Source organism: Mercenaria mercenaria, chromosome 18 (assembly GCF_021730395.1).
Source record: "Mercenaria mercenaria strain notata chromosome 18, MADL_Memer_1, whole genome shotgun sequence".
Lineage (NCBI taxonomy): Eukaryota > Metazoa > Mollusca > Bivalvia > Venerida > Veneridae > Mercenaria > Mercenaria mercenaria.
In genome coordinates, this window is record NC_069378.1 from 64,126,892 (window position 1) to 64,198,980 (window position 72,089).

Here is a 72,089-nt window from a genome sequence, read left to right on the forward strand (position 1 = left end):
TGATTGTTACAGTAATAAAAACAGAGGTCTTCCTGAAAGTTCAGCCATCACAAAAATACGTTTTTACAGAAATATAAATCAGGTTTGTTACAATACAAGTGTAACAGATAATGTTGTACTTTTGAGAATTTCTTCCTAAAGTACCAGGTTTTCTTAAACAGGTACAAAAATATCGCCTCGTCATCTAAACTTGGAATCGACGCCATATTTCTCATTGATAAATACATATTAACGTCGATCACTTTGATCTTGAACAGTGGTTAATTTTAGTTTATTTACATGATTTCTAACTTTCCCACGGCATATCAGCGATTTCCTTCGAGTATCCACTTAACTTAAAACAAATCCTTAAATATAATACGTTCCGCTAGTAAACTTTTTCATTGCATGCCCTATTTATATATAAACTTAGTTGACCTCTCTGAACCCGTGAGTCACAGATTCCCCGTCAATCTGATCACGAATTGTACGTCAATCGTATCATGGTAATGTTAAGATTAACGGATTAATGACTTTATCGTGACCCTAGCCCGGCGACAGGCGCGGAATCGTGAGAAAACCCTTGGTGTTGACGTCAGTGATGCGTAATTCACATTTCCGTGGGAAAACAATGGGTGATGACGTCAATGATGCGCAATCCTCGTCAATCCGATCACGAATTATACGTCAATGTCACGTAATACCCCCTTACACCATAAACCATAACACCAAGTCTGTGAAAAACAGTTATATATACTACATCTGGGTTAATAAATTTCTACAAATATTTTTCTCCCTTACATGCCGAACTAGCCTTAGTAAGTAGTTACATCTAGACAGTACTTGTGTCTTTAAAAACGTGTATGACGTCACACGTAAATGTTAAATGTATGCATTATTATCAAAATATTTTCTGCATATCCCGGAAAATGTTAACATCTATAGATCAATCAAAGTAAAAATAACCTAATTCGAAATAGGTTTACTTAATTAATATGGAAAAGGCAACTTACCTCACATCGATTACCGTTAGCTTCTTCTCGTTTTATTTGTTTAAATCCATTTAAACCCTTCAATTGTTCCATTACTTCTTTTAGATTATTTTTGTAATTATGTTGATCAAACAAGTGTATTCCTATCGCAACGAAATGATAAGAAACAGCAATCAATATGCATGCTATAAAGAAATACTGCAGTGATTTATGAATTGAAACCATTCTGTATGCACTGAAGTATACTGATTACAAAACGATGAGAATTTTTCTTTTGAAAAACACTCGGTTTCTTCCTTAAAAGTGTTTCTTTAAACTTTAAAACAGCCCTTGTAAAACTACAATAGAAGTGTACGAAAATCCCCTTCCTACAAATCTTATTTTATCATCTGAACGCATGCCAGTTTCAATTTATATCTAGGCTGCTGTTTGATCTTATCTAAATAGAAATCATTGTTGTCCATATCTAGACATCATTCTCTTACAACAAGTTCATACAACGCACACAGCAAACAAAAGTCACATTTATAGACACACACAGTGCATATGAAAATCTTTACAAAATTATACGAGACATCTCTGTTTGCAATCGTTTTAGCACATGTTTACTGGTCTGAGTTTCTATAAATTTATTAAACAAAGATGTTACAATACATTGTTAACAACATTGCAGTCAACTGTATGTTTTGTTATGTTTCTACACTTTTCCTTCTCTGTGACACCCAAATAGTAAGCCCCTTATTCCGTTTCCCAATTTTACACTGAACGAATTTTAGTATTAATATTCCATTCATATTTCCATTAAAACACTGCAATATTGATGTCACTTCGACATTTCATTTTTCGTCATACATCACAGAGAAAGAGCGTTACCACATTTGATCTACTTTGTTGTGTAACAGTGTTACATATAAACTCGTGTACGTTTGCATGCACGCATACAAACAGGCAAGCTCGCACGCACATACATGTACACTTACCGATTATTTGGCGTTAAGACTAAATGAGTAGACGTCTACGCACTTCTAAGCTAATCCACAGGTTTTACTTCCGTTAAAATACTGTTATGCGTTGACGTCATGCCAAACGTATAAGTTTGGTGACATTTATGCCCCATGTAATAGTTTAGTTCCATTGTACATCTACTTAATATTAATATTAGAATTGAAATTATATAAAGCAGAGAATTATGTAACATATTTCAACAAAGCGAATCCGTTTAAGGCCGTGCATAATTCACTTCGGTTACACCCGATGAACTTATTCCAAGGGCGTATTGCCTCCTCGTTTTTTTATTATATATTAAACCATGGTTCTGCTCTCATTGTATAAAATAATGCTTTAAATTTGACGTCTGTGCGTCTCGTCTCTCATTTGAACTAATGTCATCATTAGTGGTGATGAAGCACAGCACGCACGTAATAGTCATGTTTTCTTGCAGAGAACAGGTTAGTTCTGGTACAGAATCCAGGGAAACTCGTGCGGCTAACTTCCTGTTAACAGGAAGCACCTAAGCTCACTATTACTCACAGTATGTTCCAAAGTCACAGGAGAAAGTAAATGATAGTTAGTTCGCCAGGTAAATCACTAATATAGGCATTTCATCTAAAATTCAGAATTGCTCTTAAACCCAGATCAAACAAACAAACAAACACGCAATCAAACAAGCAAACCTTATATTTATGCTTTCTATGAGGTTACCTAATATACCAGAATGTTTATGCTTTTCATATGATTACTACAATGTATATAATCCCGCACCATGTAAATGACGTTACACTAAAATGGCTGCCTCAATGAGAGGCCATTTTCTTGAATTTTAAAAGGCCATATTATTTTAATGGTGATTCCTTTTAAAAAATTATTCAGAATTATGCAAGGCTTGACAATGATTTTTGTCTAAAGCAGACTTATCATTAGGAATTCCTCTCACTTTAACTAGTTCCCTCTCTCTGTGCGCGTGGGTGTGTGCGTGGGTGTGTGCGTTGGGGTGCACTACTTTCCCTAACTTACTTCTCCTGATATAAACACTTTCTCTATAAACTCTTGAGTATAACCCTATTCAGATATAACCATTTTGCACAATGTCTTAACCTGAAATAATTCCCCAAATTACTTTGAATATTTGCCGCTACATTTTCTTCAAATGATTTACACGTCCCATGTGCATCAACATAATATGTCCAAAAAATAATAAAAGATAGATCAAGTCAAAAAGAGCGTTACTGTTTCAATCAAATGATTAATGACTTTATCTTGCTTGTTAATATTTTCCTTTTTTCTTGTTTTCATTTCAAACTTTTGTCCTCAAATCTTTTTTCACTTTCTGTCCTTTTTCTTGTGACCACAGTAGTCATAGAAGAAGCTTTAGAATGAATGATTATAGCTAGATAGTGTTTTCCCAAACCATCCTCCCATGAAATTCAAAATTTTGTTTATCTCCGTCAAATTTTGTTTAAATTTGCGACCATTTTTTGTACGCATTTGGATCTTAACTCCCATCCATTCCTCCTTATCTGCAATTCATTATGACGGTTTTCGCTATACCTTCGAAATCCAGCGCTTTTTGTTAAGTGTTTCGGAACTGTCTCATTCTCTCTGTTCGTTAGAGCAAAGATGAACTTTAAGATTAGTAATTGAGCTATTTAAAGCCTCGAAATGTTACTCGCCAAATACTACCATCCCCAAAGCATTAATTCATCAATTGTTCAACAGAATACTTTATTCCTTTAACAGTCCTATGCACAAGGTACAATGTTCCTGAAAATATCTCTTTTCCAGCATTAAATCAGGATTTTACGGTACGGATTATGATAAATCTAATTAATAAGGGCCATACATTAATTGGTACCACATGGTCCATGCAGACTAGATTCATAATAGATATCAGTTTGTTTTTGCTGACACATCTCATTTCATATCTATTGCCATGCAGTTTTGATACTTCTGTGGGACGTGTTAGAAAATTATTTACTTTATATAAGTACAAAGAGTTTGAATAATATGTAACCAAGAAAAAATATAATGATTAATATTTTTCACAGCCCGTACATTAATAAACATAAATTTTCAAAATGTGAAAAGATGTACAAAGTGTTTATAATTTGGCATAGTAACTAGTTCTAATTTATGTAATAGAAATAACTCTAAACCCTAGAGGGCGTGGACGGTAGCATGCAGCATTTCCAACACAATGAACGGGCTCAATTAAACCGAGCCTGCAACATTTTCATTTTTGTCATTGTTTTTTTTTTTAAAGATACTATAAGAGATATTGGGGTCATTTTAATGTAATGTTAAAATCAAACGAATAGCTTTAAATCAGTTAGTAAAATAATTGTTAGGGGACGAAAATCGTGTATGTGGACAGTGGCAGAAAAGTATGACAACAGACAATTAGTCTGAGAAAAAGTCCCAAAAAATGAATTCTCTAAATTTCGCTGGAGCATACTTTAAATTTGTAATGCATTTGAATGCCTGTCATAAAACTTGAAAAAAATGTTTTAAAGTTATATAATTGAGAAAACTCACAATTTACTTGATACCTTTTCCCCCAATTTTGGTAATTTACCACTGCACATAGAAAAGTTCCAATTTGACCAGGGGCCTTTCCCCCCAAAAGCCCTAGAAAAGCCTGGCTATGCTGTCGCAAATTATTTCATGAGCGTATAATTGTTCTGCTAAATATAATTCTTAAATAACACTTATTTATACATTCGATTTTTAAATGATAGGCATTTTCTTAAATATTTCATAAAAAATACTGAATTGTGTCCTGGACATTCTGAGGAAGGTGGAAAGCAAACATGCAACAGATATATTATTCTTTTACTTTGTGTCTCAAATAACTTGAACAATATGAATTAAACATAGAATATTTTTTTGTTTTATTGTAAGATTGAAATTTATAAATAAAGTGTACGCTCTGTTCTGTTCAACCAGATGCAAAGTTTTAAAACCATATATTGATAACCAGCGAATGCTGTTTTTGATCATACATGTAAAACAAATTTTCTTTTATTTTCACGTTTTAACTAAATTTTACACTCGCTTCATCTCTAGTTTCTTACGAGGAAAGGTTATAATGATATTTTTACTATATTCACAGTTAGAAAACATACAAATGAACATAAATGTGGCAGTTAATTAAAAGCAGTAGGGTAAACAGTATCACAACTTTCCACAGCCTACCCACTGTCAGATCATTGATCTGCAAGTGTTTTATTGCCTGTTAATTATTAATCCCTTATTATCAGTTATTATGCACATTAGTCACACTTGCTATTTTTTAGCAAGGCAGTGTACCTTGTGCAAAGGGGTATTAAAAAAGGGCATTCATTTACATTCGCTGCTTAGACACAAAACACGTGTTATATCAGATTTTCAATCGGTGCTATTAATACAAACGAAGTAATAACTATGCATTATATTTAAAATTAATGTTGAATGTGTCCGCATCATGATACATATACGCATTACAAGAAAAGGAAAAACATAACGGGCAATCTTTTTCCATAACGTCATACTTTAAAACCGTACCAACGCTTATAAAAACAATGTGCTGAAAAAGATAAAAATGATAAACATGACCAAATTTCATTTGATTCTGCGTAAAATGTTTCAAAATATATAAATATCTTCTAAGGCCATACCAAACTGATTAATAGTTCTTCGGAAAATTTTCAAAAAAAAAAATAGGAGCGAGCGAGCGAATTTTTTTTTCTCAATTTTGATTTTTTCAGAGGCGGGTAGATTTTACATGGAGCGAGCGGGCTTTTTTTTATTTTTTTTCCCAGCTTGGACCCTTGAGGAGGCGGTTATGATTATACATGAAGTTAACATTTCTTTAGAAATAACACAGAAATCAAACATTTACAGTGTGGGTAACACAGTATATAGCTTTTCTATATGTTTTAAAGACTACATGAATGATTTTGCAAATAAATTCTTGCCAAAACTCACTGAATCACTTTTTTTGTAACTATAATTACTAAGGGATCAGTGTCTTATTTTTAATTTTGATTTTTCTACATTAATCTGAAGGCGTGCCTATTTAACGGCACAGAATGAAGAATATTTAGGACAAAACAGGCACATGTGTGGAATAACATTTCTTCTGAAACACAGTTAGATGGCTTTGACACATGAACATCTTTGTGCCCCTAGTGGAACTCCAACCCATAGAGGTTAGGGGAAGTAATAAACCACTTGACCAGTGAGACCAAACAGAGTTGGGCATACAGATGCTTCGATATTGTTCGAATCCCTTTGGAATAATTTCTTAAAAGATCAGGCTAGCTTAAGTTTTGGTGGTAGAGATTCATTTCAGGCAAAAATGATAAGACGGACAAAGAATGATCCCAATATGGCCACCCTTAAAAGTGTTGTTTGTTGTGCTTTGACTGAACTAGAAATTTAGAGTTGGGGCAGTCTGTTTTCTTTTTTTTTTCAGTTTCTCTCGTTCAATCAATTCACAGCCAATTATTATAAAAACAGGCAAAATTGGGGTTACAAAAGGACAGATTTTGTTAGAAATTATTTTCATATCCACATTACTTATTTGAAAATCTAAACAATTTTTAAATTTACTAAATGCGTTTTGACAGAATATCTGACTGCTGTACTAACTAAAGAAGTTATGTTCAAAACGATTTGGCCGAGACAATGTGATAGGTCGGTCAGGATCTGTGAACAAATATTTTTTTAAGATAGTAGTCGGCCTCAGCTTTGGGCTCTAGATCTTACATACTGAACTAAACAACTGACAACAAATGGTTTGAAAACTTTATATCTGAACAATATTTCCAAATATTTTTAACTGCATCCCCGTGCACGTCTTACAATCGGGCTTCGTTCTTTAGAATGTGCCTACTTCATTACCTACCGGCACATCGAAGGCCATGTGTGGCACTAGCACAGACATTCCAGATTTAAAATAAATGATGAATAACACAATAATTCCTGACTTTTTGAGTTTTGGTCATCAGATTACATGTATTACGGACGCATGAAATCCGATCAATATCACTTTGACGCATTAAAACAGCGATAAAACCTGTTCTGCCGTTATTATTCCGGGCCGCGTAATCGGAAAAAATTTTTTTTCGGAGATTTTTATGTACGTGCGGGCGGGTGATTATTTTTTTTTTTTCTCGGGAATGAAATTATTGATGCGGTAGTTCCGACGAACGACATATCAATTTGGTATGGCCTAATGGCATTTGTAATTAAATTTTAAACGTCTTCTGATAATGTTTTTGTTACAACGTTCACAATAGCCTCCGTCCAGTTTTCCGTCAATGATTGACGGCTTTCCAATGACGTCACGTAATGAAGCGATATGACCAAACTTTTGGACAGCATATGTGTTCAGAAGAAGAAGCTCAACTTGACTTATATTATACATTTCACATGCAGGGTATGTTAGAATATGACGGTTATGATGGTGACTGTTATTCACATTTGAAAGTAAGCGACTTCGCCAGTCGTTGGACATCTGTCTTCCACAACATATTCGAAGTATATCCCAATAGCGAAGGTATTCAATAATGTACTGCATATTTTCATCTGACATTCCAAAGACAGTCTGGTATTCATAAGCAATAAAATGACCACGTTTTGAGACCAAATCCACATCAGCAACATACGGAATCGTAATGTTTCTTTCTTTAATTTTCCGACTACTCCAGTTAAATACAAGCTTTTCTCGAAGCGGCAATGCATCGCTTGAAGTCACAAAAATCCATGAATTTGATGGTATGGATATAGGTAGCCTTACAATATTGTGAGTTTTAATAACAGTGTACTTGTTTACTGTTTTATTGTTAAAGAAACATCCAACTTTGTCCTTTTCATCTTCATGCAGAAACGCCATCATCAAACACAGTATTTGGAACTGAAGCGTTGACGCTGTGCGTTTAGTACCATATTGCACAATGACATTTGGAACAGTTTTAGAACATGACTGAAAGATAAAAACAATAAATACATAGATGTTATTTAAATCTACAAGTTTTCAACGGTTACGCTTTGACCGTTTAAGTAAATTGCGACCATAATGATTTCTTATATGTTCGGACGTTTCGGAAAATGCAATAAACGTAACCTTATAATTAGAATGCTTTTCGATACTTTTTATGATATAGTTAAATATATAAGTCCTACGGTATGTTAAAATAGGTCCGACACTTATTAACGAACTATAACTTATTATGGGTCATTCACCCTTCCGATTTTCATTAAGGCACAAAACACTTATCATGTTTTCTATCTTCAAAATGTGTCCTGTATATTGATTTTAACAGGTACGTATACCTCTGTATACGCATATTAGTGACGTCTGTTGTTGTTAAAATGTTCAGTGTGTAATCTGACTTCATGGGATACTTTTGTAATGACTGTGATTATTTAAGAATGTAACACCTTGGATTACTAATGTAGGATTTTGCATATTATTCAAAACATAGCAAGCTGACTGGACTTCGATAAACAGTATCATGCGAAGACTAGAGCCAAGGAGGTTCAGAAGCTGACGTTGATCCGTAAGTTTTATATTGTGTGGAGAACATTTTAGTTTGGAATCAACAGCCAATCAAATTGTGCGTTACATAAAGAATACGTTTGAATGTAAAAGTCTAGTTTTGTGGTACATAGATTCTGTTAACAAAATGATATACGTAATATGTTACGTAAAAAGTGTCATGTTGAAAATGACCCCATATATCAAAATATATCATAACAGGATAATCAAACTTGTTCTTCAGGAATCGCAAAAATCTGAATCGTTTTTATTTATAAGATAATAAATGACATATTATATGATCTACAAGGCAGAACAAATCGTGTTCAGCAATGATAAGGGTTAAATGTATATTAATATTTTAGTTAGCGTAAGATCACAATTAATATTTAATTCTGACAATAAAAATCCAAATTTTATCATACCTCAGTTACACAGGAGAGTTATATGACGTTACGTCTAACAGATATCTTACAAATCGCAAAAGTATAAATCATGAGCTGAAATTCACAAAAAAATCTTTACAACTTTAGTGGGTCAAAAGTCGGCTATAAATCGTAATAGGCTAAAATGTTAGCCTGATAAGCATGAAGTATCTCCTATGTAAGGCAGTTTTGCACGTCCGATAAAACGGAAGACGTGGCATAACGTCCGATAAACCGGAAGACGTGGTGTTAAGTCATCTATCACGATAACGTCAAATAAATCTTGAATCAAGCATACAGAAAGAACATGTCCCCGCATATAAATTTCATTTCATATGCACATTTATAAAAAAACCCAGCAAATCCCTTTGTCTAAAGATATAGAATTGCAGCATAAGTGCTGACACGTGAAATAATTCAAAAAATGCCTTCATATCCAATTAAGGCATGTGTATTTCTTAAATCGTAGAAAAATATTTCAAAAATAAGCATACGGACCTATGCATTTTATTTTTGTCATAGGTATAAAAGGTAATATGTTTTACCATGTGAGAATATTCTGTTTAACCTACATTGTAGAAAAATTATGTTCGTGAAAATGTCATCAAAACTGTAATCCCTTATAAAAACTTAATCGATGCCCTTTTTTCCAACCATGCAAGCAAAAGAAAAATAACCAGCAAGTGATCCTATCTATTTTAATTGCCGAAATTTCTAAGTTTTGTTTTCTGAATAAAGTCTGGAAAGTAGATCCTTCGGAAGCACCGAGAACAAGGCAAATCACCGCCTCGATAGCCTAGTGGTAGAGCGTCCGCTTCGAGTGCGGGAGGTCGTGGGTTCGATCCCCGGCCGCGTCATACCAAAGACTTCAAAAATGGTACCAGTAGCTCCCTTGTTTGGCGTTAGCATTAAAAAGGGAAACTGACCTCTTCTCTCATACCCTCGTGGCGATGGATTCCATCAGGAATGAGATGTCGAGAGTAATAAATATTAAGTTGTAGAACTTCCTTCACAATCGACCTAAAATAAATTATGTATAAACTAAGGCAAACAGTGAAAATTGCAGACTCGGTTTGATTGAGTCTGTTCATGAGCAGTTATGGAAAATGCAACACTGCCCACGTACCCTAGCAGAATTCAATCTTCAAATCTAAATGAGTTAAAATCAATGATCCCGAAGGACGAGAAAATATAACAACACTGAGATGAAATCGGGGCGACTTTGTACGGCCGCCACACAGCACTTAACACCCGCTGTTGAGAAGTAAATAAAATCTGGAAAGTAGATCCCTGGGAAGCACCGAGAACAAGGCAAACAGTGAAAACTACAGACTCGGTTTGATTGAGTCTGTTCATGAGCAGTAATGGAAAATGCAACACTGCCCACTCCCACTAGCACCGGCTTAAACAGAAATAAATCTACAAATACCTTTCTCAGCACGTGCCGAAATAAGAAGTAAGAAGTTACAGTCTAGACAGTACTTGTGTCTTTAGAGAAACGTATATTCCGTCACACAGTAAATTGTAAATATGCATATTTATCAAAGTATTTTCTACACATCCTGAAAAAGTGCTGAAATCTATAGATTAACCAATGAAAAAAAAACTTAATGCGAAGAAGTTTTCTGTGGATTCAGTGTTGTTATATTTTCTGGTCCTTTGGGATCATGGAGTCCATTCAAGATGTGTGTAATACAGTTCCACAAAAGCCTGTGCAAGGGGGCGTGAGAGTCGTTGCATATATCATTACTTCTCATGAACACACTCAATCAAACCGAGTCTGCTTTTATTCTTCTTGGTTGCATTCTCTGCTTCCAAAGGATATTGTTACAGACTTTATTACTCAATCAATATGGAAAAGGCTTCTTACCTCACATCGATTATCGTTATCTCCATTTTTGGTTATTTGTTTTAATCCATTTATACTCTTCAATTGTTCCATTACTTCTTTTAGATTATTATTGAAGTTATGTTTATCAAACATGTGTACACCTATCGTAACAAAATGATAAGAAACACCAATCAATATGCATGCTAAGACAAAATACTGCAAAGATTTGGGAAATAAACCCATTTTATATGCCTCTAAAGTATACTGATATCAATTCTTTTGAAAAGTACGCGGGTTCTTCCTATTAAATGTTTCCTTAAAATTGTCCTAGTAAAGTTGCAACAGAAGTGTACGAGAAAATCCCTTTTCTATACATCTGTATTATCATCTGAACGCTATCAAACTTTACCATGCCAGTTTCAATGGAAATATCAGCTGCTGTCTGATATTATCTTAACAGAAATCATTGTTGTCCGTATCTAGACATCATTCACTTACAACAAACGCACACGGCAAAACAAAAAGTCACATTTATAGACACAATACAAAAGTAATTCAGTACAAAGTCATTCGAAGCATCTTTGTTTGCAACGGCTTCAGCCCATGTATACTGTTCGGAGCTTCTTTAAACAAAGCCGCATTGTTGCAACACATTGCTAACAACATAGAAGTTCATTATATGTTATGTTATGAATTTGTAATATTCCCACACAATACACACTATACCATGTTTGATTTACTTCTTTATCTAAAAGATGTCTCAGTAATTAAAATATTTTACAGTAAATATACTGTGTCGATTGTTAGGCGCAAAGAACAGGACATTTAACTTCAGTGAACACGCATACACATACAAGTGTTTAATTTCTTGATACACTACCAGATTTCCTCTTCCATGAAAAGAACATGCTTAACATTCGTATCGTACAAAGTCGCGTTTTGATGTCTGTGCAAAGCGGCTCTTTTTTTATCTTATTCTATGTCCTTATAAGTGATAATGAACCTCCGCACACACTTAATATTTATGCTTAGTATTCCTTCCGTATTCTGTATGTAGTTTGTTATGTTGAACTTTTGTAGACATCAAAATTTAAGTGAACTTTGTCTATTCTTTTTCATTTTTTTTGCTTTATTATTGACAGTCGCCCAAATTCTCTTTGGACACTAATTCCAAGTTCCACGAACTTGCTCGAAAGGTGTTTTAGTTTGTCGTTATATCTATTTGCCTGTAAAGTAACAAAGTGGCACCGTTTCAAATTTCCGTCAAAATCAAGCAGCTGTAATTTTATGAAGGAAACTATGAATGTAAATTTACAACCTATTCTTCAGTACTTCAAAAGGTATACCGGTATCTGGCTAAACTTCCTTGAATATCCGATAGCTGTGTCTTTGATTAGTGATAAGATATTCCGACATATTGTATGTGCAAAGTCATCTTGACAACATGTTAACCATTGTAAAACATTCCAAATGGCTATTATGCTAGCTCTGTATATGTCTGCCATGTCTGGACATTTAAGAAAAAAGAATTATAATGAGAAAATCTTGCAAGTTAAAACTTGCATACTATCATGAAAATTAGATTGTCTTAAGCAATCGTATTTAGTCAGGGTAATTATATATTATCAACGAACTCGTAGACTATTATCTATAATAATATTTTTTTTCAGTGGATTATTGAAATATAACTTTAGACTAACTTCAGCTGTTTCTAAATGAAAACTTTCAGTTAGTAACTTTTAATGTTACGCAATTACTCTTGAACGCGAAAGAATATGAGTGTGAAATAATCGGAAATTCTTTCCGAAATACAATTACTAACATTGTTTCTCTTTACAGACGTGATGTCATGCGTTTGCTTAGTATGACGATTCCCAATATACGCAACGTTAAGTATAAAAAGTCTGGTACAATTGGGTATAGCCCATTAAACTGGCATGAAACAAAAACATTATTGTAAGATCTCGAAGTTTTTTTTCCAGAATAGACACTAGGTGTAATATGTTCATTAATTGTATATGATATAGTTTTCCCGGTATAGCATTAATATTTTGAGATCAACGCTAAGCAGTTTGTTATCAATCACATTGTGATTATAGCGCACCTGTCATCTGTGTGATTTATATCGGAAAAACATTAGATCAGTTCTTGGCATTTTCTGCCGAGCATCAAACTACCATACACCTGTGCATGTAACAATTGCATTGTTAATGTTGACGTAGTTTCGGAATATTATCAGTTTTATAGCGACGCCAATTAAAGGGATCTTTTAAATACGCCATTTCCTCTTCAAATACATAAAGGCGTGTCCAACAGTATGCCATTGAAACAGATATACCTTGAAGTATGCATAGTCATAATATAAAAGTCCCTTTATACAGTCGAACATGGTATGTTTTCTTCGATATCTTAACAGTGTCAAATATCAGTCAAAAGATATTTTCCAAGCTTTGAGTGGCTGGATAAGACATGGGAGGCAATTCGAGCACTGATTTGGGCAACGATGCGAACTTTCCTTAAATCACCAATTACCCACCAGATCCCTTTGATTATTTCTTCACATGAAAATCCATGCTCACCAAGGTTCCAACTTTAAGCGTACTGGAAATTAAGTACTCCACGTAAAGGCTATGTAAAGACAACGAAAGGATTAAAAACGACTGTAACGACTCGGCCGCGCAGGTTTACATGCTACGTCTAATCAGTACTCGCAAAACGATCGTCGTTTGCATTTATAATCAATTGTAAAATCGGTTCCTATTTAAAAGAACCCCGTATACCTAGTCAAAATATCTGATGAATTACTTAAACATAAATCACGGTGAATTGAATCCTTTTTAGCAAGCTTTTTGTTGATACACTTCAAATACCTATCACCGGTGCTGAAGGACTTATCTGTTCTCAAGCAATCCTGGCCCTTACTACAAAACCCGCATGAGAGTGGCCAAGGAAGATTTAAAAGCAAAGTAAGCTTGAATAAAACCCATCCTATTAACCTTTCTACACTTTAAGTAACTTTATTTTTATCTCTTCCTAGTTGAAATGTTAATACCATTTGTCTCGTTTTACTTTAGATAACATGAAGCCGGTCGTGACCATCTACATCTTTTCCGGCTACATGTCAAAATTGGCGAAAATTTAAATCAATGTGGTTTTATCATTAATTACTTTAGATTCAATTGATAGTAATTACATCACTTATATTAATACTGAAATGTAAACGACGCCGAAATACGCATTTTGGCGTTTATCTTACGTTTATTTACCTACTAATATTTAATAGTATTTAAGACAAACGGCCGCGCTGTGCCAGGCTCCCGGTAAAAAAGACTGTTAAAAGCCGCCATCACAGCGCACATTACACATCTTCAACTTCATAAACTCGGGGTTTCCGGGTTCCGCTTAACTACTGGTCGGGGGCCACCAACCGGACACTTTTAGAGGTTTTTCACCATTTTCTCTTTCATTTCCTTCATTACAACTGTGAAATTTCACATGAACATAGTTAGGTGCACCCTCAAGAAGAAGACTTAATTTGTTTACCCCTAACGAATGATTAATGCCCTTTCCAGGGCCGAATGTAAGGTCAACTAAACTACTTACTTTCACTGCTTGGCAGTACCATATATCTGGACAGTTTTTTTACAACTTATGGGAACCTCTGTACTGATGACATTTTGCTATGTAATGTGAAAACGAGTCAAAGTATTCATTATTGGCCTGAAAGATATAAATTTTATTCAGATTTTTTTTTTGTGGAAAGCTGCTATATTATAGTAAGAAATGCAGTGCGGATTTCCAAATCCCCCAAGATAGTTTCATGCTTCAGTATGAATGACGCAATCAAAAAATGAAATTTCCTCCTCAATAAGTTATTTTTGTCAGATATAATACCACATCATTGTTAAAAAATCAAACGTGTGTTTGACTTATAAAAGATTGCTAAAAATACAGCAAAATTTAGCAGCTACGAAACTGTCCGGTTTGGTGGTCGTCCGGATTTGGTGGTCCTCAACCAGTAGATGTTTTCTTGATAAATAGATAGAAATCGCTGATACCTGCTGAACTAATGTCATTAGAAATACGATCTATAATAGAGATATGATTTGTAAGAACATAGTGATGTATTTCACTGCTAAAATGACTAAATGATGAATTTCCTTCCATTTTCTTGTTGTTTCTGGCTGCACTTTCTTTCTTTATACCTAAATAAAGTACATAGATATCTAGATCACGACTAAGGTATGCAGTCTAACGTATTTTCATGTTTTACCTGTGACATAGGCAACTAATGCAGACTAAGGCGTAAAACTATTTAATATATTGTGTCCTTTACACTAAATTTGAAAAGACATTGTTTCGTTCAGCTGACATTGTTATAGTATAGAATGTATCATATAAATTTCTTTTTATAGGCTAGCATTTTGCTGCAAACATTATACATGCAGTATTCATTTTGTTCTGTCTCTATGTCTGACTTTTCTTTCGGACATCTACCTGTCCGTGTCATGGCAATACGTTTGTTACAAATACTACAAATCTACTTAGTGCTGTGTTGAGTGCAGTGTGAGGCGTCGATATGCCTTCATATTCTTTGTCATGATGTGTCAAACGTACCGGAAGTATTTCGAACTTACGTTCATTTTGTACCCAAATTCTGATTCTGATATCATCGGAAAGGGGTAGTTGTCCCTGCACAAAATCTGTTTAAAGAAATGAGTGGTCAAACAAAATTCTTTAAGAAAAGTTAACCTCACATTTAAACAATAAACTTAATTGGCACAGTTTTTATCACAAATTTCCAGTGTGTGATATCTTATTATACTTCTATGACAAGCATATTTTCGTCTTTTTCATTATTTAGTTGATACGTATTATGGTTTGCTTAACCTTGTCACAATGCATTATGTAAGCATTGTTCACATTTTCATGTATCTTCGAAGCTGATGTCAGGAACTACCAGAAGTATGAAATAGTTTGAAATCAGGAACTTATGCTTGAGGCTAATTTCCATAGCTTCCTTTGTTCGGTCAATATACGAGAATATACACCATGAAATAGATACTTTCCTTTCCACTTTAAAATTCAAGCCCAAAAGAAATATTTCGCCCTGAAATCGTTCTTTTGATCAAAACCACATGTGTTCAAATTTATAATTTGCCACTATACTAACTGCATCACGGCAGGTCACAACAAGCATTGTTTGTTAATGAAATATTGTTGAAAATGAAATCAATCACATCAGAATAAAATTAAACAGATACGCTCCTCCAAATAAATATCATGTCTATTGTTACATTTTACTCAATACAAATGACCGAACAGCATGTTTATATTGTACAAAATTGTGTTAAAGAACCGACATAATAAGGCGGTGATTTTTAAATATTGATGACATCTAATCTATAGTATCACTATTGTATTGAATCCATTTATCTTACATCATTAGGAATTAAAACTCAAACTCAATTCTTCATATAAAAAAAAAAATATTGTTTTTGACTTGAAAATTACTTTCTTTCTGTGATTGGTTGTTAAACCCATGACAAAATCAATATATTAAGTAGTCCTTAGTGTCAAATTTAACACTTTTATTTTAGTGCTTTTTTATTATTTATTTAATATTTACAAATTTATTTACAGCAAAATGATTATGTACAATGAATAAATGAAAGAGTGAAAAAAAATTATTGTAATAAAGAAAGAAAAAAAATCTGAGCCCAGTACTTTTTTCAAGTATACAGTTCTTACACTGATTGTTCGTTGACACAGATGTTTCGGTTAACTTTGAACTTCAAGTAGCACAAATATACAATATATCTTCAAGTAAAGTCCCTTTAAACCGTGAATACGTTGACTCCGGTTTGGCTCCCTATGATGGTAGGTGATTGGATCCCTGAGCTGACTTCAGTGGATGACAAAAATCATCGTCTTTGCGGTTTACGGCACAACCATGGGACGAAAGCTCTGCGCTGGGAAAATCACATCCAGAGGAGTGAAGACAAGTGAACCTCGGGTATTGTACTTCCGGGTCGTGACATCACCAGGTAAAAGTCGTCTGGTGGAAGAAGCTAAAATATATAACATATGGTAAGCACCACAGCAAAACAAATAAGTCAGGGCATAAAACTGCTCATTTGGGTATACCATACCTCCGTAGGCTCCCATAAATAATTTGTGCTACTTATACAAAATATATGTGCTACTAAGTTCATACGTCACGTGATTAAAATAAGCCACTTATTACTTCCATTATTTCTAAAATTAATTACTTAAAAGTCTAAAGTTAAAGTATGGAAAAGATATGAAAAGTTATGATGAAAAATTATAGATAAGGAAATGATTAACTGCAGCTAGTATTTACAACTACAAATTAACAAAATGCAATGCGAAATTAATGTTATACAAAAGCTAGTATGAAGGTAATATCAATTTCAATTCAACAAAATGGACATTTTATCGATACGCTATAGACTTGCACACAAAAATTTCAAATTACAATAACATTACATACACGGTACTAGACTTGCCACATAGATTTATACATTGAATTGCAATGCAATATCGGCGTTCCATAATAAACAACGATATGTTTGACATATGTTTATGACAAAGAGTACTTTACAATTATCATGTTACACAAATTTCAGTACAAATCTTCATCTTATATAAACGAAACAATTTAGATTTCTCTTTCGAAATAATTTACAAAAGTCTGAAAAATTTAATAAATTATCCTGACATACCGCAACTAGCCAAAATCACATGCCGAAAAGTAAATGTTACAGACTTCAGTAGAATGACCAAAAATTTACTAAATGAAAATCGTAATTCAAAAATTATACAAAAATCTAACAAATAAACTTCTTACCTCGATTGAGCATAAATTTCTACCAAGAAAAATTAATTTGACGTAAATTCGTCTAAAATCGAACGTGGTGTGCGCTAGGCATATCTAGTCCAGTCTATTTGTAGGGTAATGTCCCGCCAAATACTAAATTTCATGGAACTCACGGCTTATGCGTGTACTCTGGCTATTTGTATTTCCACGGGAATCACGATATAGCCGGGAAATCTGACTACTTTGGCGCGAATTGAATAGAACAATTGAAGGCCCATAATAGTGATTTTGGGGATAAAAAAAACATGAATTACAGAAGTTTATAAAATATCAACTTTCTTATTACTGAACCGAATTTAATAAAATTTACATGGAAATTTAAGTTATGAAATACAGAAAAACATGAGAGGTATTTTATGCGAAAAATCAGACATTTATCTCAATAACTCAAAAATTTGCAAAAAGATGATGCAATACCTGCATTTAAACTACAGATACAATGAGGCCCGTATGTCAGTTTGTGACAAAAGAAAGTTTCATATTTACTAGTTAATATTTCAATATTTCGATTTACGGAATTTCATTTTGTATTTAATGTTACCTTTCGTAAAATAAAACATTATGTGTTAAAAAGTAAATATTTTTATATTATTAAAGGGCAAGGAAAGCCTGACATAAGTTAATTTCATATGAAAGTCATTCTCAATTCTTAACGCTGAAATAATTTTCAAAACCGGACCTCTGTTAAAAAAGATAATGGAGTTTAAAATTCAAGAAAATGGTTGATCATTGAGGCAGCAATTTAAGTGTGTTTATGACTTCATTTACATGCTGCTAAATTCTTTATTTAGCAAATAGTCTTTTAAATAAATTAATTTCATAAGTTTCTTGACTGTAACATGTAAAGCATGATTCCGGTAATTTCTTTCATTACAGCTTGAAAAAACTGAGAAATCATTTTAAAGAAATAAGTAAATATAGTTCAAATATGTATCTAGTATTAACAAATACACCATTGTTTTGATGCCAGGGAAACAAAATGGTCGTTATTTTGATCAAATATTAAAATGCTCGTACCTTTTTCATTTTTAAGCCGATTTTGAAAATATGTCTATGCCAAGCATATTCTCGTCTTGATCATTATTTAGTTAATCCGCATGATAATTTATTTCATACTTTAGAGATAGTACCTAAGTTTTTCAAATCACAGGTTTGAAGTTAAAAAGCTTTGAAATGAAGACAAAGGTCCATATATTTCTCAAAAACAGAAATATAGACAATATTTTAACCAGAAGTGTGGAGTTATGAGCATTTAATATTTTCATGTTAACGAAAATTTGTGATCAAGGAAATGTAACTCTTCTTGAACATGGAGAGCATAAACATCAAAGGGACATAATATAGTCAATATTTTCTAATTGGGTGCATTTGATTTAACTTTCAACTTTGATCTGGATTGCTAAATAATGATCCATGATACTGTGTGCTAAAAATTTAGAACATCTGGAACAGCCTATTAACAGCAAAACAATGCTTTAGCAGAATCTAAATAGTTAAGCTCTAACTGGGACTCGAACCCAGGACCTCTCACACCTAAGGCAGACACTCTACCACTTCCCTATAACAGCAATAGCTAATAGCTATGCAGTTTAATTGCTGGATTACATTGCGTGAACTGGAACAATAATCGGTGAACTCCGGATTATCGGCGTATTCGCTTTGTTACCTAACGGCAATTTTTGTGTAAAGAAAAAATATAATCTAATGCTGCCAACGCCATAATCGGTCAAATCTGCCCAAATTTCTCTGGCGTCTTGTTCAGAGTATGAACTTACTAACTGGTAGTACCAGTGAAATATAACTTAAACTGAATCTTTTATATTTGCCCTTTTTGCAGCTGTCGAACGGCAAAGACGGTGAGTTTTGGCCAAATATAAGTAATTATTTTACTAGTTTTGAGAGGATTTCAATTGATGGGAAATTACAGTTACAAACTAAATACCTTTCTGCAACACATTGAGTCATTAGCATTCACTGTCAATCAGTATTATGACTAAGATCGACTGTCATTCATTCATTTCAAAGTTTCATAGACAGAGTCTGTTGTTTACATTTTTTTATCGTAACCGGTGCACTTGTAAAAATCACTTTAGTTTGAAAAATCAAAGTATGCAAAGAGCTATAGTACGGTCTCTACATACTTGTCACAATGCATTTGATAAACATTGTCCTCTGTTTTCCTCTATTTTCGAAGTTGATGTCAGAAACTGCAAAATGTATGAACTATTTTGAGGCTAATTTTCATAGCCTTTTTGGTTCGTTAAAAAATTGTATTCAATCATTTATGAAGAAAAAAAAAACAAACGTTTCACATTTACTAGTTAATATTTCATTTCAACGGAATTTTATTTCGTATTTACTGTTACCTTTCGTAAAATGAAATATTATGTGTTAAAAGTAAATGTTTTTCATATTATTAAAAGGCGGAAAGCCTGACAATAAGTTATTTTTATATAAAAAAACATTCTCAAATCTGAACGGTGAAAGAATTTTTAAAATCGATCCACTGTTGAGAAAGATATGGCAGTTTAAAATTTAAGAAAAGGGCTGATCATGGAGACAGACATTTAAGTGTGTTTGTGACCTCATTTACACACTGTTGAATTCTTTTTTTAGCAAATAACCTTTTATATAATTTTAATAATTTCATAATTTTCCTGATTGTAAGATGTAAAGCTTGGTAATTTCCTTCATTATAGCTTAAAAAATTAGAGAAATTATTAGATTAAAAAAGGACGTCATTTTGATCAAAGATAAAAATGCTCTTAACATTCTCATTTTAAGCCGATTTTAAAGCAGCATGCCTCCAGATCGTTCGACAACAACAAATGTGTTTTTTTAGATATCTTGAAATAAATGCTATATTTCTTAAGAATGTTTTAAAACTTTTAAAATTACTGACAAACTTTATGTTACGGAAACACATGAGAATTTGCTGTTTTACTACTTTTTACGATGAAAATCGAAAAGCGTTTTTCACGCTTTTACTCCAGGTAAACTGTCTTGATTATAAATATCTATATTTTGAAGTCATTATTCACTACTTCAGTTGTAGTGCTCTTGGTTACGACGACGAGAAAATGTCTTAATTGCCGCGGCGGTCCGGGGTTTGATTCCCGACGCGGTCATCTTTTTTTCTTAATTTGGAACTTTTAAAATATTTTAGAAACAAAAATTCATATTCTAATGTTTCTAATAAGACCAAACTTCAATTTGAAAGAAAGATTATTTTTTAGCCAAATCTGGAGGCATGCTGCTTTAAAAATTCTTTTACTTGTTTTAAATGATATAAGAAATCCTAGCAGACGGGATTAATATACGGACAACTTTGCCTTTGCCTTTTAGTATAAAATGAAATAGTACCTCGTAATTATGAAACAACAAAATGTATTCTTTTATATCTAAATAAAAGTGTCGGATTTACTTATGGGGTATGTAGTATATCAACCTCAATGAATTACAATTTTCCACAGGGTTCAGTCCACAATATGTTGGTTCACCATGCTGCTTGTTTTTGCATTGATATTTAACATATGCAACAAACTTACCACTACTATGTAAATAAGACAAAACAAAAAATGAAAAATAAAATCATTACATGTTACCGCATTCAAATTTAGAACATACTAAAATCCGAGTTGGTAATCAATAACCATATGTTTAGAAATATAAATCCTCTGAGCGTTGTAAATATCAGCAAATGAACAACGGTAAGTTTATTGACAAGTCATAGTTATCTTCAACAATTACAATTTTATTGCTCATCTACTTTATTTTGTGCATTTTAGTCAGATAACACTACCATAATAAATCTTAAGCGCAAACCATTTGACAGCTTAAAGGATAAATTGAGAACATAACACTAAAAATCTTTAAAATTCATCAATCGCACGCAACTGACATGTAATTTTTCGTTTAACTACTTGATATCCCCGCTACATGTTATTTATACACAAGTTATATATTGCCTCTGATTTCTACTTAATGCTAGCGTTGCTGTGTACTCTAGTACCTAAGATATCTACAAAGCATAGAAGAAGTCCTTATCCGTATTGTTTCTGCTTTTCAAAACATGAATTGTTTGAGTCATGCTGCTGCTTATAATGGTATATAATTTATGGCAACAATGCATGGATATATGAGCAAACTTGAACAGAACCTTTAAGAATGTTCGCTTTAGCGTTTTTCACTATTAATATCAAATATGAAGGAAAACCGGATTGTATGGCGACTGTAAGCATGCTCAATATTACGTTCAGAATTAACGAAATAGTTTTCTAATATAAGAATTAATAAAAACAGACTGAACTGTTTCATCAATTTGTCATGTTAGTTGCTCATTGCAAAGAAATCCCCGTTAAGCTTGTACTGATCTAAGACAAAAGGTACTAATGTTTGTTACATTAACATATGTGAATTTCAGGCGCAATTAGTTAAAGTCTACAGGAAGAGAATAAGTTTTGGTGACAACTGTTCTCTTGTGTGTAACAAACTACGACCATTTTTAGCTCGACTATTCATAGAATAGTAGAGCTATTGGACTCGCCCATGCGTCGGCGTCCGCGTCCGCGTCCCGATTTGGTTAAGTTTTTGTATGTAAGCTGGTATCTCAGCAACCATTTGTGGGAATGGATTGAAACTTCACACACTTATTCACTGTGATAAACTGACTTACATTGCACAGGTTCCATAACTCTGTTTTGCTTTTTTACAAAATTATGCCCCTTTTTTGACTTAGAAATTTTTGGTTAAGATTTTGTATGTAAGCTGGTATCTCAGTAACCACTTGTGGGAATGGATTGAAACTTTACACGCTTATTTACTGTGATAAACTGACTTACATTGCACAGGTTCCATAACTCTATTTTGCTTTTTTACAAAATTATGCCCCTTTTTCGACTTAGAATTTTTTGGTTAAGGTTTTGTATGTAAGCTGGTATCTCAGTACTCACTAATGGGAATGGATTGAAACTTCACAAACTTGTTCACTGTCATGATCTGACATGTCCAAAGCTGGTTCCATAACTTTATTTTGCTTTTTTACAAAATTATGCCCCTTTTTCAACATAGAAATTTTTGGTTAAGTTTTTGTATGTAAGCTGGTATCTCAGTATCCACTAATGGGAAAGGATTGAAACTTCACACACTAGTTCACTGTCATGAGCTGATAAGCACTATGCATGTTCCATAACCCTATTTTACTTTTTTACTAAATTATGCCCCTTTTTCGACTTTCTTATTCATTCAAGCGACAAGGCTGTTAAATAGTCGAGCGTTGCTGTCCTCCGACAGCTCTTGTCTTGCAAGTTCTATTTCTCATTTATTGTAGAAAGAAACTACTTCGGACGCTTTTAATTTCAAATACTACATTTTTGGAGTAGATCTGAAAGACACTTATTTTCATTTAGAGACCAAACAGGCAAGATAACGTTTCACCTGCTTATCATGCACACAGTATACTTTGTAAAGGTTTACGCTTTTTAAAATTTTTATACAAACCGAGAAAGATCTTTTCGCAAAGTTATTTCATAAACGTCGACAATCGGATCGTGACAAAGCACACAACAATGCACACATATCCTAGCATCTAAAGCGAGTATATAAATCATGCAAGACAGTTTATTTATTAACGAATAACATGAAATATGTGTTGTATTTACTTTTGCTAATTTATGGTTTAAATATCCTTTTGGAATTAGATACGTGCATATTGTAAATTACTTAGGTTTTTGATTGCCAAAGAAAACTACGTCTTAATACGGCTTTGATATTTAACCAGGGGTTGGAATGAATTATGACTAAAATCAAAGAGTATTTTTCAGTCTAATTTACTTGTCCCTGGTTACGTGCACATTTAGTTGACAAACAATGTAAAGTGCTGTACTTTGCACAGATACTCGAGGAATTTCGAGAATAATACGAGATTCGCAATGAAACTGTAAAAAGTGAGACTTTCTATCAACATCGTATTTGCAACTTGACATAATGTATTTATTTCCAGTTGTTTTAAATGTGAAATTCAATTTATATGTTTATTATATGCGTAAACAATTTTAAGAACTATATTTTATGAAAACTACATAAAATAATTGCCTCATTGATGACAATATACAAAGAAGGTGGTCATTTCAAGAAGAGGCAGCAAAAATCAATCATTTGATCGATGAAGTTTTCAGGTAAATCAGTTTTCTGGATCTTGATATCTTTGAAGTTAACAAAATTGCGTGTACATAAATTATGTGGAAGTAGTAATATATTTTGCCATCTAACTATATAGCATTTCTTAAAAATTCAAGTGTATTGCCATATCCCCGAGACTATACTTTTTAGAATTTAAGCCCATTGAAACCGATATATATCATCGCAAACTACAATTAATAAGTTGTCAAAATATGAACAGTATATGTGATGATTTGTAGCGCCAGAATGAATCCACTAACCCTTTGTGGATTGCTTTCTTGACAGTGTCGCATAGTGAACACCTGTGAGTGTATATGTGTGTGTGTGCGTGCGTGCGTGCATGTTGTGTTGTGTGCGTGCGTGCGTGCGTGCGTGTATGTGACGTTTAAGAGTAAGGTGCAATAGTTTTCAAGAAATCACAGGAACACATTTTTATCCAAAAAAGCTGCCAGGAGGCCATCTTACATCCCATCCGAAAAATGTATACGTGCGTTAATTACCTATTGCCCTCTATGTGTGTGTGGAGTATCAAGGTAGATGCCATCACAAGTACCCTAGCTGCGCCTGTACATGCAGCTGTCGTGTTGACTACCCACCGGGATTCGACCGTTATTTCTCATACATTTATACTTAACAAATAACACACAACTTTCGATTTAAATGTTTCTTTAAAATATTCTGAACATGCCAATGATATTAAAACAAACGATACCGTTTTTAACCCAACGGAAGTGTATTAAGCCAGGCTTAGCAATGAAAACGACGAAATACGTAAGGACAGATTCCCGGTGTGTGTAACCGTTATCGCTTTCCATTGTGAATTATTTCAAACAAGAGAAATAACGGTTGAATCACGACAGGTAGTAAATACGACGGCGGTATGTCCAGCCGCAGGGTACTTGTGGGTGCAATATTTTTTTTAAATGGGATGATCATTTTGTTGGCAGACGGACAGACAGACAGACAAACACGAAAGACGGACAAGGGTCAACCTATAGTCACCTCCTCTTTCATCTCATCGACATTTTGAAGTCGTCAGGTAACATTTCTTCGCGTTACTTACATAGGGAATCGACAGACGGTAAATTTCCTGCATGACATAGCAGGTAGCAGGGACCCTGTGTATACTTTTAATTTCTAATTCAGTATTTTATGCTAATTTATGACTGTAAAACCAACACGGGATACTTGCATGTAAACCATTCTGAAGCATTCAGTTTATAATTTAATTAGGTAGGATAGCGAGTCACAGACCCTTTCCCCTAATGGATTAGTACATGCATAGCACGAGGGGTTAAACTACATTAAATTACATTATATACATGACGATTAATCAGTAGAGACAATCTGGTATGTAGTTTTTATTTTATTTTATTTACGCCCTTAAAGGACATAGATCGCCTACTGTAGTCGCAAAAATGGAATACAGTGTCAGTCGCAAATACGAGTTCAGATCAAATATCAAAATTGTAAAGTCGGCAGACAGTGAATGTTTTTATACCTAAGAGATAAAAAGTAATTTCTTTCAAAAACGCAACAGACATGCAACATCTTATTTACCTATATTTATGAAGTATGCATTCTTATTTCAGAAAACATCATGGATTACTGGATTGCAAATCAATTTGACGTTATGTTCATTTGTTTCGTGACTTGGTTGAGTGAATTTTCATGCAATGAGTGTGATCAGTCAACATTTTGTCAGCATTCTGTAAACATTACTTGTCTGTTTCATCTATTATATCACCATATACACATATTCATGTTAGACTTATCGTTAAACGTAAATACACATACCGCGTAAAGCAAAATAATTAATTTTAAGACGATGGCATTCCTCCGGCCTGTCTGTTTATTGTTTAGATCGGTCGCAACAGGAAGAGGGGAGTAAGGGCGTTTATAGGGTGTGACTATGCATACCGACGAGCATATATGGTCCGCCAAATATTCTTTGCATAGATTGGTGACGAAGAAATAAACACACAATATATTAAACACATAAAGTAGTTCTTATTTTGAAAATATGTGCCGATTATTGCGTAACTGTTTATCCCTATAGACGTATTTCCTAATATTAATAACAATTATCTATTATTATATAATGGGTGTTCTAGAATTAATGAGCCTCTTTTTTGGCAAGATTGCGCATTGAAAATTATACAGAATATACTGTAACATATCTATCCGCCATTTGAAGATAACTTTGACATTGTCCTCTGAACACCCCTTTCTCTTCGTAGTAGTTACAGATAAACGAGAAACAGGTCAATAGATATATACAACCTGTTGAATTCAAATGTAAACATAAAAATTATCCGCTACGACATATGTCTGTATACTGAAATTATTGCAACAGATAATAAATAGAGAAAAAAAGAGGGCACATTTCTACTAGTCGTCTGTGTTTTTTTATTTATTGAAAAGAAATTAATAAATATAACTTTTGATAGAATCGTTTTGTACATGATATGCATTAAGGTAGAAAATTATTATAGAGTTTTATGAAAAACTCGATACACTACAGACAAGAGTTGAAAGTCTGGAGTAACGTTCCGCTGTATCAGGGGGTGGGGTGGGAGAAACTCGGATACAGACACATAATTTCAATCTAGATTTTCACAAATATTTTAATGTCAGGAAAGATAAAAAATGGAAACCATAAATGGTATTTAGTCTTCTCTTTACTTATGCCCATTCTGTATCAATAAAAAGAAGGTGTTAGTTTGATTGAAAAATAAATCTATGTTCTCCTTGAAGTGCGGCCAATGTGTTTGTGCATTTGATGAAAACTATATTAATAAGCAGTTCAGTTACCAAAATGAGACTAGAGACTAGTCCTAAACGAACACTATGACTTTGGTCGATTAAAAATCTGTTTTAACAAAATCTGTCTGACGATTTAGTCTCTAAAGTCCGTTTCGTGAACTGGAACTCATGTGTAAGCTAAACTGAATAAGGCTTATTAAAGGAAATTCGAACATAATATTACTGACTTTTAACTTAAGCAAGCTTTCGATATTTCTGATACGGATAAATATTTATTAAAAATACCTTTACAGACTATAGCGTTGTCTAAATTCAGAAATTTCTCGCTGTTATTGTTGTTCAGCATCATTTGTAAACCTATCAATTAACATTCCTTATACGTGAGTGACATTTAATTAGAATAATATTGTCGTACACTGTTAACAGAACTGACTTCTCATTTATTAATTCATTAACTACATAACCAAGCATTAAAGTGAATCTCCCACAAAATAACAAATATACAACAATTTTAACACAACATTCTTGTTGAAAATTACCCATACCTGTTGCGAAGTATAGAAAGTTGATAACGTCCCTTCATTGCACCTTAAGTATCGGGAAAATATTGGTTATCTATAATCTTGTTTCTATTCGTGATTTTAATTCCACATGAAACAGTAATGACGAGAAAGTTGGTTACTTATTCCTTATTCCTTATTCCTTTTTCGAATAAGGAATAAGTAACTAGGTACTTTTTGTTACTTATTCCTTATTCAAATGCGAATAAGTAACAGACACATTAACACCAGATAAAGTCTAATCTCCTACAAAAACGTGTTCTGAACACATCTCATATCTATTTCGCCAAGCAATGATAAAAGTCGAATAAGGAATAAGTAACTGGATTCATTTAGTTACTTATTCCTTATTCAAACGCGAATAAGTAACAGAAAAATTTACAACAAAATAAAGTGTCATCGCGTTCACTATTTCTCCAGCATGATTTAATTTTTCACTTTAAGACCTACTAAACGTGTTCTGAATACATGTCATATTGTTTTCTCCGAGAAATGAAAAAACTCGAATAAGGAATAAGTAACTGGCGTTATTTCGTTACTTATTCCTTATTCAAACGCGAATAAGTAACAGGCAAATTAATACCATATAAAGTCTCACCTCGTTCACCATTTCTTCAATATGATTTAATTACTCACTATTAGACGTACAAAACGTGTTGTGAACACATGCCATATTGTTTTCGCCGAGAAATGATAAAAGTCGAATAAGGAATAAGTAACTGGATTCATTTTGTTACTTATTCCCTTATTCAAACGCGAATAAGTAACAGACAAATTTTCAACGAAATAAAGTGTCATCGCGTTCACTATTTCTCCAGCATGATTTAATAATAAAGCTCACAGTTACACCATACTTGGTCGTTCTTTGTTTGTTTAAAAATCAAGCAACTTAATTTCTTCTTCTGAATTTCAGAGTAAATTGCTGCTGTTCACTACACCACAATTATGCATAACGTTTAAAAATGGAAAACATGGAATCGAAATATTTGGTCGGGAATTCCCGATGAAATCCTACATGCTGGTACTTGAATAGTTTAAGTGAACATTTCCGTATGAATAACGTCTGAAAAATGCAAAACTTCGAATCGAAATATTTGGTCGGGAATTCCCGATGAAATCCTACATGCTGGTGCTTGAATAGTTTAAGTGAACATGTCCGTATAAATAACGTCTGAAAATGGAACACATGGAATCGAAATATTTGGTCGGGAATTCCCGATGAAACCCTACGTCATTTGGTGATCAAATTCGTACAGACTACACAAAATGTCATGTTTTGTTATAAAAATGCCTTTATTTTGACCGCTGAAATACATTTTGGACCAAAACAGAAAAAAAGATTTTCCGTTTCTATTTTGGACAGTGATTGTTAGATAGTTTTTTGAATAAATTTGAACAAGCATGCAAAATTTCATTCACTATCGATTCCGTTTGGGCCTTACTCGGGGCGTTGAATTCTTCAGGTGAGGAAGCCGTCCAGCTGGTTACGGAAGGTCGGTGGTTCTTACCTGGTACCCGTTCCTGATGAAATAATTCACCGAGGAGCACCTGAGGTCTTCTTCTACCAACAAAGCTAGAAAGTCGCCATATGACCTATAATTGTGTCGGTTTGACGTTAAACCCATTAAAAACAAACGAAAATATATCGAAAACTGATCAAAACCGCTATTGTTACGTATTCCTTCTTAGAAAAGTATAACGATTTCTGTAGGTGATGTACCTTGCCGTTTATGTGTGTATAATAGCGTCAATTTTAAACAAAGAACAAGGATCCCATAGCTCTTTTAAAACTGCTATGTTACTAAGAAATGTCCATTTCAAGATTATTCCTGATTGCTTAATATCGTCCTACATGGAAAATGCTCCATTTCACTGAAACATTTTCCGGTAACTGTTTCGTACGTTGCTTGACCAGCACTGATTCGTCCAACGGATGCCCCCTTATACTGTGCCATCATCTCGAAGCAAAAACTATCAAAGGGCCTTATTTGCAGTAAAAATATTTACAGAAAAAATCCCCTCCTTTATGGTCATCTGCTGGTTTTTACTTTGCTTTGTATTAGGTGGTACAATGTGTGTGATTTTAAAAAATGGCAATAAATCTGGCGAGTTGTTGACAACTCCTGAAAAAAAGTAAATAATGTCACTGTACTTTTGAATAGTTATTGAATATGTGAACGTTCCGTATTAGATCAAGTTCTAATATACATGTATTATAATATTTCATTCTGATTTATTCAAACTTATAGCTACCAAATGACAAGCCAGTCGAAGTGATAAAATTTCTATGAAATTACCTCAGTGGGTAGTATAACCATCATGTTAATGGTAAAGCAGAAATTTTAATTATAGGCATGTAGTATTGCTTTTTGAGATATACAAAAATGTTCAAGTTGTGTTCAAATGCTCTAAGACTTCATCAATAAGAAGTGTGCGTTAAATGGACACAAATAAAAGATAGCTTACAGCTTCATAGGGCCCTTCCTTCTAACAAATCATAAATACAAGCTGTTTTATTTTTGGTTTATATGTGACGATTTCCTTAGAGGAGTGTATTAACACCTACGATTTCCAAACAGGCGTGCCAAGTGTTCCAAAGTTGTATCAGTTTCTCTAATGGAAAGAATGAATTTCTTTCCGAAAGTTCTCCGACACATATCATAATTCTTATTACTTTTTTAGAAAACAGGTCTGTTGGAAAAGTATCCGTACGAAACATTTAGAAAATAGAAAATGGCACAATATGGAGCCTTTTGTCACACCAGGAAAAGTACTTTCCCGTCAGAAAAACACACAAATATTTATTCATTTTAATGTGATGTTAAAGGGTTTTAGGCATGTAGAAAGGGCATACATAAAACATAAAAGCACATAAGTTTTAAACAAAATAATATATTTTCACTCAAAAATTGTTGATATGTTTAATACAATATGTTTTTTAAATGTCGTAAAGCAATAAAATTGTTAGATATTGTCCTCATTAATTGCCATGTATGGAGATAACGTTTCAATAAAACGAATAGATACATGTAAACACATTACACACAAGTAAATCAAACCAAATTATAATTTCCATTTTTTATTTCATGAATATATTCTAAGAAAATAAGAAAGAACACGTCTAAAACTAATTAAAAGTTAAAAACACACGGGACAATGATTTTGACATCGATATAATAATATCTCATAACAAAAATCACTTCCCTAATAAGACAAATGTAATTGTTATAGGACAACTAAGTACTGAAGGGTGTAGACCAACGACCACTGTAGAACTATACTTTCAGCAACTTGGAAAACAATTATAGAACGTTTCTTATAAGAAAAATTAACTCTTGTCATATCTGTTCGCAGTTTGCTCGCATGTTGATTAGCAGTATTGTAACTGTGTAGTTATAAAAAATGTAAATCTCGAGTGTTATCTTAAATCAACGGAAGACAAAATGTATTCCGACTAACAAAATAAATGTTCTTATTTGTATGTATTTGACAGACTTATAACTTGTATACATACAAGTGTTAATTCTAGTATCTTCCAAAGCTTAGGTTCGTACAAGTTTCAACTCCGTCTATAGTGTATCGGTCATCTCACCTAAAGTACACTAATATACATAAAAATAGTATCATGTAAGTAACTTTATACATTTAAAAGAATTAAAAATGCTAGTTGAAATAGAAAGTGACAGTAATAGTGCAACAGATAAATACTTTAAACCTGTCACATTTTTCGTCCTTATAACAAAATATATTGGGATGGTGAAGGTGGCTACAACAGCGGTTAATAAAAAGTCGTATCATTCAAGGCTATGTAATAGATTTGTTTGAAGCATTTTTGACTAAATATAAAGGAATATAAGGAACATATGATAGGTTTAACTACATTTGGTTTAAAACTCATATATTTTTATAGCTTTTTATCATTTTGAAGGCAGCTGTCTTTTATAAAACTGCTATGAAACATATATTTCTTATTGGGATCTAGCTGTCTATGACATTTTTTTTTCTCAATAAATCTCTCAAATAATACATATTTTGTATGCAAAGATAACAATAAATTATACTATTGTACTGGAAAAAGGAAACAAATTGCAAAATTTATAACTAGTATTTACTTATCCGATGACAAAAAGCGGTTACATTTCCGAAAAAGAAAGCCTATAATAGATGTGATGAATGCTGTTGTTAAAAGTTTATTTCTGTGTTATCCAAAATTGGAATTTCACGTCATATTACGTTTTCTCTGCCATTCAAAATATGTTAACCAACAGAGCAGCAAGAAGTACCATCAAACTGACAGCAACACCCACTGCACTGCTGCAGGAATTCGCGACTGTTACAGAAACTGTTGATGTTGTTGTTAAGGTATTGTCGGTGGCAGTTACGACAAGAGCATAGCTTGATGTAGTAGCCTTGACAAGGGTGACTCCTGTGTTAACCTGAATGAGGCCTGAGGTCGAATCAATTTTGAAATCTGTACCTATGTTTCCATGTAAAGATAAGAATTCATTAATTATTATATAATAACAGGAATAATATGAACTGCAAAGTGATTGTACGTGCAATAATTATAGCAGTCGTGCTTATTTTATCTCATCCTACAATATTAAAATGTGCATAAGTAACGTGTTTCAATTGCTATTACAATAAATTATTGTATCACTGTCAAGGACTTTAATTTTGATCCGAATTTAACATTACAAGAAGCAGTGCAGCTTTTGAAAAGTATGATAATTACCTGATATACCGTAAGTGACCGAATCACCGCTATCCGGGTCTGTTGCAGATACAGTTACCAATGTAGTATCTGAAACAAGATAGCATTTCTGTTAATATTTGGAATTTAAAGCTACAGCCAGTCCACTTAGCTCAATAGAAACAGCGCAGACCCTCAGCTCGCGGGGCCGTGAGTTCGATCCTCGGGCGAGCGGTATGTTCATCAGGACGATTTGGTAAATTACATTGTGTTTGAAATCCTTCGTCCTCCTCCTCTGATTTATGTGGGGAAGTTTGAAGTTACTTTTAGAGAACAAGTTTGTACTAGTTCAGAATCCATGAACACTGGTTAGATTACCTGCCCGCCGTTACATAAATGAAATAATATTGTCAAACGGCGTTAAACTCAAAACAATCAAACAAACAAATAGACAAACAATTACACTATAAATGTAAAAAAAAATTGACCAAACTATTTATGATGTCCACACTTTGCAGCGTTTATATTATATTCATTGCAGCAGCAGTATATAATCGACACTATATTTTTATTTAAGATAGGAGGACCATGGAAGTCCCTTGTCATCATTGCTCACTTGACACAGTTCTTACTTTGGACAACCTAGTATCATGCATCACCTAAATTGCGTTCAAACAAACAGTCCGACTGTTTTGCGGTACATGGCTTTATGGCTGTGTTTGGGGTGTTCTGTGCTTCCAAGAAATCTACCCTTACCTTTTATCTTTTATGTATAACCATAGCAAATGTGGACAATTGCATGTTAACGATGTTGTTCAGTGACCAAGTACTTAAACATAGATATCATATCCAGTATTTATACTTCAGCTAAGTTTTATAGAGACAATATTCATAAAAGATCAGGTAGAAAATAGCCATCTAGATTTTTTTCTATTATTTGACATAAAGCTCTTCTTTTGATTCAAGACAATTCAATTTCAAACTCGAACTTTATTTCATTAGACAAACGTCCTGACAAAGTTTCATCAAATGAAGACAGACAATATGACCTGACAATGATTTTCTATTATTTGACTTAGTGACAGGGTTTTAAATCTACGTTAATCCAGTTTCAAATCTGACCTAGATGTTGTACAGAAAATCATTCTGAAAATGTTTTGTGAAGACCAATTAGAAAGTGTTACTTAAATTGTCTTCTATTATTTGAGCTAGTGACAAAGTTTTGACCTAAGACTTAGTTACTGGATTTGATATCTCAATTAATCAAGTTTGAAGCTCGACATATATTTAACAGACACACATTTTGACAAAGTGTATTAATATTTTGCTGCAAAAGTAACTTCTAACAATATTTTTCTTTGAATGAACCTAGTGGCATAATTTTTAACCTCATATAACCCAGTTTCAAACATAACCTAGATTTAATAGAGACAAATATTCTAACAACATTTTATAAAAATCAAAGAGAAAATGCGGCTTGTAGAATGTAAACAAAATTTGTCTGTGATTTCACATAGAGCCGAGTTTTTGATTTTAATGAAAATCCGATAGAAAATGTGAACTTAAAGAGTGTAAAATAGACTTGTATACTATTTGAACTAGTGACCTACTTTGTAACCCAAAGATAATCCTATATTTACTGACTGAAACATTCCGACAAGAAACTATTAAGATTGGTCTAAAATTGTGACATCAAGAGGGTTAACAAATTGACGTCGACGACAACGGATGACAACTGGCGACGATGGATGACGGGCAGAGGGCGATTAAAATAGCTCACATTGAGTACTTTCTAATGAGATGAACTAACAAGTCATTCAATATACCTTGCAAAGAATCGTAAGAAGAGCTCTTGGCCGAGTTGTTAAGGTCACTGACTTCAAATCACTTGTCTCCTCAACGATATGGGTTATTGTGGTTAGGTATGCACCATAAACCGGTTTAAGCACCTCCGTGGTGTTTTTGTTACTGACCGTTCCAAGGCGGTGCCCCACTGTGATCATTTATTTGTTCGTTTTGTGTTGTATGTGTGTGGAGGGGGTGCGTGTGTATGTGTGAGGAGGCTGCGTTTTGGAACGTGGCATTCCCTGTTGGATAAATATCCTTGTTTTGTTTTCTACCCATGTGTCAAATTATGTCCAAACGAATGTTTTGAGGGGCAGCTGGGTCTTCCCACTGTATGACATATTTCATTGTCGGTGTGACGTCAAATCCAGCAAAACAAAACAAAGGATCAAAACAAAGGATCATTACTGACCTGCTAGGGAACCGTCAGCAATACAAGGATTGTAGCTTGCTGCAAATGCTGGTGCCTCATTGACGTTAGTGACGGTGACCGTGATAGTTGCTGTCCCTGAACCAGCGACATCATCTACAGCTCTTTAAATATAAAAAAAGCAATTTTATACTATATATATCCCGTATCGAATTCTCATCAGAAAGATGAAGAAACAAAAGGCTGTGAGTTCAATCGCTGGGCTAATGTCGTACGTGGATACACCTTTTCAAACTCTGATTTATGTAGGATATTGTCAGTAACTTGCGTCGAATAAAATCTATAAGACGATCCTTTTTGAAACATAGTAAAATTAAGTGGTGTCCATAATCCTAAAGGATCAGGAAATATATCAACAATGAGTCCATGTACGGGGAGATCTTTTTCATCTGCCACTAAAGGCAAAAATGGTGCAGAAACCAGACACACTAGTGGGATAATACCTGACCGCCGTTAAAGGATGAAAATACTGTATCAGAAATGTGTAAATATTATATCAAACATTATAACAAAACGCACAAACAATTCTTGCGGATGAAGAAAATAATGTATGTGTATTAAAAAATACATGCAATTACCAAATTTCACAAAAGTGAAGTTATTTGAACATATAAACAAATTTTCAGACAAACATAATCAAACAAACTAGGTTGGGATATGAGAGGGAATTCCTGCTTTGGGTTCAAACCCTGCCTGGATAATTTACAAGTAGCCATTTTTATAGGTCAGTGATTAAAATTAACACATATTGAATATAAACATAAGTACAGACAAGTATTAGCCTATAGTACATATTTGTGGAACTAGCAGCAACCGGATGATAAATTTTCAATAATAGAGAATTATAAACTACAGAACGTAATCTGCGTGGAATACTTTGCGTTTACGTCCTCTTAAAATTTCGTTTAATTAATTTCGGCGTGATTACGAAATCTTTGAAAATCAAAACAAGATAATAATTATCTCTTTCTAGGCTACATTTATTCAACTGTTAACAACTAAAATATAATTAGCTAATTTATATCAATCAACAAATTGTTTCTTATATAGAATGCAATGATATATCGCTTTTCATTGGCATTTTTCTTTCTTAAAAAATCTTAAGACACTGTATTTCAGAGATTTTGCGGCATTGTTTTAAATTTTTTGATAACTGTTTATTATACGAAACCAGCAAGTGATAGTTCGTAATTTATTTTAAGAAAATTTACATTTCAACATTTATATTTCCAAGGTTTGTTTAAAAAACGCACTTGTTGGTAAGGCTCTATGAGTAGAGTAGTGTATAGTATTACTTTCTTAAATTGTATATGATGGCACCATTAACCGAAAGGTTTAAAACTCTATATGCAGCTCGTCTGGGCGTGCCATGTGATGCTTAAAGCACTTGTATTCGCATTAGGGGTAAAATGACCTCAAGGGGAGGGGTGCGGTCATGACTGTTTGTTACAATAAGGCTGTTATTATTATTATTGTCATTAATAATATTGTTATAATAATAGCTATTATTATTATTATTATGTACAACGTCATTGAATATATCATTGTTTAAAAATAGGCGCTTAATCAAATTATTCAGTTTCAGTTTCTGATATGCACAATAATATCATACTTCAGACTTTGGGTTATATAAAGTTTAATCTCCCAGATGTAAGCTGTTATAAAAATTGCATAAATACTGTCATATCAATTTCTTGTTCTTTTGAAAATACATTCATGAGATTAAATTTATAAATTCTAGAGTATTTTGTCCTGGACACATTATAATATAGTCTAATAAAAATACCAACTTAATGAGTAATGTATAAGATGTTGTTGTCTCGAAGTCAAGTGCGTCAGTAATTGTCAGTGCACCAGCAGAATCCACGGAAAACGGACTAACCGCTGTTGCTAATGAGTAGGTAACAGAAGTAGCGCCTGTAGTGGCGACATATGTTTCAATTGTCGTAGCAGTCGCTTGGTCTTCTGCAATAGAAAGCGTTCCTGTTCCATCTGCCGCACTAGTAATAGTCGGCGTTGTCCATGCAGTAATTGCTGCATCTGCATGAAAATAAGAACATTGTCACTATAAACTCAGCAACGTAATAGATTGAGTAAATATCTATAATATTCATCTAGATATATAAGCAATAGCTACAGAAACAAAAAAGACATACAGTGTTAATCTGAGAAAACCGAACAACCGTCGGAGCGCAAATCTTGTTCAGTTTTCACGCTTGTTGTTATTCTCTGATCTGACTTTTTTGTAAAAACACGTTCTTGGATTTGTTTAACGTACAGACGGTATAACTTTGAATATGTGAACCATATTCTACATGAGAAATAATGGACCTCAGGACCGATATGGTGGTAAATCGATATCAGGGAAGACAACAGCTGCATTGTATTGGTAAGGTGATCGATCGATATTGATGATATTGCAATGCCGATATCTATTGTCTCCGGGCATTCTCACCTGCATGATTGGCGTGTTTTTTTATTTCAATTTCAGTTATGATAAAAGAGGATGTTTGTCATAACAAATTAAACAAGCTTAATTGACAGACATATCACTTCAGTTATTAACTACGTAAAAGATGGGACTTTTCAAAAGAAATAAAACAATTAGTTTTCACCAAAACAACTTTTAATTTATAATTACTTGAATCATAATATTATAAACATGTTACTTTGTAATAAATAAATATAACTTTTATAATCAAAATTGTATACCAAAAAAAACCTACGTATTTCTTATTTAAGAAGAACATACTTTTTTGGTCGGGTTTTCGAAGAAAAATGCGGCTTGTAGATTAGGGTTGTGCGTGTGCGGTGGGCGGAGTGTCATGTTGACCTTTATGTTAACCTTTTTGTTCATTCATTTTTCTCAACAACTTCTTACTCAAACTTCAAGAAACTCGGTCAGAATGATCTCCTATTACCCTAGTTGGTCCTAAGTGAGAATGGGGTCACTGGATCAAAGGTCAAGGTCACAGGTACCTGAACATTAAAAATGGTTTCCGCTCAATATCTGGACAGGGTTTTCACATAATACCCTGAAACTTCATACGTATGTTGCACTTGATGGGTACATTACCCCTGATGATTTCGGGGACAAAGGTCGATGTCACAGGGATATAAACGTTGAAAATGGTGTTTTTCTTACTTTATTTTACACCATTTTATTTCTTTAATTTAATTTTCTACCTGTCTATTTCTTTTTCCCCTTTTTTCTTCAATAATACTTATTAATTTGGGGTTATTTATTGTATCCCTTTATTATAAATAACTCATTATCACCTAATTCCGAAACGCCGTCAGGCATTAGCTGCTTGTTAACAAACTAATTGTAGGAAATATGAAATATTATAATGTTTTCGCTATATAGCTCATTTTTTACATAAATAATTGTTTACTTAGTTATAATATATAGTTATAAAATTTACTCCAACTATTCATATTTCTAACATATTTACAATATTTGAAACAGATATATTTTTAAAAATAACATTATTCACATCAAATACTCAAAAATACTTGTTAATCTTGAAAAATATTCAGTTTGTTTGGCAAGACAATATCAGTGTTTGCAATTACATGCAAATTTTATGTATACGTCTTAATGATAACATTTTGATCATAGACTGCTTCAGTAAATCATACGGTTTTTCTTTTCTTTTTTTTCAAAGTTTTGATGTAATTCCCAATTCATGCAATTTCTGTTTGATATCATTTACTCTTTTCATTTAAGAGTATTAGTATCCATCTTGAAATTAAATGAATCGAAAATTAGGGCAAGTCTGCAAAAGAAATCAAAGAGAGGATTTTGTCACCCTTGGTCAAATTGGTCATTTTCTCTTTTGACAATCAGCGTATATGGTTTACATGTATTTTGCCTTATACAAGCACACATTAAAGATCTGTATAAATTTATCAAAACATATTTCACCAAAGCATACAAACTGTTGGCAAAATCACAAACGTTTCGAAAACTTAAAATGGTAAATTATATCTTGCATTTACAAATAACTATCCGTAATCGATACGCATGTATAGCCTTATCAGTGTTGTATGTGTCTGTGTTGTTTTAGCGCTCCTTATTTAGTGGTAATTGGCAGCTGAAATTACAGGTCCAATAAAAATGATATACGTGTAATGCATAAAACATTTTATTATTTCAATGAACTTTAATTTAATTCAATAAGCTTACAGTCTAGGAATGTGGTCATGTAAAATGATTTTGAACTGAATACTGTATCAAATAATCGACTTATAAAAGTCATAAAAATTATCTCTGTATTAATCTGACCACTATCGATTATGTAATGCAGGATCAAAATTTTCGCTCGAATTAAGGAATTCCCAGATTTCGGTTCGTCAGCATTTGTCAGGAACCGAGACCTTTGTGTTGTTTGGACATTAATTTGGTTTCTCAGGATTCGATTTTTCTAAGATGACACCACAATAGTATTTCCTATATTTTAAACAGTATTTCGAGTAATATGATAATTGATTTCACTTGCTATATGAAAAGCTACATAACAAGTATCATATATTCAGTGCTTAGCTAGTCAATAAATAATTGATTCGTAGGAAAATAATAATGTGCAGCACGGAAAATTATAATCAATTTCATTGCATGTTTGTCCCTGTTAATCGCACGTGTTGGACGATTGATTTTAGAAGGTATATTTTCTATTAATTCGTCGCGAAGAACATATTCCTCGCCTAGGAAATATCCTTATCTAAAATCATACTAAACAAGTATAGCAAATTAATCCAGACTTTGTAAAAAGCAAATTAGAACATATTTATCAACTAATCATTTATTTATTAACTATTTCACAAAATGTATTTATCATATGATCCGGTGTGTAATTTTGCATATTGTGCAGCTCAACTGTAATGTAAGCTATCTTTGCATTTATTTCTGTGTTTTCTATATTCAGTTACCTAACAAAATTTAAATTTTGCTTTTACACGCTTCTATATGCTCTGTTCATACAATAAATGAATATTCAAATAAATCTGTATAACAAATCCATCATTATTATCATTAAATACTATTGATCAACTTGTTCCGTTTTGACATGTCAGATGTCTATTTTAAAGTACAGCATAATTTAAAGATAGTACCTAAGATTTTAAATTATGGAAAAACGGCTACAAATTAACGCACGTTGCTTATGTATAACAAATTAAGACCAAGTATAATACTTAAGTCTTGAATAGATCATTTCGAGGCACGTTTTTTAAGATTTTCAGAAACTTCTATTTAATTTCCATGTAGCCGCTCTTGCAGCTATCAAGCCATTGATAAATATTTAATCCCCAATTGTAACTTGATTATTGCGTGAAGAACTAATCTAAATGCAAAACAGTTGTAAAAAAACGACAGTTGTCAAATACATACATATTGTATGACAACAGAAAATGTTAATAAAATAAATTCAGATGTACTATTCAAGTTGAAATTTAGATATAATGTTACTTGCACCATCATATATAAAACAAGAAAAAATACAGTATTTTTTCCACGAAATGACTTATCACTACGTTTTTAACCATACATTTACTTCGTTAATCATTTTATCTTTTGTCATACATGTGTACAGACAAATGCAGGGTATGATTATTTTGGTCATTGATTGATCTCTAGTACTATGTCTACATAATTGTTTTGTGGTCTTAATTCGCAGTCGATCTTTATTCGTTCTTGAATTACAGGAGTTCTGGCGTCATAACGCAGCGATTGTAAAATACATGAATCTAAATGGACATGTTCAAATAAATAGTTAGATATTAAAGTTATAGTTATGTTAATAAAAAGAAATTTTCAATCGCTAGAACAACGGATTGTTTTAATAAATACCCAGAAGCTTTCCTTTTATAATTGTTTGTGGTAGTTTCAGTAGCACTTTGATAAATCAAAATTGCCATTTAAATTTTATATGAGTGGTATCAGTAACCGCATATAATAGTGTTTAATATTGATATGAAACTCTCGAATACTTTTCTACATTGCAAATGAGACATATGTACAGTGTTCCGATCATTATACAATACAAATAGTATTGTGAAAAACAAAGTGAATATGCGTACAAATAAAACCGTAAAACTTAGAATATTTTGTATAGTTAGTTCACGCCCCCACCCCCGCAAATTATAAAGTATAGGATATAATTATGATAAATGCAATGAATGATCACAAACAGAAAAAGAAAATCGTACGTTTATGTTTTACATTCCTTTAGGCGTTTTTGAGAGGAAGACAAGATGTTTCTAACATTAACCTAAGAACAAAATTACATAATGACCCTTGCATGATGCAAAGAAATTGTCGAAAATCGAAATATATTATTTTTAGATAAAATTAAAACAGTTTCTATTTCTTTTAATTCAATAAGAAAACGTAAAAATAAATTTTATTTTCCTTTCTCTTAGGAACATAATGCAGATTGCTACTACCAAACACAGTTTATAAGATTATAAAAAGTTGGATGCCATTAAAATTCAAATTGCAGAATAGAAATATGAGAATTTTTGCGTTATGAAAATAATTATTAAAATAATGCAGCATTGTAGCTATTACCTCCATTCTGGAAGAAACAGGCAAAAGCCAAAAAGGCAGCTGAAATCCAGGCACTCTTCATTTTTGTTCCACTCAAAAGACACTCAGTAAACCAAACAGTTAAGTTAGTTGCTGTTGTCTGGTAGGTGCAGTTCCATTTATACCCTTATCCCCAGCGGTTTCTATGGTCAGACGTAAATATTGATAATGTCCCTGTCTCCATGTGTGCAACTAGGGAAACATGTCAAAACATTACAGAATGCATAAAGCATTCGTACTGTTACAATCGCTTCAGAAATGTACGAATCAGAACCCTTCCGTAAAGCAATATTACAGCCAATCAGTAGTGTACACGTTCTTCGAACGCGAATGATTAAACGTGGGCGTGTTTAAATTCAGGTAGCTAAGATACTTTAACATGAACGTCGGTGATCTGATTTTCTTTTAAGAGAAATAACATGTGTAGACTTGTAGTTATAAATTAGAAAAAGTGAATAAGCAAATAGGAGGATATTTTGTGCTTCAACTGCTAAAATGATATTTCATTATAGTTTAATAATTTCAGACACAGCAGTACTAGTGGAAATGGGTAGTTAAGGAAATCTTTTGCTTGCAATGTTGTTTGCAAAAATACCTACACATATGTAAATGATTTATAAAATCAAATGGCCACAGATATTTACGAAGAAAAATGTTTTGTTACCAATGACAGCAACACAAATATAAAATATATTCCATAAAAAAAGACTTTAATAAAAACACGTATTGGCAAGGGGGATTATTTACGGAAAACCATCTACAGTTATTACCTTAATAAAAATAAATTGACGGACATCGTTGATCAGAAATTTACGAAAAGCCCTTGAACTATATTATAGTGTTAACAATGTATTGATGTCTGTCTTTATAAATAATGTTAACAAACAACACTTCACTTTAAAATGTATCCTCGGGAAACATCCAGAAGCGGATTCCTTGGAATAAGAAACTACGTAACAGGTATGCTTCTGTCTCTTACTTTGTAAATAATGTCCTAAATATTGTTGCTAAGCTGAAGTTGCTATTAAAATGTGTTATAGGTTTTTAGAAGGGACTTTTTAACAAATTTACAAGCACCTTAACTCCCTGGGGCTTAAATGCAACTATAGGCGTTATAATTTCTACCCCTGTAGCGTCGATAACCGACTACACGCGCGTTATCAGGACTCCCAAGCACTGGGATTGACGAATATAGTCGCGGCACCGAGATCATGCTGACTGCGTCACTTACTCGTACTTGTTAATGTTTTATAATCCTGACAGAAGGAAAGTTATTTTGCGTACTTGCTGTTATTTCTTAGATGTTATAATTATTAATTGTGCTAATAATTAGTTCCCTTGTTACAATAAATGTTTGTTATTATGCAGCCATGTAATGAAAATTAACAAAAGACGAACTTTGCTTTCTTCGTTCATACTGTATTTCAAATGAGTAAAATAATGTCGTCTGCCAGAGATCTTTCTTAAAATGAAAAAATAAAGCATTATGATGCTGATTCGGACAAATTAGTTCCATCGGATGATGATTCCGACGATGCATTTCCATCATCAGAGAAATGAATGGTCGGAAAATGTTAAGATTTCGAAGACTGAAATATTCTTACACTTACATCGCATACGATACAAATGGACAGAAATAAGACAACAAAGTATGTTTCATAAAAAATATATAAATATGTGCGTTATAAACGCATGCTTGTAAATTTAATAATTCTGCAAAGATGGATGTAAATATTACAACTTAACTGTCTAAGCGCGCGTCACACAACATTTGTGTACATGTTTAGAAATAGATTTTACACCAAAATAAACCATCGCTATTCACACAAAAACAGGTGTAAATTTCGAGTAATGCTAATATAAATATTCTGTGTTAATAATGTATTTCTATTTCTTGGAATTTAATGTGTTTATATGTGAAAAACGTAAGGAAATAAGAAAAGTTCAAATATCTATTAAATGCAAAAGGTATAATAAAATTGTGAATATTTTGAAGTGAAAATATTATTCAATTTGGGTAGAAGTTACGGACGAAATTGGATATAAAATATTTGTTCAAACTTCGAAGATTTTGTAAGTTTATTTTAATTTACACCCAAGTTAATAATGTTTCCCTGTATGATTTCAATTGACTGCATGCGAGTATGATTATGACAAGATCAGATAATGTTCTTCGACGTAATTCTTATCTCGCCGCAGCAGGTATGTTACGATATCTGCCTCAGGGAGTTAAGGGATCAACCACATGATTCTACTACATTTATCAAAATAAAAATCATTTATAACAGTTACTGCCGTTTCTACGACTCTCAGATTTACTATTAGTATCACAAATTTCAGTAGAAACATTCAGTCATTAAAAAGAAATAGTGCTCCTCGGTAATCAAATGTTTCTAAGACTTAGATTACTATATAATATGTAACTTTAAATATATTCAAGCAGTTGAACTTATTGTAACACTTCCAAACCGAAACTGAATTAAGATCGACTGTGAGAGATTACAATTTCAAATCAAACGATTCAGTTATGAAGCAAACAATTATAATAGTAATAATGAGTGTAATTGTTAACATGGACTTTGCAACATCCCAGTCCATCGGCAGAATTTTGGCGAGTATTTGACATCAAAAATTGAAATCCTACTTATAAAGATTACAAAATAAATTAAGTGATTTAACAACCGTGCAAAACTTTCGTGATTTCTGCTTACTCATCGACATATCCTAGGTAAAATATTGCTTGAAAATAAAGCCTTAATTTTTGTAACAATGTCGTATAAGAATCTCATAATTAACGTCATACAAACACAATTGTAAGTCACGGCAAATCTCTAGCTCCTGATAATGGTGATAGACCGCAAAAATTCCTCTTCGAGAAGGCGTGCATATGAGTAGAATCACCGACCTTCCGTACGCCGGCTGGATAGCATCCACACACACAATTATTAACTAAACCTATAGCATTGTTTCGAACCTACAGTACAGCAGATAGCGACAAGAGATTTGAAGTAAACAGCAATAACAACATGGCTAATGAAGCGCCACGAGTTTTAAGGTCATATACTAAATTGACAATTTAATAAAAGTTTTTGCGATATTACATGTAGTCAAGCATAAATATTTCTGTCCGGCATTTGTAACAAAAACGACTTTCCGCTGTTTCTGTCTAAAACCTGAATTAAAGCATAACTGAATTAATATTTGATATGCCATATCAAAGGGGAAAATGGGAAAATTTTAAATGTAATAAACATCCACACTTGTCAAAATTTTGATTTCGTATCCTTATTCCAGTCACTTTATAATTATAGGACTGTGAAAACTCTTTTGAATCCACTGCTTATTTAGTTCCTGGTTATGATCAAACGTCTATTTCGTACGGACATGAATCTTTTGATTTCAATTCTTTAAAATAAATTTTATATTAATAACAGGGTTTTTTTTTATGAATTTACGTAAAATGAATTTTATGCACATAGTCCTCCGCGACAAATAATAAATTCACAGTATTTACAAAAAATGACAACCTTTATTTCAAACGTTCTACCATTCTTTCGCCAATGAAGTTTTGTAAACAGAGGGTAATGTCATTCACGCAAAAATTACAAAGAGAAAGGCATCATAATTCCTCCGCTTTATTTGATATTAAACTAAGACAGCTTTTAAAAATGTTTGTAGAAACAATTATCAATTATGAGCAGTCAGAGCCTGCGAAAATGTTAGGAAACGAGTGTATGGAAAGACAATCCTGGGACGAATGTCATTAAATGAGTTTTACTATTGAAATTAAATATTTTGTTTTACTCAGTTTAGTGCAAGTTTATTGTTCTCTGCATTATATGTACATTGCAATAATAGATTTGTTTGCATATAAATAATAATGCAATAATAATTAGATAACAAAATATATTCGAGAAGTGATAAGTGCACTTGGGTGGCATTTTTGGGTGTACTAAATTTGAATGCAAAAATACATATTGCAAAATATATTATACTTATTTAGTGTTATAAGTTATACGAATCAAAGCGGTGTTAAAAAGAGGTAAAACACATAATGTTAAGAATAAAATATAATAGGAGAAGGGGAAAACATTTCTGATTAAAAATTATATATAAAAAATGTTACATGCTTAATAAATGTAAAGGAAATACGTTACAAAATCTAATATTAAAAGGTTACTCAAACAAATCGGAAATATCAATTAAAATTAATAGGTATTGAAATGTGAAACTTTTAACTCTAAGCAAGTCAAGTAACAGTTTCAAATGATTTACAAATCCGATTGAATGTAATCGCCATTATTTTGTAAAAGAAACGCAATATTCATAAAGTGGGCTCAAGAAACAGATATCAACCCGATCAGATCGTAATTTAATAAGCGCACTTATTAGCATCTACTTTTAGGAGTCATTAAGGGAAACAAATTACAAACAAGAAGAAATTACATTATTTACAGAGGTGAACTTTCTCCTCCTGTTTAAAATTTCATAACAAGTTTTTGCACAAATTATAAAGAGTGCATGATTTGAAAATTGAAGTTTTAATTGATCGAAATCAATCCTAAGATAATCATAAATACAGCAATTGAAAGTAACTTTCAGTTCCAATAACTTGACAAAATGGATATGTTGTATTTTCTATACACTCAAGTTTCCGAACCTACCGGTGTCATTTCTTATAGGTATCATACCACATTGAAATGTACAGTATGTTGAGCGATGCTTAGTATGCATTATAAAATTGCGGTTGTGTTCTGTGGTAAATTCTCTTTTAAATTGCAATAATTTTCTAAGCTTGTTACCATCTCTTCTAGAAACATTCGTGGTCTTATGATAATTTCAAGCCGCAGTACATTTCCAGTCATATTTGACAAAATACCTTCTACATTATAGTTTTTTGACACTGGACATTTACATCAGAACAATTTAATTTGTCTTATATATACAAAAATACCTGTAATATATTATGTTTGTAATAAAGGGAAATACATCTACATAGGACACAATGTGAAAATCTTTAAGCAAAGTGCATGTTTGGTGATTCACACATCTGCAATTAATCGCTACGCTTTCCTACTAGACGGTGCGATGACTAATAACGTATGAGGCTCCTTGATGCTTTTCTCCTAAATCCTACAACAAAGACGGAGGAAATGTATATTTTTTTTGCCTTGCAGCAGACTTAGTCACGCCTTGAAAAGTTTGGTGAGTACTTTTCTGTAATTATACCTTAGATTGACCCAAATTTTATGTTGTACTTGATATGATCTCTTATTTTCTCACTAATGTTAGCGCCTTTCTCAGCGGGGAGTGTTTTCATTTACATTGTCTTGTCTAACTTGTTGAAATTAAGTGCGAAATTGGCATGCCTTAAACGCGTTTAAACCCCAGTTTTCTTTTTATAGGTTACTGACCGTTCCAAGGCTGTGCCCCTATTTCAACATGTTTTCTGTTTGTCTCGTATGTTATGTTGCATATGTTGTCTTCGATGTTGTTGGCGTTTCTTTCCTCTTTATCCTCACTACTCCCATCGCCCCTCCCATCCTTTCCTTCCTTGCATTTGCAACCCCTTTCCTTTTACTATAATTAAGTTATCGTGCCCATCATAATTTTGGCCGATGCGGTCTGTAGGCGATGCCCCCACAATTGTTTTTTTCCTTGCTTGATTTTGTGTGTGCATGCATGTGTGCATGTGTGTGTGTGTCTTGGGCGGTATACTACAGTGTTGTTTTTTTCTTTCTTATGTAAATGTTAGTGTGTGTCTGTTTTGTACGTGGATGTCAGTGCTGTTGTGGATAGTGTGCGTGCGTGCGTGTGTGCGTGTGTGTGTGTGTGTTTTGTACGTGGATATCAGTGCTGCTGTGGATAACGTTGCAGGGTTACTGCGTTTAAGGAATTTGACTTTCCCTTTTGAATATTCATCTTTGCTCCTCTTTCCTCCAAATTCCGACCATTTTATCTACCCTTAACCCCTACCCCTGCTTTTTTGCATTTTGCATATCATTAAAATGTACTTGTTGGATTTCCGTGACAGCATTTTTGTTGTGGACTGACTTTGCGATAAATGGCTCTATGGCTGTGTTTGGAGTACTCTATACTTCCGGGAAATCTACTCGTACCTTTTATCGTTTTCAATATTTGAATAAATAATCAGATCGACTAATTAAACTTCCGCTGTCAAAAGGTGCTGCAATTAACATTGAATACTAATATGGCATAGACTTTTACACACGTGTGAGGTATATTTCCAAGCTTTCCGAAGGAGGCTGTCAATAATTAAATAAAATGTGAAGAGAATTTTTTTATTAACTTCAGCTTTCAATTTAAAACAATTTAATTCAATCTATAATATGTAAAACTATTAAATTGTAATTTGTTGTGAGATATCATAAAGCCGAATTAATAAGTTTAAACCAAATGTTGAAAAGAGTTTTTTAGAATAAGAATATTTCCAACATTCCACACTCACTGACGTCAGTCATAAATTAAGTGAAGGCTTTTGTCATTCTGGATGAAGCATAGGCAAACATGCAACGTTAATTTATATAGTATAATGTTTTATTTTATGCTTACTGGTGAATACTAAAAAATATCGATGAGATATTTCTCAATATCACTCACAGTGGTGAACTTCATTTTTCGGATAAAATCATCTCCCTTGAATATATTCTTTAATTAACTACCTCTGTTGCCTTTTTAATTGCTGATGTCCTATTATTATCCTAACATTCAAGCTATACAGGAGACATGTACAGGTAGAAACCCTATATACGACAAGCTAGCCATAATAAAATTTGCAAAAGAACAAACAGTAATGCTCTAGAAATGTTTACCTTGGTTGCTTGGCCTTGCCGTTAATGTATATATAGATACGTCTTTCATCCACTTTTCATCGGTTCCTTACTATCATGTAGTAGATCTTACTGGCGACAGCACATTTAGTTGGTTGTTGTCTTAGTATATTATCACAAGACATCAATTCAACCTTGCGTAGTATGCCAGGTTTTCGTCGAAATTATTCCCAACCCAGTCAGTTGTGTTCCAAATTCCATCCCTATTAGTTATGCTATACAGCTCCTAGATCAATATTTCCATTAAATCCATGATGATATTTAATTCTGCAACTTGATTTTCCAAGGACTTTCGGATATTCCCCAGTTGTTTACGTTTTTCGGGTTTTATTTTAATCTGACCGTTCATCGTTTGTAAACAAAGCACACGTCCAGTTATTCAACGAACTGGCAGCATTGACCTGAAATGCTTACTTAACTATTGTCTGTTGGCGGTGGATTGTGCATTTTTTAAACAAAATATTTTAAATGTTGTTTCTGCTTTCAAAAACAAAATGGCGTCGTTTTGATCTCACGATCCTAATCACCAATATTCTATATCAACGTGCCTGAGTGTATATGATAATTTAGCGGAGGCATCATATGTAACACGGTAGCCTAAATAAATCCTAATATCCTAGTATTGGTCTTATTTGAACATGTTAGCATGTAATAAACAGAAAATTCTTTGATCTTCACCAATAAGCATCAAATAAAAAGAAATATCCTCTATATAAAATTATCATCATGCTGATAATAATCAATTATTATCATAGATGACTAAATAAAAAGTATTTATATGATATAATAATGATAATAATAAGAATTTCTTTTCTTATCAATAATAGTATTATTTCATTACTTGAATAATCTTAGTGATAGTAGTAATGATAAAAAATATCATAAAAAATATTGTAAAAAAGTGCAATAACATAACAATAAAAAATAATTATATTATTAATAATAATATATTCTCAATAAAGTGATGTTAATAAAATGATTATATAAAGGTGATAACCATTATCTTCTTCTTCATCATCAATTATACAAAGTATTTTTTTATGTTTTAACACGTGTGTACATAATATTGTGGCAGATATTTGCTTTCATTCTATTGATGTTGAGTGCTTTGTAAATGTCCATGTCTATTTGGACCTCCTTACCTCATTGATTAGATCCTGTCTCTTTTTTCTAATGATACAAACAATTGTAGTAAAATGTACTAACGTTAGAGATGGATTTCAGAGACGGTAATGAGCTGGTTGGAGTTGTTTCGAAATCAAGGGTAGAGGCAATTGTTCCTTTTGTCCATTTTCATCCTATACAAATGTCGTATTTGCCGGAAACGGCATGATTTTTTTTTTAACTTTCCCCTTGTATATGATTAATGTTTAATGTTTTTTTTATTCACACATTTTATAGGCGCCAACATAGCCGAGGGTCTCAAGTCGCTGATTTCGAATCGCCTGCTCTTTCCCATTATGGGTTCGAAACATCGCTTTAGTCGTGTAATTATTTCATGTGATGAAGCGATCCAGTTTGCTTACGGATTGTCAATGGTTCAAAACAGGTGCCTTTCTGTACATACAATAATCTTCGTGTTCGAAATCTGTAACAGTTTTATTTCCATTTGCTACTGACGATTTTTTTTGCTCTATCGACGATTTATTAAAATTTGTGCGTTGCAATATAAATATATATTTTAGTACAATAAAAAATGTTCACGATGAAGTTTATAGATGATAACGTGCAGGTTAGAGTTGTTTCGTAGTCAAGGGTAGAGGCAACTGTTAGTGGAGCATACGTTGTGTTTGTTTTTGAAAGAGTTTGTTGTTCGGAAGTGTTTCGTTCCGTTCTTATTTATTTGCTCTGCAGAAAATGTTTGTTTTTTGCTCACATCTTACGAACATTGTTACCTGTAATGGTAATGATATTTGGTAAGATAATATTGAAAATTTAAAAAAAAATGATAATAAATGAAATAAACAACAATAATAATAATAATAATAATAATAATATTATTATTATTATTATTATTATGAAGATCGATGATAATTAATATGAATCGCTACATTTACATTGAAAACTGAAACAAATGTATAAAATAAATTAATTAATTCATTAAATGAATGAATGAATAAATAAATAAACAAATAAATGGATAAATAGATAAATAAATAAATAAATAAATAAATATATGGTACGATAGCAAAGCAGTGCTTTTTTAACTGAAAAAGAATTTAAGAAATAAACAAAAATGACCCTGATTTTGATATTTTCAACATACATTGTAACAATGAGGTTAATCCGAATATTTATCAATGTGCGCTTTGAGTTGATAAAAGTACTACCAACTGGTACTTTTGACGTTTGCAACATGTACGTTGTAATTGTTGTTGAAAGAACTTTGTTTTCGGAAACAGAAGGAATGGGTTTTACTCCGCTCCGCGTTTTTCTTTTAATTGATTTATAGATTCATTCATAACATATTTTATAAAACTGCACAAGTAGGATGCATGGAAAGAGATAGGTAAAATGAGCTGCGCCATGAGAAAACCAACATTGTGGCTTTGCGGCCAGCATGGATCCAGACCAGCCTGCGCATCCGCGCAGTCTGGTCAGGATCCATGCTGTTCGCTTTCAAAGCCTATTGCAATTAGAGAAACGGTTAGCGAACAGTATGGATCCTGACCAGACTGCGCGGATGTGCAGGCTGGTCTGGATCCATGCTGGTCGCAAAGCCACTATGTTGGTTTTCTCATGGCGCAGCTCAAATGTATAGTGGCAGATAAAACTCCCATTTGTATGATAGAAAATGTTACAGAGCAAAACTAAATAGAAATAAATAACAATGCTTTGTCGCTTTTTTATTTTTTTTAAAACCCCTGTACTTTAACATATTCGTGTAAAATATTGTTGTCTTCAAGCTGATATGAGAATGCTTGAAACAGCGGTAGGTACATCACAAATGGCACATATTCAGTTGCTGAAATGTTGCAGTAAGCAATAACAGATGATTATGATAAAATTGAAAAAAATAACTTACACGGATTGCATGTTTACTCATTTAAATCTAAGCAGTAACATCGAGCAGACTGATCAGCAAAATCATTATGATAAAGTAATAGAATTTATTTGTCATAAAAAACATCCCGGAAAGGATTGTATGTGTGATTGTCCTTAGATATGGATCGTTTTAACTCATTTTTTAATTTTAAGCAACATCCGAAACGAAATACTGCTTTTTATTCCACTGATAATGACAAAAATGACAAGAAAATAGAAATTATATTATTATTATTATTATTATTATTATCAATATTAATTAATTAATTATTATTATTATTATTATTACTTTTATATAACTATTTCAATAAAATACAATAAATGACATTTTTGCTGGTAGTTAAATACATGTTGATTCTATTCATATTAACATATGTTTTCGATCAAAGTTACAACTTAAGTATTACGCAGAAAAATATACCAGTGCTATTTCCTTTAATGCTGCGGAATAACGCTGCCCTAACGTCAATGTTAAGCTAATGTTTTAAGCTTACTAAAGGAGCATTCGTTCAGGTTACTGTATTTTATTAAGTATTGTATCCTACAAAACTCTACCTTAAAGTTTGCACATTACAACTGCACATTTACAACAATTTCAAAACGTTTTCAATTTACAATACAAGTGCTACATAAAAATAAAACTTAGCTTACCTGAAAGTATTTCTTTCCGAATCTAACGTTTCTTGCTGCATTGTCTTGTTTATTATGTCATCTTAACTCACTGAAGAAAAACAATTAAAAGTACTGAATCTTTAAACAAACAGATGCTTATTGTATTTTTCTCAGGTTTAATCCTACATAAGATTATCATCAAAATAAATTGCATGGTGAAGTATTAAACTACTTTAAAGTGGTTCAAAACGTTTAGCTGGTTTTAAATTTACCGTGTTTATGAACAGTATTTGCAGATTAAACAGTTCACATTGATATCTTATGCTGCTAACTTGAAAAAAAGTCAGGTTGTTTTAAGAAAATATATATTACACCAATGAAGACAAATAATACTAAAGAAATAATGATAATCAAATTTATAATAATGAAGACAATAATATTATTGTTATACCAACATTAACAAAATAAAGAAAAGTAGTTGCCATTGATAATGCAAATGATAAATAATAATAATAATAATAATTGTATTTATAATGTAATTTAATGTAATTAGAAATTTGATATTATCATAGTTATATAAATTGTAACTGTAATTGAAATAACAAGAATAAAAAGTTGAATATTTACAGGACATTTGTTTCTTTCAGTGCAATATTTTCACGAATGGTGCAGCTCTGACGAAAATGCAATTTATGCTGTTCACGAATGAAATATATGTCGATCTTACTCTAGAAAAGCATATATTCTTTTTTATTTTATGTATTTCTATTAGTTTCAAACAAATTATATTCATTTATTTTATACAAATCTACATCTTTACTAACGTACATTTTGCAAGAAATTTCCAATATTTTTTTTTAATATTCAAATTATTTCGCATTTAAGTGTAGTTCCGTATTAGTGAATAATAATTTGTACTGTAACCGTGAAAAATATATATTTTAATTTGCTGATTTTACTGAAAGCATAAAATAAAATGCAATACTTACCATATTAGTATATAAATACAACATGCTAGTGAGGATGTTATAAATACCATAAACTCAAGGAAACGAATACCACATAAGGAGAAATCGAGAGTGATAATATTTATTATCTCACTGGCTTGTGGTATTTTAAAGTGTTTTAATGTATACCATTTAAATCGTACGGTTTTAATGATTAATTTTCGTTAGGCTTAATTGTTACAATGATCAGTAAACTAATTGCAAACAAGCCATATATGTTGCCCATTGAAAATGTTAGGGGCGGTCACATGGTACGTTTATTCATATACATTTTTTCTAACGAGTGAATAATTAAGTAGAAAGAGTTTGGATAAGAACAAAATTAATAGCATTCTTTTCGAAGATATATAAACAATATAATTAATAATTAAGAACTACAAACACTTCGTACAAACACTGGCATAAAACTTACAAATTGATATCATGAAGCCAGTCAACTCTGCGATTGCTCCAATTTGGAATTACCTTTTCTTGTCCTTCACTATTATACATGTATCTTCAAAATTTACAAAAGCAATATTACAATGGAAATGTCATAATGTCTCTATTCTCTGTTTGTGTTAAAAACAAGTCACTGGCGTTGTAACAATTACAATTCTACTATTAAACTATAGAAAATGATTTTGTAAATAAATATAAAAATTCGCACATTATGTTTCACAATGTGCGCAGAGCTTTTATTCTATTAATTCTACTAGAGGCTTGTCATATATCTAAATGTTTTCAACAGAATACGTAAAAGTCTTTTGCCTAATGTAATAAATGTTACGTATAAAACTGACTACATATGTTCTAATTTCCTCTCCAAACATAGCCAGTGACAATGACATGAAGCCAGCCAAGACTGCGGTCACTTCGCATGTTCTCCATGTCTGTATCTAAAACCATTTAAATTCATAATACATACAAATGTACAATGTTGCAAAAATAGATCATATTATTGAAACAAATTGTTGTCATAGATAAAAGCAAACAACAAATAGAGTATGTCTTCACTGTTGTTGCTGTAACATGTTTTAACAGCTAGCAATATTATACTAAACTGTAATATATTGAGTGTGATAGCGCTACGATGTGTGCAGAAACACAGACATTTTAGCTGTGAAAAAAGTTTCATTAATTTCGTAGTTTTTTCTCCAATTTCAGCCTGTTCTCAGTTGAAGCTACAATATCAATTTCATCTTTATCAACAACAAAATAATAAATAATAATAAAAATATAAATACATAATAAATCAACTATGTCTTTTCCAGTTCGAGTAACACTTAATGGATTCGTTATTTCGTAATTTATACTTAAAAGGACTATATAGCTAATAACATAACTCGTGATTATGAAAGTTAGATGATCATATATATATATATATATATATATATATATATATATATATATATATATATATATATATATATATATATATATATATATATATATACTAGTGACTTTACTTTTTACATTATTATTTTCTGCATTTATTATTTTTATTAAAGCAAATTGCAGTTGTACTTGTAAAACATTGTCTTTAATGTATATTTTTAAAACGATGATTTGTCTGAAGGATTATCGTGCATGTTTCAATCCATTTGACAAAAGGAAAAATATCTTCATGTTAAATTGGAAGTCGTCTATTATGTTATTCAAACAAAACTGTGTTTTTCTTAAGTAACAATATAAAAGGAATTTGAAAACTATTTTTTGTTCTCATAAAAAGAGTTATTAACAATGGAGTAAGTTAAATATAAACAGTTGATCTAAATATGAGGTAACTGTTTTGGTTGTCTTGCAAAGATACTCAGAATTACAATTATCACGAGAAACTATTAATGAAGAAGCTAGATTTGATATTCAGATATCGCTGTATGGTTGAAATGTTCAACGGGTTATAATATGATATAACTATTTACCTAAGTTTTGCTTAATACAGCAAATGTTCTTTAGCATTCTATAGTTTTATTTTATGTTTCTCCGAGGAAAGATATATCTCGATCATTCTACTATTACAAAATTTATTTGTGTCATAGGTATGTTCATATCTATTGGATATTTATTGATTTATTGATGGCTTATCACCTGGTTTATAAACTAAATTATGTTAACCGAGTCATCACATTGTGCCAACCGCCTCGGTAGCCTAGTGGTAGAGCCAACGCTCCGAGTGCGGGAGGTAGTGGGTTCGATCCCTGGCCGCGTCATACCAAAATCGTAAAAATGGGACTAGCAATTTCCTCGCTTGACACTCAGTATTAAGATATTAAGATGATAGTACTAGGACTGGTCAGACTGGTGTCAATAAAATGTGACTGGGTGGGATATCGTGTAACGTTTCTACGGCATGATATTCCATTGAGGAAGCACTATCAAGTTTGGCATTGTGCTCACTGCTTGAGGGAGACACCGTATGACTGAAAAAAAATGTTGAAAAGATTAACCCGAACACACACACACACACACACACACACACACACACACACACATTCGCACGCACGCGCGCACGAACATATGCACTCACAAACACACACACTTTGTGCCAAAATTAACAGATTAATAAACAATATCAAATTGTTTAATTGGTTTCAAGGAGTAACAATCTAAAAGAAAGTACAAACTTTATTGAAAGTAAATTTATTTTCTTCAATTATTACAGAATGTTATTTGCCACATGTCACATTGAGTTTGAAAGCTTAACATGAAACAAATATTTATTTGCATGTTATTTTATTTGTTGCCCACATGGTATACGTTTGCCAGATAAAAATCATTATAACTTGACTCCTCGTTACTTGCCGGCCCATATTTTGTTTTACTGACCGGTTAATGGTTAAACACATACTTTTCATGGCTAGAGTCAAAACTTAAAGAAAAATTATTCTTGATCGCATGTAAACTCTGATTCGATAGCCGTTTAATAGTCAACACTATTGACCCTCGGTATTTCAGATCTAAGGCAAAACAACGGCTTCTTTCTTTATTTAAATTAAAGCCTTTCTGTGAAATGTTAAATTTGTACCATTAGCTTATTTCATAAACAAAAACTTGTAAATCCGTTTGAAATGTTCTTTTTTTTTTTGTATTCAACGTAGTTTTTGTACAAAACATTGTTACTACAATGACACCCAAAGCTTATATTTTTTACAGTTAAATTGTATTTGCATTTGCTACAATGTATTTCAAAGATTTAAACTTAAATAACATAGTGTGTTTGTGTACAGGAAATGTGTCCTTATCTACAATTATATATTCAGAATCTTAAAACCTTGCTGTCTACAATGTTGTTGTATTCATTCACATTTTACCAACATTTTGTTATAATCCCATGTATTGAACGAATAAAATTAGTTTATTCGTGTTTGTTGTTTGTTCGTGTTTTTATTACATGTAATAGAGCATATTTAAAACTTAGAAATAATAAATCAAGCGATTTACTTTATTGAAAAAGCTAGATAGTAATGTTTATTGTACAACATATAAAACATGTCAACCGTTCGAAAAAGATGCAGATTTAATCATATCTAAAATATTGAAAAATATTGCGATATTTAACCAGAAAATCAATTAAACTTTATTTCTTGTCAATTTATTTATTGTACATTTCATTTTTGCCATTCCAGGTCTAATGGTATCATTTTTTCTAAAGAAAAAATATTTTAACAAGGTAACATACTTATTAGTAACTCTGGACCTTTTCAGGAAAGAAATGAATGTTTTCACCTTTGAGATAGGCTTAAAAGTCAGGGAAACTTTAAGGCCGGACAAGACGTATAAATGTGTCCAAATAGAAAAATAGTCACCTTTGCACTATACGTTAAACTTACTACACCAGAAGTTTATTCGTTGCATATTTAGCACAAGTATTCTTCAGACTGGGTTCTACATTTCTGAAAATTATAATTTTCAAATCTGTTCAGAAATGTGTTCGTTAAAATGAAATGTTACATTGTCTGCTAAATTACTGATATTACCCAAATTTAGGAAAACTTATCAGAAATCACTGTTTGCATTATCAATCTGACATATGGAAGTGGTTATTGCATTTGTAAATTTTTAAAATCCTCTGTAATACTGATACATAATTATTTTTAACACATGTTTGGTATATTTACTTCAAATCTATGACTAAGGTAAACCAAGTTCAATATAATTATATTTACAGATGTTTTACTCATGCCACTGGCATCAGACCAGAAAGAAAATGCCGCTGTACACGTTATATCGTACCACTAGGTATTCTATAAGAACCATGGTCATGAACGGGAAAATATACTAACCCGTTTCAATCGTATATTTCTCAACTTAACCCCGCAGTTCGGTGAATGGGTACCTAGTATATTGAACAAGCGATAATTTATCTTCCATCGTGCACCAGTCACATTGTCTCAATATTCCATATTGCTGAGATTATCAACATATTTTATGCTTTCGTCAACGTTACAGGAATATCTTGCGTGACCTTCCCTAATAAACATCCGGTCTAGAGGTCACGGCAGTGTGCACATGTTTAGGGAAATGTAAACAAACGAAAACACTGTTGGTGTTGGTGTTTCATTTTTCATATTTTGCACAAATTTAAGTGTCATTTGTATTGCTTAATCACCTGCCATAATAACGTTAACGTCATAACGGGCAGACATTCCGGATATGCATTGATTTGGTTATATAGATGCAAACGCATAATTGAAATACATCATAATCGATCAGCTGAAAAGTAATTATATTGCCACTTCACAAGTTTTGTTTTTCATCATTCAAATCAAATATATATACCTTTTGTACATGGTGTAATAGGTAGAAATGTGATACACTTCACGTCACTCGAATTTTCCATCGATTAATCCAAATAATTCCAAGCTTTTTTCACAATAATTAAATAAATGCATGTATATTGCCCGAAAGAAACAAAGAAAGCGATCAAGCAAAATAATAGCAGATTTTATGAATTTAAACCATTATTACCTTAAAAAGTGTTTTTAATAAAGAGGTGCAATTCAACACACCCAAAGAATGTTTACTTTATCACGACTAGCGGTTTAGTCATTAAATATATATTCATGTTATAAAATATTTATTTCAGTGGTTGTTGCAGTTCATATGCTTTATCAGGTTGTATCGTCTCTTGCATTTACTCTTTCAGTTTGTTACTAGCCAGTTGATATTCTATATCCGCGGTTTCTCAATCACCTGGATGGGAACATCTTTTCTGTCTACAAAAAAGAGAGATAAAAACTGATCTGTTCATATAACTCTTAGATATTGGTGTATGTCAAATACAAAAAAAAGTTTTAATTAATTTTACATACTCCAATATATAATTTGTTACATGAAGATACATTTTATTGTTGAGCATGTAATATGGAAGTTTATGATATTTTGTTTGTCAATTATTTCACAATAACTCTGAGCTAGCCGCCCATTTTATTTTAACTACTATCAATAGATATTTTATATAACTTTAATTTGAACAGTTGATTGATTACAATGTCTTTAAAAGTATGCTCATGACTTATTCAATATTTAAACTAGATTAGTGTACCGGAATCCCATCCTAGCTAAATATTGGACTCTCAGAACTGTCATCGTTGGTCTTATAAAACTGATTTTCATGAAAAGAGTGATCAAATTCTTGCATGATTTTTAAAACTAGAAACCTTAAAATATTTTTCAAGGGAAGATGTTGCTCTAGGAAGGTGTCGTTTAGGGAGTAAGACTACGTCGATGCATGTAAAAAATAATGGAAAAAAATGTATAATGCTATTTTAAGTATTTAGCGATTACTTCTATGTAGATTAGGCATCCTTACATGAAACTGTTTTGATATTAATTTTCTTTTAATTATCACTACTATGTGATAATATTGGACTGCTTTCAGTGTGTTACAGTAATGTATTTGTATGGGATCTAACTATTGCTAAATATTGGACTACACGAGTAAATTAAATGTGTATATTAATCGTTTTCCTCATGCAGTCCAGTATCAAATAAACTATCCAGTATTAAACAAATATCGGACTCCACGTGGCAAATACAGTACTGAGTCCGTTTGAGTCCGATATTAAAAAGTTCTACAAATACAAAGGAGTGACGTCATGACAGTGTTTTAATTTTGAGTTAATTTTAAGCACGTTGCTGATTTTTTTTTTATCTTTTTCTACTATAAATAACAAAGGACAAAGTTCACTTAAGCCTTATATGGCCTATGCAATTTTTAAAATTTTCAAATTGGCTATAATTTGAAAAAAAAACTATATATTATTTGCTACCAGAATGTTTATCTACTATAAGGAATTTAGTTTTTATAAATAAATTTATTATTTTGTTCACAACATGTCATTGCATATTGCTGAAATTGCAGAATTTTGGAAAATGGGCATTTTTTTACCATATTTTTGTCATATGGGAATGTTTTTAGTAGTGAGCACATTCAAGGACCACAAAAATATTTTGACCATAGGTCCAGCTTATTTCACAGAATTTATGGTCATTTTTTTATTGTGGTCGACAACTGTGTTCATATTGAAATTTTCAGATATGTTTAAAAATTCGGTTAAAAACGGAAGGTTTCCCATACCCATATTGTTAAAAGTATTTTCAGTTATGCCAGATATTTTCTTTTATAATGAATATATTGTAAAATATGTTGTGCTGTTTGATAAAACAATACGTCTTGATGAAAGAAAACATGTTCTTTATTCCATTTAGAGACTTTCTGTTTTAGGCCATTTTGTTGCAAAAGTGAACCTTCTCCTTTCCAAGACATCACCATGTAAATGTATGTTTCGTGCTCTTGCTTAAGTGGAAAAGAAACCAAACCACTACTACGACGTCATGATACGTCAGTAACCAGCCCCATATACACATAAATTTAAAATGATTGCATATGCGGAAAATAAGACAGTATAAGTTTGGGTCGTTCGTTTATGAACTCAGTTTTTTTTTTGCTTCTCAAGTAAAACTGCCGATTAAAGCTATTTTTAATAGATTATTTGCTTATACTGTTTATATGTAGTTTGCCAAAAAGAAAATTCTCGTGAACATTAAAACTGATTAAAACTGACCAAAAAATGACCAAGCAAATAATGCAGAAAAACATTCACAATCTTATAAGAAATATTTTGCACATGATTTGGTTACATCTATATAAGACGAAATATTTGCAAAATTAGTTGCATAAATGCCTACTTTAGAAATACTTTTACATAAACCCAATACAAATGAACAGATATATAGAAGTAAAAATCACATCGGGAATATCAAGTAGGCGATAACAATAAAGTGCGCTAAAATTACATTTGATGGGAGATCTGTAACTAGCAGTAGTTATTTGATCAAATGCTTAAGGCTGTCATAGAATATTTGTGTCCTGACTGAGATAGAGATTTAAGAACTAATGGACTTAGCGCAGCTGCTTATTTTTCAAACATAATAGCACATAAACTAGTAGCTGATTATTTGATACGCTTTATCTGGAAAAAATATCTCATTTCGCAACAAATATAAGTGTTCTCCCGAGTTGCTAATGCTAGCACTTAAGTGCTACTTCAAGTGGGCTGAAATTTATTTTACTTGTCCTTTTCAATCATACTTATTGCTTTAGATAAGAAACATTAATTTGTGCAATACTTCAAGTATGCTAGAATTTATTTTGTTTGCCCTCTTATAAACCATACTTGTTCCTTAAAGATGAGAAATATTAATTGCGCAATACAGCTGTGGTAGCACAAAGAAGAAAAATGCGTATTGCCGTATAGAGCAATCGTTAAATCAAACATACCGGTAGGTAAGCTGGTTCCTACGTCGAGCAGATCATATACATGTATTTATATGCTGGTCCATAAAGTTGAGATAAGCATGATCACAAATATGCTGTAAGCAGAGAGGAGGTGAAACATGTCGCAAGTAACATAGTCGCTTTAACTTAGTATCGTACAGCTGCTTTGTTTCGATGTCACTCCGACATATCATTTGGAGACATACAGGCGCAGAGAAGAGCTGTTACCACAGTTGATTTACTTTTTATGTAAATACCGTTTCAAAATCAAAATTACATATGAGTAATAGAAACATGTAACAGAAACAGTTAAACTGTGTCGAATTGTCTGAAAATAAGAGTTTGTGATTTTTTGCTATATTTTACGAAGTTGTGCTTTTTGAAAGACAAAACACCCAACCTCTCAAAATCCATTGGTAACAGTTTTTATCATCATTATTTTGGCAGCCATCTTAATTTCAAAATGGCCTCCTCAAATTACGCTATTTTCCATTTTCTTACAACAATTTTCTCTAAAATGTGCTCTACGCACTTTGTATGTTACATAAATGCTAGAGTGTATTAAGCAAGAGTTTGAATGGAACATTTAATTTTATCTTGCGTTTTTAAAGTGGAGTAATTGGTGCTTAAAGGGAAATAATTTGCTTGTAATGTTATAAATTTAGTATAATTTGCAATATCTTCAAAATACAGATATGACATAAACCAAATACAAAATGTCTTTTCAGTTAATCTTTACAATTAAAAGCATAGCGATGACATGATAAAGACAAAGTAAAGGGAGATAAAAAACAGAAATGTGTATTTTTTCTTGGCAGCCTTTATTATTGAAATTATTCAATTATCAGCAAAGCGATTGCATTTATTACATTAAAAAAGTCAAGGTAAACTTTGTGTGTTGTTTTACAGTATTTATCTTTTTGGTTTAATTAAAAGGGGGATAATTACAAAATGTGAGAAATATATCCAGATATTTTAGAATGAACATTCACATTGTACCAATATTTCTCCATTTTGGGACTTCAGTTATGATATACAATGCTTCATTATGAAACTTTTAACTTGAATAAAATAAATAGGAAATACCGGGAAGTAATTTTAAGATAAATTGTTGTTATTTTTATCAAATGTTCATTTTGTGGTGTTATACTTTTATTAAATGGCGGCTGTCTCAGAGCAATGCATGACTGAGTGCTTAAATGGCCTTCTTTTACCATTCAAAGCTGGACATTGACTTTCAAATCAATATGCCACCACTTATGTTGGGCTGAAATCCTTCAAGTGGCGTAAAATTCTTTTAGTTAAGTTAGCAATGCAGCTTTTTATCGAAGATTAATGGCTCTAACCGGGCATCTGCCCATGCCTATAATGGCAGGCGCATTGGCCTTCCTATACCATTGCGAGCTGAAAAATTGCCATATTCCTAAATTGTTTTGGTGAGACACTCACTTTAAGATTAAATAAAACTTCATGTCACACTTCTTGAAGACAAATCTTATGTTGTACGTAATTATATATGTTTAAAGTTTTCCGTCATAATGACACAGTGCAGGATAAATGTCAACTTTCTGTAATTGTTGAGGAAGACTTATGTGCCCTTCTGGGCATTATTTCTGGCATATGTGGGACCTAGTTGAACCGCTGATCTTCCGCAAGCAGGCTGGATGACTCATATGATGACCAAAGCAAGGCTCGAACCCTAAGAGACTATGGTCTAGTGATCTGATACCGACATCCTGCACCACTTGGCTACAGAGGTACCTTGCTAACTGTACTAGACGACCAGTTAGATTGTCAAAAATAAAACATTATTTACATTTCTGTCAAATGCAATGTGTTACGCAATGAGTTAATTATGGCTATTTTAAAAAATAAGGTTCTACATAAGTAGAAAGATATTTCCCTTCCTTTCTTGCATTAATGGCTTCCAGTTTTTAATACATGTAGTAAATTATTTACATATAACTGGGTATTCAATTTGTATGTCAATAAAGTCCTTATAAATGTAGAAAAAGTTCGACATTAACTGGACCAAGATGAATGATATATAATTACAAAAGAGGATCAAGGGCGTTGAATTTGGAAGAATAAAGTGAAGTACCAATGTAAAACTCGGTGATGCTCAGCCAGAGTCAATCTTAACTAGAAAAAATATTTATACATATCAGCATGTGTAGTAAAACTTTTCTTCATCTCAGGAATTTCATACCGTTTGCTTACCATTTCTTAATACCACATGAGGTCAGGGAAGTAAAGGCACTTCAGTTTTGTTCTGTGGCATTTTCTTTCTAGTCTCAATAGATATTCGACATTTCAAATAATAGTTAAACAAAACTGGTGACTACAACATAGAAAGGAAGTAGATGTGAAGATTAATTCCCCTATAAGCTTACTAAGGTCCAACAATGTTATTGCTATATGTACAGCTGGCAAGCCATTAAGCTTGCTTTGTTGAAATAAAATGTTAACATGTAGTTAATTGTAAGTGGTAGCGCTTAGAAATGCATTTTTTTTCTTCAAAAAATGTTATAATAAGGCCTTTTTAAGGAATCATTCAATGGATGATTGTAATACTTAAGTTCCCTTTTTGCAACTGTTAATACTCAGTTGTCTGAAGATATTGGATTAAATAAGACTGAACTCATCAGATCCCGAAAGAACACATATCAAATGTTTCTATGTGTGAAAAATATATCATTTTATAGTTAAACTGCATGTATTTATTCACAGTATGACTGATACCTTCCATAACAGAACAATGATTGTTTAATTCATATACATTTTGTAAATATCTGTGACTGTAATATTTACAGCTAGAATGAATGAGTTATCAGATACAGCGAGTATGTGAGGGAAAAGGGTGGGATGGAGTTCGTCATATTTCATACAGATATGCTTATCTGTATCCAAATTTAGATGCACACATGTTACATCCACAAGTTCATATGCTGAAATTTGGCTATTAACAATGCCTGTTTTTGTAAAGCTTCAGAAAGATTATTAAAGTCATATCTTACTATTATACTTAAAGTACCTAATTCAAAACTGCTAGACTAAGTGCTAATTTATGTTGCCTTCTACAACAGTATCCCAGTTTTTGACACTATCATATTTTATTTGTAGCAGGCTTCCTGTATTAGATTTTGGAAAAGCTGTGCTCTTACATGTAAATAGTGTTCTAGTGACAATGATGTATAAATGAAAAGAAAATCAGATAACAACTCTAATTTTATCACCATTATCCATATTTGTGTTTTCTTACACTACAATAGGTATTCATTGCAGCAGGGACTTTTTCTCACCCTGTCAATTCAGATTTATAAATACAATGTCTTTAGATAATTGATACTATGTTTAAGATAAATGTCTTAAGCAAGTATTTGGATAAATATACCATTTCTTTCACAGAATGATTACATTTTACCATTTAAAAATAGATGTATAAAAAAAGACGATTTTCTACCTATAATTTCATTTAAAAAGATGTTTTTCGTGTATATGAAATCAATACTTGACTAAAACTTTAACGAAACCTTATAGATACAATCCTTTACTTTAGAAATATAAATTTCTTAATTAGAAAAACAGGTTCATTTGAAGGCTTTATTGAATATATAAGGGCATACTAACTAAAATATATCAGCCATTTTGAAATTAAAGATGGCGCCACACTGATGGCCGAAAAAAAGTTGATACCGATGGAATTCTTAAAAAGTATCACATAAGCTTTCATAAAAACATAACTTTTCAAAATATAGGAAAAAAATCACTGGATTATAACTTGCCACAGACTAAGTGCTTCGCAATTACGTTTTGCATCTACTTGATGACATAAAGGACATAGAATTGAAATCATGTAAAGCGAAACATGTTTTAACATATCTCAGCAAAACGAATCAGTTTTACGGTACGTGTATAATTCACTCGGGTTACGCTCCCACGGGATTATTACACAGTCGTAAAGCCTCTTCCTACTGTTTCACTATTTTAAAGCATGTTTCTGCTACACATTTTTTTCTGAAATGTAAAGCTTTAATGCCAAAAATACACAATATTTTCTTGAAATAATTTTAAGTTTGATAACAAACATTTCGCTATATTTGAAGTAGGGGACTTGAAAAATGTGACTTATTTCTCAAAAACAAATACAATTTTGGACAACCCATTTGACACGCTACCTGCCAGCGACGCCGAATCAGATCACTTCTTATATGATACCACTGGAAAGCAAAATGATAATACAATAGAATTATGTCGTACTTGTAAGGTTTAAGAAATTTTATGAAACAGAAAAGAAAGATAGTATTTCAGCAAACCAAGATTACCCATGACACTTACTTAATCTAACAGTGCACGCAATTTCTATCAGCTGTACAAGATAACAGAAAATCAATATCAAGTAAACAGTAGACAAAAATTAGTTAAAACTGGAGAATGAAGCTTTTAGTCAAATATTTATTTTCCTAAAACAATAACATTTTCTCTCCCATAAAATAAATAAGGCTAAAAGAGTAATCATTGAGTTAAAACATGTTTTGATTCCAGTGCAAATCGGCTTTCACTTGTACTTAACCTTGTGGTCATTAATTAGCATGGATCTCTACACACACTTGACACTAGTAGTCATTCTTATTCTTCTTTCATGTATATTACAATTCTTATTTTTTTCTCATGTAGACATGAAATAAAAACGCTTTAATATTAACAGTCCGAATTTCTACCGGACACTAACTCTGTGCTCCACAATATTGCTTGCAAAATGTTTTCAATTTGACGTCATTATTTCTTAGTTTACATACTGTCGCATGTACAGCTAGCTGTGCCAATCGCGGGGTTGTGAGTTCGAGTCCAGAGACTTGTAATACTGTTTACTGATTTGGTAAGTACCGTTGATAAACAGTAAAAATATCCTATACATGGCCAGTACCATGTTCCTAAAAGAGAGTATTTTTTCCCTAAAACTATGACGCCAGTGTCCCATTTCTATTTTATCTTCGTATATTATTGATATAATAACAACCTCCTTCTGTTTAAAACAGACAATTCTAATTGAGGACTATATATTGTTCCTGTTGCTACATATATCTATAAACTGACTTGCGAACGCGTCCTTAAACACGGTTTTAATTATCTAAAATTCCTAAATAGCAAATTTGCTCGTATTATTCAGCAATGACGTCATAAAAATGACGACGTCGTACACAAGTATGATTTGGTTAAATAAAAACCCTTGCATCTTATATCTAATTCAATGATTTTATTCACAAAAAGTTTTGTTAGAGTTGCTAGACTTCCGAATTCCGTCTGGCTACGAATTCCATTCATATTGTCACATCATTTGAATGGTACAACGTTAGCGCAACATTTCGTGGGAATGTTCACTTAAGCCTTATATGGGCTACAAAATTTGGACAATTTTCATGTTTTTTCTAAGAAAAATATAATTATTTGATACCAGAAATGGTTATCTTGTTTATCTCTTTGAGACATTATTATTTATGTTTTTGTTGTTCAAAAAGTGTCTTTGAATATTGCTGAAATCGCTGAATTTTAAGAAAATGAATTCTTTGCCATATTTGGGTCACATAGGAATGTTTTAGTAGTGAGTACACTCAAGGATCACAAACTATTTTAATATAGGTCTAGCTTCATTCCCAGGGTTTATGGTCATTTTGTCTGTGGACGGCAGCTGTGCTCATATTGAATATTTCAGATTTGTTCACAAATTTGGTTAAAATTGAAAGGTTTGCCATACCCATATTGTAAAAAGTATTTTTACGTTAGATATGATCTTTGATAATGAATAAATTGTAAAGTATTAAATGCAATTTGATAAAACAATACTTACAGATGCAATCGAAATATTAAGTTTTTTCCTATTCCTCATCAGTGCATAAAACATAGGATGACATTTATAAAATCTCTCAAGCTACAGACATGATAATTATAACTCATCCGAACACCTGACTATATCCTTTAACTGATTAGATTTATACCGATGCATTTAGACTTTCTTAAATAACATGCACTTATCTGTAGGATCTCACTGGATAAGAAATAAATGAGAATGTTGATTAATACATTTAATGATAATATTAAAACTAAAGATGATAATAATAATAATAATAATAACAACAAAATATCATACTTAAATTAGTGCGATAAAATTGATGATAAAAATAATGTGATTAGTTATAAATAAATATTCTAAAACAGTCATTTGAATGTTATCAATAAACAACATTTATAAATATGTTACAAATGAGTCTGAAAGTTACTTTAGCTACGTTAACATTCAACGTTAATTTATGAATTGACTACAGTTGATGAACTTGTTATTACACTATTTTACAGTGGCTATTGGAGAAGTTCTTGTGTAACTGCTGTGTTAATAATACTTGAGCAATAAAAGTAAGTTCAATTATATATTATTCTAATATATCTAACAATGCTTAAATCTATTATGTTAATGTCAAGTCGACTTGATATTTAGCGCCATGTATACATCGAGAAGTAGCGCTTTCAAATTTCATCAAATATTTTATTTATTCTAGGACTCAATTTCATAAAACTACAAACCCGTAATAAGTTTTTTCCATTTAATAAATTATAATATCATGTAAACCAAAACATCATTGTAATTTAAGCATAGTAGATTCAATTCAGAATAAAATGGAGCAAAATGGTCATGTCCGCAGTAGTTTCAATAGTTAACAGCTATTGAAACTGAAAAATTCTCATGCATGGAGACAACCAAGGGCATATAATGAAGAAAGCCAATCCCCGTTGCGCCCCCGATTATTTATACTTACCAAGCACGCTCCTCTCGTGCTATGAAATAATACCAGGTACCCCGTTGGTACCGTAATAGAACCAGGTACTCCGTTAGTACCATAATGACACCAGGTACCCCAATGGTACCAAAATAACACCAGGTACCCCAATGGTACCATAATAACACCAGGTACCCCAATGGTACCATAATAACACCAGGTACCCCACTGGTACCAATATAGAACCACTGGCGCAACGTTGTGTAATTCCTACTAAACCTACTACGAAATATTCCTATAAAAATGGGGGAGTTACTATAAGAACGGCTAGCCCTTTTCGCTCTGGCCAGTTCTTAAACCAAAACCTAGTCCCAAAAAACTATAATGTTTTAGCCACATGAGGCCAATGCCTTCAAAGTTAACAGCTCTGACAGGCTTGGAGACTCATGTGTATGCAAAAGATATTTTAATTATTTTATTTAATGCCCCTGTTCCTATCTGATACCCTCGATCGCCTCCAAGCATAAGAATTTTCCGCCACAAAATAAAAATAACATTAGATTTCTTAATATTTTTATTTCCCCAAAATTCTTACTTAAATCTGCTTGTATTTCCGTTTTTCTTTGTTTTTCGTACATTCATTTTCCCGAGTAAGTTGTATTCATCCCGAACACACGGGACCATTTATAAATAAAGTACGGAAAAGCGGAGATGTCAGCAACCGATAAGCCGTAACAAGTTTTAGTCATCAGTATGCATTTATTTTGCATCAGTAGTTATCTCCCTCTAACTCGCGCGATCTGTCAAATCTGCACGTGTCAGTGTCTACGCATGCGTGGATCTAAAATTAGATGCATTTGGTTCCCGTTCCTGTTTGGCATAGCTGTGTAATGCGTACCCGATAAAGGAATCAAGAGTACATGTACATCGCGGAGAGTTATTTATAGTTTGATTTCGAGGTCATTGATGTTATTTACTTTCAAAATTATTTAGGTAAAGTAAATCTAAATTATGCCGAAGACTCGTCGAAAAACTGAATTATCATAACGTTAAAGCTGCTATACTGATAATAGTTTACGGTTTATTTCCATTTTTGATTTGAAATCTATAATGGACGTACTTCATTAAGAGATATTGTGTTACAACCAGCTTTCTTTTTTGGGGGGAGGGGTGGGTTATGGGTATATTTTATACGATCTTGTGACGTCCAAAAACGTATTAAGCATTCAAACGTTGTTTAAAATAACGTTATGTAAATGTGCTGAATAGTATGCGTTTGATAATGTATATTGTTGCCTGTGTATTTCACTGTCTGTGTGAAATTGCTCCTGATTAGATACCCAAAACCTATCGTGAAATACTGATATTCCATTACATTGTTTAAAGAACTGTAACCACATTTTAGATCCAGTTTGATCCCCTTATTCACCCGGACATGATTGTAAGATTGTTTTATGCCGCAAGTAGAGTTTATCAGCCCAAAATGGTCTACCGACGGCGATAGCGCGGCAACAGAAATTTAATGACCCAATTAAGGACAGTATTTCTTTTAATGTTACTAACTTTTTGGACAAAATGATTTCAGTTTTTTGAACTACTACAGTAATATTTGTGAACGGGATTCGAACTTCCATTTTTTGAGAATCTAATTCTAAACCTAACATTACTTGAGTTGGGCTTTCGGTCTTCTCGTAGGCGAGAGGCACACCTAACTCTTGCATGACTGACTGAAATACCTGCATGACTGCTTTACAAACGTTTCCTTATTTTCACTGCCTGAAAAGTCGTCAAGATAATGTATCATGTGACTTGACTGCGTTCTTGTTTTAACACAAAATTCTAAAAAAGTATAAAAAAAATTCAAAAAGACTCTGAGAAATACTGCAGCCAAATGGTAAAGCTTTATCAAAAATATATTTTGTCCTTGAACTTGAACCCTAATAGCTCGTAAATGTCAGGATGAATAGGTAGCAACCTGAACGCGTTTTTATGTCCATTTTGAAAAGATAACAGTTAAATCTCTAAATCTTGAATCATTTGAATCGCTTCATCGAACTCTGTGTATTTAACGGAGCATAATTTTGGGTCACTGAAATCATTTGTGGAGTGGCCTTCTGGATATGACAAGTGGTGGATTAACCTATATTCGTCAGGTGTTTTCTTGGGAATAATACTAATTGGTGTAATTTGAATGTTTTTAAAAGAACTGCTATCAAATAGGCCACCAACTCGGCCAGCATCAATTTCTTTTTGAATTTAACGTTGAGCCACTTCCGATAATTGATAAATGGATTTAAGACTTTTTGACGAGCTTGGCGAGGGCCTGTGAAATTATTCTGAATCCCTATTTAAAACCATTCAAAAAGATGTTAGCATCAGAGGATTTATATTTTCTCAGCCAGAATTCTAACGCTTGGATTTTTATTGATGAATTAGCTAAGTTGACGTGTTTTTTCTTGCACTACAGGTTCATTCTCAATTTTTTCTTGCACCTCAGTGATTGCTAGGGTAGCCGCGCTGGCCGCGCCATGACCCACGACCCCGAAAGGAATTACCAAAATATGCATGGTCTCCGGAATTTGCGTTCGGTGACGTTTGTTGCGCGGTTTGAGGTTTTGAACCTATATTGCAGTCAAGAATTGTATGAGAACGACCGCAGTGGTAACAGACATGCTTGAACTTACAATTTTGCCAGTTGCATGTTCCTTTATTGAAAGGTAAACAAATATTTGCCGGTTTTTGTGCAACCGTGAACTGTTTTGAAATTTCATTTCCGAGTGGCATACATCTTATCCAAAGATCATGGTTGATTATAGCCCACGACGACGGTACTATTGATTGGCGCATGCGAAATTGTTGATCATACACTTTCCAAAACTTTTCACCGTGACGCGACGCACATTCACGGATTATAAAAAGGTACTGTAAAAGCTGGATGAGCTGTTAAGTAAATTGACATGTATATAATGAAAGAATCTGTCCAGCGTTCTACTGAGCCGATATCATCTCTACATTCGTTTGGACGGCATTCTATCGTGCCGTTATTTGATAACCTTAAAGTACTACCGGCAGTAAATTTGGCAAGATCCACCGCACCCTTCAAGAGTAAAGATAAATTCACAAATTCGCCTTTACAAATTTTTTGTTTTAGGCTGGAGGGAACGTGTAGAGCAATATCATCTTGAGCTAAGCGTGCGACGTTATAACCTTGTAACAACAGATTATCAGAGTTTGATGTTAGGTCCAATACCGACCTCATGTACGTTTCGTCGCCATTATACGCTTGCTGTTGCTCACTGCTGATAAAGCTTCTGTTCGAATTCGACCTGGCACTGACGGTCGCAGTGTTTTCTGACGAGTTAGCGCTATCATGCCCGCTAGGCTTCTCAGCATTAACATTTTCTCTATTTTGAATATCATGCGATATTTGTGAGGCCCGAATAATTTGTTCAAAATCAATCAGTTTACCTGAAACCGGGTCTGTTCCGTCATCCATGGCAGGTTGTCGGCGTTTCTCCCGACCGGCTCCACTACTGGTGGGCTCTATTGTATCCGCTCTGGGCCGTTTTCTTAGGCCTTGTCTCGTTTCTACCTGCCCTGTTCCCTCCTGTGCCATGATCCCGGGTCTGCGTCTCAAATTTATCCGTTTTCCTCTCCCTCTACCCGGCATTGCTACCAACTCGTTTATTTTTATGTTACTTCGACCTCTACAAAATCAGTTGTGCGCGACAACGTGGCGGTCACATGACTTTTTATACCGGTTTCTATCCCGTGAATTATCGCGAGTGTATCCATGGAAACGATCTAAGCGTCGCTTGGAATTATATATTACTTCCGTATATATGAAACTACCCTTCCAGAAAGAAATTGTAACCAGAATAAACTAGATTAATCGAAAATATTAATCTTTATTAATACCATTGTCTTAAAGGAAATGACGTAATGCACACATGTCTTAATAAAATTACACAAATACTAAGTGAGTTAATCGCTTTGCTGAATATTTAGCCATCATTTTCGCCCAAATTGAACTCTTCCGCAAACCATATTACCATTTCCGGTCCTGGCGTGTATAAACAAAGGAACCAGCTAGGACCAACTATTTATATTTCATATAAATTTTACAAAAATAAAGACATATTAGAATCGAAAGAATTTATAGCCAGACAGTGTTTAACACAATTTATACACGATGGGCGTTTATACGTCGGGCGTAATAATTTCACGAGGGTGAACTTATATCTTAATTACAAAGCGTACCGCCATAGCCACTACAATCAATAAATGGTTTATGTTTTACCAAATCTAGGGATATGCATAATCTCAATATTGAGCAGGACAATTTAAGGATCCTCATTTAGCACAAGCGATTTCGGGATTGTTCAGCAGATAAGACCCTGTTGTCAATGGATAATCATGCTGATATCTCTATCAATCATTATAAATGAATTTATAACTTTGAGGTTATTGGACCCGGATTATATCGCTATTGATATGCCTTCGTAAAAAGATACTGACATACGTGCTGTCCTTTCGTATTAAAAGCAAAATGTTTAATAAGATGGTTTTGAAGTATTCATAATTTTACCATCACATTAGAAATTCTAATTTATCACAAAAAGTGTTGCATTTTCAAGAACAAGCACATTTACAATGAACAAACTGACCTCAAAAGCAAGTTCCACACTCATTCAGAAGTTAAAATCAGTTTTTCTTAACATATGCTACAAACTAGGACACTTTAAAGTTTCAATTAAATATTGAAATGATCTAATACTTTGGTTTTAATTAAAAGTAGAGTGTTTACTTAGTAGAATGCTATGATTAGCACCATTTCTCCCCTTAATATGATTAAGACATATCAAGACTACCTTCCTTCTTGTAATTCATTAAGGAATGTTGTTAAGACTTGCTCCATATTATTCCTTTAAGGTATTGGGCCCCTCATAGTAATGTTTAAAGAATGGCATTTGCTTGGTATATTCTTAAAGTTGACCGTGTTTCGCACCGTGTTGCAATTTTTAAACAACTTTTACCGTGCCGTTTTATGTAAATTTTGTATAATTCATGATATTTCCTCAAGCTCAAGTAGAGACAAATTTCAAAATGATTGCCACTATCCAAAACGTTCGCAGAGAACTAATTTTACCATTAAGTTTGATAAAAGACATATCAAACTATTAGTAAACAATTATAAAACACGAAATAAAACTGTTGATATATTTTTTTCTAAGGTACCTTAGGTAAACGGATTTAATGAGACAGAATTCTAACTTCAACTTTGAAAAAGTAAGGTAAAATCCTGCTGGTCTGTTTTGAATTTTGCTCA

The 72,089-nt window shown here is 32.6% G+C and overlaps 2 protein-coding genes across 2 annotated transcripts; both read right to left on the reverse strand.

Moving 5' to 3' along the window:
• Positions 1–5,476: 5,476 nt before the first annotated feature.
• On the reverse strand, positions 5,477–11,236 carry LOC123539081 (uncharacterized). Its single transcript, XM_045323558.2, has 3 exons — positions 10,786–11,236; positions 7,183–7,935; positions 5,477–5,611 (listed from the first exon to the last, which is right to left on the reverse strand). The coding sequence occupies exons 1-2, from the start codon at positions 10,987–10,989 to the stop codon at positions 7,183–7,185; spliced, it is 957 nt and encodes a 318-aa protein (XP_045179493.2). The 5' UTR covers positions 10,990–11,236; the 3' UTR covers positions 5,477–5,611.
• Positions 11,237–31,244: 20,008 nt separating this feature from the next.
• LOC128550772 (protocadherin gamma-A5-like) lies at positions 31,245–40,918 on the reverse strand. Its single transcript, XM_053530522.1, has 5 exons — positions 40,693–40,918; positions 35,912–36,161; positions 34,104–34,225; positions 31,889–31,957; positions 31,245–31,630 (listed from the first exon to the last, which is right to left on the reverse strand). Exons 1-5 carry the CDS (start codon positions 40,751–40,753, stop codon positions 31,401–31,403), a joined length of 732 nt encoding a protein of 243 aa, XP_053386497.1. The 5' UTR covers positions 40,754–40,918; the 3' UTR covers positions 31,245–31,400.
• Between the last annotated feature and the right edge of the window lie 31,171 nt (positions 40,919–72,089).

Coding starts and splice junctions, on each gene's coding strand:
- LOC123539081 (XM_045323558.2), bottom strand. CDS start 10,989: ATGGGTTTATTTCCCAAATCTTTGCAGTATTTTGTCTTAGCATGCATA. Junction 7,936..10,785: donor ATAACGATAATCGATGTGAG/GTAAGAAGCCTT, acceptor TTTATCTTTCAG/TCATGTTCTAAAACTGTTCC.
- LOC128550772 (XM_053530522.1), bottom strand. CDS start 40,753: ATGAAGAGTGCCTGGATTTCAGCTGCCTTTTTGGCTTTTGCCTGTTTC. Junction 34,226..35,911: donor TCTTATACATTACTCATTAA/GTTGGTATTTTT, acceptor TTATATTTAAAG/AGCTGTAGATGATGTCGCTG. Junction 31,958..34,103: donor TGCTGACGGTTCCCTAGCAG/GTCAGTAATGAT, acceptor ATCTTGTTTCAG/ATACTACATTGGTAACTGTA.